The 72089-nt window shown below is 47.1% G+C and overlaps 1 protein-coding gene across 1 annotated transcript; it reads left to right on the top strand.

The window, feature by feature from the left end:
* The first annotated feature begins 26767 nt into the window (after positions 1–26767).
* On the top strand, positions 26768–45163 carry LOC139264102 (uncharacterized). Its single transcript, XM_070880191.1, has 5 exons — positions 26768–26846; positions 27640–27730; positions 36542–37921; positions 38746–39865; positions 45065–45163. The coding sequence occupies exons 1-5, from the start codon at positions 26768–26770 to the stop codon at positions 45161–45163; spliced, it is 2769 nt and encodes a 922-aa protein (XP_070736292.1).
* Positions 45164–72089: the final 26926 nt, after the last annotated feature.

Genomic DNA, 72089 nt, shown 5'->3' with positions numbered 1-72089 from the left:
TAAGAACTGGCGCCCGGTCTCCCTCCTCAGCACGGACTACAAAATCTTCGCCAGGGCGATGTCTGCACGCCTTGGTGCCATGCTGGACCACATGATCCACCCCGACCAGTCCTACACGGTCCCGGGCCGGACAATCCACGATAACATCCATCTGGTCCGGGACCTCATCCATTGTTCCCAGGAGGCTGGTCTGTCGGTCGCCTTCCTATCCCTCGACCAAGAGAAGGCGTTCGACAGGGTGGATCACGACTATCTGCTCGGAACTCTGCGCGCTTTCGGGTTCGGGACGCATTTCGTCGCCCGGATCCGACTTTTGTACGCCGCCGCAGAGTGTCTGATTAAGGTTAACGGGTCCTTGACGGCGCCCCTTCGCTTTAGGAGAGGGGTGCGCCAGGGATGCCCCATGTCCGGCCAGTTATATGCCATCTGCGTGGAGCCTTTCCTGCGCCTCTTGCGGACGAGGTTGACGGGACTGGCTCTGCAAGGGCCGGGCGTGGAGGTCGTCCTCTCAGCTTACGCCGATGACGTGCTCCTCGCGGTAGAGGATCCCGCTGACCTGCGGAGGATGCGTGAGTGCTAAGAGATTTACTCGGCCGCGTCCTCCGCCAGGATCAACTGGGAGAAATGTTCCGGACTCCTGGTGGGTCAGTCGCCGGTGGACTTCCTGCCAGAGGAGCTCAGGCCTTTTGCCTGGAGCACGACCCATCTCCTCTATCTGGGAGTCTACCTTAGCCCCGACGAGGGAGCCTGGCCGGCGAACTGGCAGGAGCTGGAGGCCAATGTTGCCGCTCGCCTAGGGCGCTGGACAGGACTGCTCCGAGTGCTGTCCTACAGGGGTCGAGCGCTAGTCATAAACCAGCTGGTGGCCGCAATGTTGTGGTACCGGCTGGTCACTTTGACCCCTCCCCCTGCGTTTGTCGCCAAGATACAGAAGAAGCTGGTGGACTTCTTCTGGAACAACAGGAAGCACTGGGTCTCTGCTGCGGTCTTGAGTCTCCCGCTTGAGGAGGGCGGTCAGTCGTTGGTGTGCGTCAGCGCCCAGCTCGCGACTTTCCGTCATCAGACCCTGCAGAGATACCTTTACATCGAGCCCCCTCCTAGGTGGTGTGCTCTGGTGACGTATTTCTTCCGCCAGCAGCGCGACCTCAATTATGACACGCAGCTCCTGTTTGTGAACTTGAGGGGTGTCAGGACCGCCCTCCGAGAGCTGCCTGTCTTTTACAAGGAACTCATCAGGGTCTGGAACAAAGTCTCCACCAAGCGCAGCTCTCCGCCGGCTGGAGTGGCGGCCGTCCTGCAGGAGCCGCTGCTCGGGAATCCGTACCTCCACGACCGAGGTTATATGTGGCGGTCGGAAGAGAGGGCTGTGGCTGGTGAGGTGACCAGGGTCAGGGACCTGCTCGATGGCGGAGGAGTGGGCTGGATGGCGCCAGACACGCTGGCGCGGCGCCTAAATTCTGCCAACGTCCGCCACGCGGCCGATGCCATCGAGTCGCTAAAAACAGCTCTGGGCCCTGACTCCGTTAGGTGCATCGAGGAGGCTCAAGCACGTGGGGAGATCCCGTCCGAACTGACCCCCGTCCGGACGGAATTCCTCATCGGCGCCAAACCCCGGAACCTCCCTCGGGGGCCGGCGCCTCACAACTTGAGCCGCCTCGGGGATATCCCCTCCGTGTCTTTCAGTTCCGCGCGGAGGGGTTTCCTGTACGGGCTGCTCCTGCACACTCTCAACTTTGCCAACCTCGCCTGCCGTCCGGACACGCCATGGCGTACCATCCTGCCGTCTGGAGGAGGCGGGGGTCCCCGATGGAGGGCACTCTACGCAGGGGTCCTCCCACTATTCATCGGGGACTTGGCCTGGAGGGTGGTGCACGGAGCAGTGCCGTGCAATAAATTTTTAAGCCGGTTCACGGACTCCCAGGCCGCCTGTAATTTCTGCGGTCTGGAGGTGTCCGTGTTCCATGTTTTTATTGAGTGCACAAGGTTGCAGCCCCTGTTCCATTATTTGAAGGGGCTGCTCCTGAAATTCTGGCTGCACTTCAGTCCCACTCTCCTGATCTTTGGGCACCCTGTGCGGAGGGGAGCGGGTAGGTCCGAGGGCCTCCTCGTAGGACTGCTCCTGGGCACGGCCAAGGGTGCCATCAGCCGGTCCAGGCAGCGGGCGGTCGAGGGGGTCGTTCAACCTGACTGCCTGCCTCTCATCCGCTCTTACATCCGGTCCAGGGTGTCCTTGGAGATGGAGCACGCGGTGTCCACCGGTACGCTCGCGGCCTTCCGCGAGAGGTGGGCACCGGAGGGACTGGAGTGCATCATCACGCCCGGCAACCAAATTTTAATTTGATTTTACGTTTTAAAGTTTAATTTGTTTTAATTGCCGGTGGTTTTAGTGTCCCCCTCCCCTTTTATAGGGGGCACTGGAAAAAATTTGATTTTAGCGCCCCAAAAAAATAAAAGGAAAAAAAAAGGGGCCTTGTAAATGTCTGCTGTGTCATCCAGGGCGGGTGGCATGGTTTAATGTCTTTTTTGTTCACAGATAAACTCAAAAAGAGTTTCATGCACAAGGACCCCCAGGTCCCTCTGCACCACAGCATGTTGTAATTTCTCCCCATTCAAATAATATTCCCTTTTACTGTTTTTTTTTCCAAGGTGGATGACCTCACACTTTCCGACATTGTATTCCATCTGCCAAACCTTAACCCATTCGCTTAACCTATCCAAATCTCCTTGCAGCCTCACTGAGTCCTCTACACAACCCGCTTTCCCACTAATCTTAGTGTCATCTGCAAATTTTGTTGCACTACACTCTGTCCCCTCTTCAAGGTCATCTATGTATATTGTAAACAGTTGTGGTCCCAGCACTGATCCCTGTGGCACACCACTAACCACTGATTTCCAACCGGAAAAGGACCCATTTATCCCGACTCTCTGCTTTCTGTTCGCCAGCCAATTCTCTATCCATGCTAATACATTTCCTCTGACTCCGCGTACCTTTATCTTCTGCAGTAACCTTTTGTGTAGCACCTTATCGAATGCCTTTTGGAAATCTAAATACACCACATCCATCGGTACACCTCTATCCACCATACTCGTTATATCCCCAAAGAATTCCAGTAAGTTAGTTAAACATGATTTCCCCTTCATGAATCCATGCTGCGTCTGCTTGATTGCACTATTCCTATCTAGATGTCCCGCTATTTCTTCCTTAATGATAGTTTCAAGCATTTTCCCCACTACAGATGTTAAACTAACCGGCCTATAGTTACCTGTCTTTTGCCTGCCCCCTTTTTTAAACAGAGGCGTTATATTAGCTGCTTTCCAATCCGCTGGTACCTCCCCAGAGTCCAGAGAATTTTGGTAGATTATAATGAATGCATCTGCTATAACTTCCGCCATCTCTTTTAATACCCTGGGATGCATTTCATCAGGACCAGGGGACTTGTCTACCTTCAGTCCCATTAGTCTGTCCAGCACTACCCCCCTAGTGATAGTCTCAAGGTCCTCCCTTCCCACATTCCTGTGGCCTGCAAATTTTGGCATGGTTTTTGTGTCTTCCACTGTGAAGATGGAAGCAAAATAATTGTTTAAGGTCTCAGACATTTCCACATTTCCCATTATTAAATCCCCCTTTTCATCTTCTAAGGGACCAACATTTACTTTAGTCACTCTTTTCCGTTTTATATATCTGTAAAAGCTTTTACTATCTGTTTTATGTTTTGCACAAGTTTACCTTCGTAATCTATCTTCCCTTTCTTTATTGCTTTTTTAGTCATTCTTTGCTGTTGCTTAAAATTTTTCCAATCCTCTAGTTTCCCACTAACCTTGGCCACCTTATACGCATTGGTCTTTGATTTGATACTTTCCTTTATTTCCTTGGTTATCCATGGCTGGTTATTCCTTCTCTTACCGCCCTTCTTTTTCACTGGAATATATTTTTGTTGCGCACTATGAAAGAGCTCCTTAAAAGTCCTCCACTGTTCCTCAATTGTGCCACCGTTTAGTCCTTGTTTCCAGTCTACTTTAGCCAACTCTGCCCTCATCCCACTGTAGTCCCCTTTGTTTAAGCATAGTATGCTCGTTTCTGACACAACTTCCTCATCCTCAATCTGTATTACAAATTCAACCATACTGTGATCACTCATTCCGAGAGGATCTTTTACCAGGAGATCGTTTATTTTTCCTGTCTCATTACACAGGACCAGATCTAAGATGGCTTGCTCCCTTGTAGGTTCTGTTACATACTGTTCTAAGAAACAATCCTTCTAAGAAAATATGCCTTCACAGGATCTTGAAACAGACCAGTGAAAAGGAAGGAGTGTCAGTCAATGGCTGTAATCCTTGATTGACAAAACTAGGGTTAGTAGTTTGGTTTATCTGGGGTTGCCTGAATATGGTATTCAGGTAGCCTCCAACCATTGGAGGAAATGTGTGAGGAATGCATATGGATGTATATATACATATATATAATATATATGTGTGTGTGTTTGTGTATATGTAGCAAAGTTGTGAATTAAGCTGCTGAACAATGGTTAGGGGTCTGCGTTTGATCTCCAGGTCTCACACCTTTTACCTAGAAATTGGGCAGGTGAAGGCACATTCCGCGTTGTAGGAGATATGAGGTCTGCTTCTGGGCATTGAATCCATGGACATATCTAGTGTAAAAAAACAAATTCTTCCTTGATTAATGACCCAGGAACAAAATCACATTTTCAGAGATTACTCAATTCAAAGCTGCAAGTTCCTGCAATTTTGCAACAGGTTGCTAATTACAGACAAAAACAGTTATTCTCCCATTTTGAATTAATGTTTAAAATCTGAATGAAACAGATCAGAGAGACTTTGCCAGGAATAATTTTTATTTCTATCTCAATGTTGCTTTAGTTTAACAAACATTAGCCCAAAAATCTTTGTGGCAGGCCAACGAATGGCACCCACTGTTAGATGTGCCCTTGCCCGTTTAATGTTGGCAATATTTTTTGCTGCAAGTTGCTGGAAGTGCGAGATGGAATGGCATGGCACCCTTTACAGGACATCTGGATCTGAGTGAACAGGGCAAGTATCTGTGAATCTCTGTTAGTTAGACTTTAAAAAATGTCGTATTGCTGCTGCTGGTCACTGTTAAGTGGATGTGGATGGATGTATGATGAAACAGGGCTCAAGTTACCTTTTTAATGAAGTGCTGTCTTTATTTTATTTGTTCTTGAGATTAGGGGGCCGAAATTGCCCCTTTCCTTAAGGCCTCTTAACACCAGAAATCGGCGGCCACGCCGCGGAGTTCAATGGCCGCTGACTTTTAGTTTAATGGCAGCCATTATCAAAATTCTGTCCCTGCGGTATCCCGGCGGTGACTCGATGCCCCTCCCACCATTGCTCTACTGCTGCCGATCCGTGCTAAGTGCATCATCACAGTGCACACTGCCGACGTTCCCTCCCGATGGTGAAATTCCGCCCTGAAAATCTTCCTCCCGCCGGGAGGTGCCAAAACCTGTTTTTTCCCGATGGTGCAGTGAGGCTGTGGCCTTCTGCAATGGTGGTGCTGCTCCCATTAAAGGGGAGGACGCACTGCCACTGCCGCCATTTTTTTTTTTCTTGGCCGACTGCCATGTCGGGGCCAACAATTATGCCTCCGGGTTCGGCCCCTCGTGGGTGCCAGGTCACTGGCTGGGCTGAAACCCTCCATGGTGGCCCAGTGGAGCGAACTTTAAAAATCGTGCAGGCTCACCCCTTTAAATGAAGGTGAGAGCCGTGGTGATGTGGTGACGTGATGATCAGCGCTATGCTGATTACTGACAGCGGCGGCAGCTCTGCACCACCCTTACTTCAGTCCCTCTAGTGTACTCACTGCCCCACTTCCACACCCATTATGAAAAAGCAAAAGAGTGGAATTTCGCACAAGAGGCCACCTCAACTACCGCAGTGGTAAAAACAGTAGAAACGGGGCGCGTGTGCCCCATTTTGGGCTGAGGGCAATTTCGGCCCCTAGATGTTTAATAAAGAGATGGAAAGAAAGATTGGATAACGAGAAAAAAAAGAGACAGAAAGGAAAAGTAAGAAAAACTTTAAAAATCTTTAAGAATAATTTACTACCTATAGGAATGAGACTCCATGGTTTCAATTGTTTACTTTCTGGGCCGGAGAGCTTGAGTGGCATTGCAGCAACACAATTCTTGTCATTAAAAAAGTACTTAAGTGCCAGTCCTAACTTTCTGTGGCGAGTTTAATTGGCAATAAATGTTTAAATGCAGATTGTTCTTGGAACTCACTTGTAAAAGATCAGCGAAAACATGAAAGTTAGTTGGTTTTGGGTATAACCCACACATTTAAAATTGCTCAATCTTTTGTGTTGGTTCAGCGGATTTCGCCTGAATTGCACTGATATAACCAGCAGAAACAAATAAAAACTTGGCCCCATAATACATACAGTATATTCAGCAGCATTTTAAGTATCATCAAGATAAATTAATATTTTTATTTTTTAAACCTGCCAAATTGCATAGTACATAATTGGATCGCTGGGATCTGGGTTGAAATTCATCCATGAGGAATGATAGCCTCTTCTTCCTGCTGGCTGTTAGGGTCCTATGTGGAATGAGTTTGTGCCATCTCAATCCAGTTCCTGGGGGTTATGAGCCATTACATAAACTACCTGTAATCGGGCTCCAATTTACACTAATTTGGTAATCTTATTAAGAAAGGCCACAGGACAGCTGAGTTGGAAAATATGAAATGCTGCACTGATGCAAGTGGAAGTGTTCTCGTCACACTATTGGCTGAGGGACATCGATTGTATTGCTTTCCATCTAACCATGCAATAACTGACCCGGGAGTGCTTGATTCCAGGTGCTGAAATAAAAAATCTTCAGCACTAGCATCCATTGTGTTGATGAACAGAAAAAAAAAGTCACATATTAATAAAAGGAGTTTGTATCTGTCAATCAGTAACACCTTGGTTACACATATATTGGCCCCAAAATTCCACAGCGGTTGTCCTGATTCCACATTGTAACTTCGGCAGGAAATCGGCAGAATCACTGCCCAAATGGCTGAAAGCTGCTGTTTCTGCCATTTCTCTGGGATTTCTGCTGATTTCCCACCAAAGATACGGCATGAGATCAGGAGAACCCCCATAGAGTTTCCAGGCCGTGGCAAACATTACTGAGAGAAATAGTGCAATTCTACAGGGACATAAGATGCTGCTTAATTTATTTATAAATTCCTATCACTGTAGTGTCTTCAAACAGTTACAAGTGGTATTGTTTAGTGACATGGTAAGATATCAGACCTGAATTTTGTTTCATTAATGTTTTATTAACACTGCACCAGTGGCAAACAAAATGCGTAAGGCTGCAGAATCTCACAGGACATTCACAAGATAGATTACAAAATCTGTCTGTTTACTGGCTGCTATTAGGAAACAGTTCGTAAATCTTCCTTCTGCTTTCAAGAAACTACAATGGGAAATGAAGTACCTGAAGCATTAAGATGTATGATTCCTTTTTTTTTAGAAACTTTTAATAAAATACTTCCTTTTCGTAGCTAAAAATGGCCAGGTTATGTAGAGTTCTATAATTGTCTCCGTTACATTGTATAATGGGTTCTACATTTTAATTGGATTTTAAATTTTGAATGACTGTCTTAAATTTTCAATTTTAAAATGATCATTTTTTTATCCATCACGAGGCCCTGCGGTGTATAATTTTAGGCTTGAATTAGTTCAGTTGTCAGTGCTACATGGAATAATTTGGAGGGAGAGTTGGTAAGGTGAGGGAGAGAGGATATTGTATTTTATAATCTTTTGAACACTCTTAGTTCAATTTAACTCTATTTATTCAGTAAATCTTAATCAGCCAGATAAAATGGCATTCCTCATACAGCCAGTTTCTCTCAATACAGAACCAGGGCGCGATACTTCCTAGCTAGAGGGCGCTATACATTTTATCATTACACCTTTCCTTTCACAAGAAACAAAATGATTTAAAGTGAGCTTCAATATAAACGGGTAATTAATTTCTTGTGAATAAGTTCTTATGAATACATGTAGTAAACAACTACAAGTTTAACAAACAACAACAAAACCCTTGTCTTATTGATTCTTTATCCAAGCGTCCAGTATCCATGATTTCTTACTTCTGTACAAAGTGCTCCAGGTACTTTGGTGTTGTGCGGATTCTGCTGCTTCGCCTCAAACTGGTTATTTCAGTGGTGTTCTGTGCATTGATTGCTTTAGTCCCTTTATCAGTGCTCTGAGGGGAAATATCAGGCAACAGCTCCCTGTTTTCGCGTGTTGTCATTGAAGTGCTGTTTCACGTGTTAGTTTGTTGTGTTGGCAGTGGATCATGTGTGGGTGTCACTGAGATCTCTGGAGTTTCGATGAATGTCTCAGTGCTCTTTCTCAGATGTTTACTATTTCGGCGATACTCACGGCCATCTTCTGTAATGACCTGATATGACCGAATGCCGACTTGCTTCTGAAGCTGAGCTTTTTGCCACACTTTGCTGTCTTGCATTTGTTTGAGTCTCACTGTTTCTCCTTCCTGCAGTGTAGGAAGTGCTGTAGCACCTCTGTTGTACTAGTGTGCTTGTTTGGCATGGTTCTTTTCTTTGTTGCCATGTACGATCCTTGGTTTGAGTAGTTCGTTTGTGATTGGGATGTTTGTCTTTGTGCGATGACCGAGTTAGCATTGTGCTGACTAACTATCAAGGCCTTCAGTTGGTGCGTTTTGCCAGATGAGAAGGTTCACGGAGAAGTCACCACAGTCTTTCTTTGTCTTCTTGATTAACCGCTTTGCGAGCTTAACTGCATTCTCAAACTTTCCGTTGCTTTGTGGATATTCTGGTGAGCTTGTTGTGTGATCAAATCCATATTTTGTGGCAAGGTTTGTGAGTTGAAGGGACGTCCGTTGTCAGATTGAACCTTGTCTGGAATATCGTGGTTAGAGAAGTATTTCTTGAGATGTTTGATGATGACAGTGGCATCTTTCTTTCCATGCAGATTATCAAAATAATCCGAGTAGTAGTCTACTATGCATAAGTAGTCTTTGCCATCGAGTGTGAATATGTCACAACCAATCTTTTCCCACGGTCTCTGACGGAGGTCGTGACTTATCAATGCCACTTTTGCTCGATTGATAGGTGTTGCATGTTTCATAGGGCTAGATTTTCCATTATTTTTGCATGCATAACGCCCACTTAATGTCCATTTTAATGCTGAAATGAGGTGTAATGCCCAGACATCAGCCATTTAGCCACAAAATGGAAACTGACGCCCATTTTTCGGACACTTATTGCCGAGCCTTGATTTCGTTATGTACGTAACGCCGGAAAAAAATAATACCGCCCGCCCACTTTTTTGGGCGGAATCATCAGAATGGACGAAACCAACAGTCATAATATCGCCCAGCGTTACTTTCAGCATGTAATTGACGCCGAGATTAAATAATACCAACCGCCCACTTTTTTTTGTCGTAAAGATTACATTTGCCGAAACTAGCACCCAGCGTCACTTTCAGCACCTCGCACACATCTCTCCCACAATATCACACGCCGAAAACATCGCTCTAAAAAAGTGGAACTGTTCTGAATTAATCACAGTGGTGTGGATGCCATTTTTCAAATCGCAAGTCACTTAATTGAAAAGGCTACTTCAATTTCAGGGGAGTTTGGATTGACACTGGAGTTCATCTCAGGTGAAGTGACCATCTGAACAGACATCTTTTCATACTGTGGGCAATGAGGTTTTACTGTAGGTGTCTTGTAGTGTGGAAATTTATTGCTTGTGAACAATCGGCATTATACTTTTATTGGAATGGGGCCAGCCATTTCTCAGCCTGCATCGATTACAACGCAGATGCTGCAGAGTGCAAATGGCACAACGTCTAATCCACATCATTATGTGCCCAATCTAAGATGTGCTGGACTGAGGAGGAGGTCCAGACCATACACACTCTGCACTTACAGGGAGAAGCGGTCTTACCTCGACTTATTTGAGAACACCTGCACTTCCACAAAGTGGTTATCAGTGAAATATGCCAGCTCATCAGGCCACATATGCAGCCTGCCAGCACCTTCAGGACATCACGTCGAGGTCAAGGTCACCGCGGCACTGTCATTCTACGCGTCCGGTTCCTTTCAGGCCTCTGAGGTCGACATTTCCCCTCTGTCTCAGCATGCCACACATTGCTGCATTAGACAGGTCACAGAGGCCCTGCACGTGCGTAGGATGGTCTTTATCAGCGTTCCTATTGTAGTGTATGGAGAAAGAGTCAGACTGAACACTGTGAGCTCAAAGTAAAGTTTGACCTTAGTCTTTTATTGCAGATCTCCAGAGTGCCTCTCCAACCTGTGAAGCCTCCTTAAATACCTGTGCTCCCAAGGGATTATGGGATCCCTTGGGACTCCAGGGGATGAGCCCTCTGGTGGCTGTACAGAGTAAATACAAGTTCACATATACAACAACACCCCCCCCCCCTCCAAGGTCAATAGTGTAACTATTTACAATGTGAGTCGATCTGGGGCCCTTCTTGCCCTGGTTGATCATCTCGGTGTGAAAGCTGGTATTGTTGAATCATTTGTTGGGCCCTCGCTGAGCTGCTGTGCAGCTGGCCTTGTTGGGCTGCCTGGTGTGTTGGACCCTGCTGGGCTGCTGTGGATGATGGGTTCTGCTTCGTGATCAACCGTGGTACTGGTTGCCACTGGTGTGAATGTTGGGGGATCAAAAAAGGTAGGGTCCAAGGTGGGTTGCTCAGGGTAGTCCGTGAATCTTTGTTTGATTTGGTCCAAGTGTTTCCGGTGAATGAGTCCATTTGAAAGTTTGACCCGAAACACCCTGCTCCCCTCTTTGGCCACAAAAGTGCCGGGAAGCCATTTGGGACGTTGTCCATAATTTAATACAAATACAGGATCATTGACTTCAATCTCGCGTGACACATTTGCGCTATCATGGTATGCACTTTGTTGAAGCCGTCTGCTCTCTACCTGTTCACGTAGATCAGGGTGAACTAACGAGAGCCTTGTCTTAAGTGCTCTTTTCATGAGCAGTTCAGCAAGTGGGATCCCAGTGAGCGAGTGGGGTCTCGTGCGGTAGCTAAGCAGGACTCGGGATAGGTGAGTCTGCAGTGAGCCTTCAGTTACCCTCTTCAAGCCTTGCTCGATGATTTGCACTGCTCTCTCTGCCTGACCATTGGACGCTGGTTTAAATGGGGCAGATGTGACATGTTTGATCCAGTTATGGGTCATGAATTCTTTGAACTCAGCACTGGTAAAACATGGTCTGTTGTCGCTCACCAGGACATCGGGTATGCCGTGTGTGGCAAACATGGCCCGCAGGCTTTCAGTAGTGGCAGTGGACGTGCTTGCCGACATTATCTCACATGCAATCCACTTGGAGTACGCGTCTACAACCACAAGGAACATTTTACCCAAGAACGGGCCTGCATAGTCGACGTGTACTCTAGACCACAGTTTGGAGGGCCAAGACCATAAACTTAGCGGCGCCTCCCTGGGTGCATTGCTTAATTGTGAGCATGTATTACATCTGTGAACGCAGGACTCTAAGTCCGCATTGATACCGGGCCACCATATGTAGGATCTGGCTATTGCTTTCATCATTACGATGCCTGAATGGGTACTGTGGAGGTCATTGATGAAGGTGACTCTGCCCTTCTTTGGGACCAATATTCGATTGCCCCACAGAAGGCAGTCTGCCAGTATAGACATTTCATCTTTGTGCCGCTGGAACGACTTTATCTCTTCCTGCATTTCCACTGGGACACTGGACCAGCTCCCGTAAAGCACACAGCTTTTGATTCGGGATAATAAGGGGATCTGGCTTGTCCAGGTTTTGATCTGCCAGGCAGTGACGGGTGATTGCTCACTCTCAAATGCTTCCATAACCATAGCTAGATCTGCGGGCTGTGCCATTTCCACCCCCGTGGTGGGCAATGGCAGCCTACTGAGAGCATCGACGCATTTTTCTGCGCCTGGTCTGTGGCGGATGACGTAGTTGTATGCGGACAATGTGAGCGCCCATCTCTGGATACGGGCCAATGTGTTGGTATTTATCCCTTTACTCTCGGAGAACAGGGATATAAGTGGCTTATGATCAGTTTCCAATTCGAATTTTAGCCCAAACAGGTATTGATGCATTTTCTTTACCCCATAGGCACACGCTAACGCTTCTTTCTCAATCATGCTGTAGGCTCTCTCAACCTTAGACTGACTCCTGGATACATAAGCAACCGGTTGCAGTTTCCCGAAATCATTAGCTTGTTGTAATACACTCCCGGCGCCATATGACGACGCATCACATGCTAGTACCAAACGTTTACATGGATCATACAACACAAGCAATTTGTTTGAGCATAACAATTTTCTCGCTTTTACAATGGCATTTTCTTGGCTTTTGCCCCAAACCCATTCATCCCCTTTTCGTAGTAAGACATGCAGTGGTTCTAACAGTGTGCTGAGACCCGGTAAGAAGTTACCAAAGTAGTTCAGGAGTCCCAGAAACGACCGCAGCTCCGTCACGTTCTGTGACCTTGGTGCATTCTCGATTGCCTCCGTCTTCGCCTTGGTGGGCCTGATGCCATCCGCCGCAATCTTCCTTCTCAGGAACTCCACTTCAGGTGCCAAGAAAATGCACTTCGAGTGTTTTAACCTGAGCGCCACGCGGTTGAGTCGACTAAGAACCTCCTCCAGGTTCTGCAGGTGCTCGACTGTGTTCCGACCTGTGACCAAGATGTCGTCCTGAAAGATCCCGATGTGCGGGACTGACTTCAGTAAGCTTTCCATGTTTCTCTGGAATATCGCCGCCGCTGATCAGATTCCAAACGGGCATCTGTTATAAACAAAAAGACCTTTGTGCGTGTTGATGCAGGTGAGGGCCTTCGATGATTCCTCCAGTTACTGCGTCATGTAGGCTGAAGTCAGATCCAGCTTTGTGAATGATTTTTCTCCCGCCAGCGTTGCAAAGAAGTCGTCGGCCTTTGGTAGTGGGTATTGGTCCTGCAGGGAGAAACAATTGATAGTTACTTTGTAATCGCCACAGATTCTGACGGTGCCGTCTCCCTTGAGGATTGGGACGATAGGACTGGCCCACTCGTTGAACTCGATCGGAGAAATGATGCCCTCTCTTTGCAGCCAGTCTAGCTAGATTTCTACCCTTTCTCTCATCATGTACGGTACTGCTCTCGCCTTGTGATGGATGGGTCATGCCCCCGGAATTAGGTGGCTCTGCACTTTTGCTCCTTGGAATTTCCCGATGCCTGGTTCGAACAGTGAAGGAAATTTGTTTAAGACCTGGGCACACGAAGTGTCATCAGCGGGCGATAGCATATCTTTCCCAGCCAGCTCCTGTCAAGCAGCGTGGGACCATCGCCCGGTACCACCCAGAGTAGTAGCTTGTGCACCGCTCCGTCGTAGGAGACATTTGCGGTAGCACTGCCGATTACAGGAATCAGTTCTTTCGTGTAAGTTTTTAGTTTCGTGCAAACTGGAGTTAAGACTGGTCTTGAGGTCTTGTTGCACCATAACCTTTTGAAAGTCTTTTTGCCCATGATGGATTGGCTCGCACCCGTGTCCAGTTCCATTGTCACCGGGAGTCCATTTCGTTCAACATTCAGCATTATTGGGGGACAACTCGTGGTGAATGTGTGCAACCCATGTACCTCTGCCTTCTCGGTCTGAGGCTCTGGTTTGTCGTGATCCTCTGTGGATCTGTCCTCCTCTGCAACATGGTGGTTTGCAGGTTTAACAGGCTTTGCAGCTCGTCTGCACACTCGTTGGAGGTGTCCCATTGTTCCACAGCCCTTGCAAACATACTCTTTGAATCAGCATGAATGGAAACGATGATCACCCCCGCAGCGCCAACAAGGTGTTAATGGCCTTGCATTCATCACCCTTGATGGTGGACTCTGAGACCTTTGCGGATGTGTAGCTGCAGGTATGTGTGACCTGCCCTGTACGTTATGATTCGAAAACAACATCACTTTGATCACAGTACTTGTAGCAGCACTTGTGTGCTGAGAGATTTGCTTTGTATTGTCACTGGTGGCAATGAACGCCTGGGCTATCGCTATGGTCTTACTCAAGGTTGGGGTTTCTACATTCAAAAGTTTGCGAAGTATGGTTTTGTGGCCAATGCCAAGTACGAAAAAGTCTCTGAGCATGTGCTCCAAATGTCCTTCCAATTCGCAATGTCTGCAAGGCGTCTTAGCTCGGCGACATAACTCGCCACTTCCTGGCCTTCAGAATTTTTTTGGTGTAGAACCGATACCTCGCCATAAGAATGCTGTCCTTCGGGTTGAAATGCTCTCGGACCAGTGTGCACATATCATCATACAATTTCTCTGTGGGTTTCGCTGGAGTAAGCAGGTACTTCATGAGGCCATACATTGGTGCCCCACAGACAGTAACGAGGATCACCCTTCATTTGGCAGCATTCTCTTACCCATCTAGCTCATTGGCCACGACGTATTGGTCGAGTCGCTCCACAAAATTTTCCCAATTATCTCCCTCCGAGAATTTCTCCAGGATGCCCACTGTTTTCTGCATCATTGGGTTCACTATCTGTATCTCATCGCTAGTTGTTATGTATGGAGAAAGAGTCAGACTGAACACTGTGAGCTCAAAGTAAAGTGTGACCTTAGTCTTTTATTGTAGGTCTCCAGAGTTCCATCCACAACCTGGTGAGGCCTTCTTAAAATACCTGTGCTCCCAAAGGATTATGGGATCCTTTGGGACTCCAAGGGATGAGCCCTCTGGTGGTTGTACAGAGTAAATACAAGTTTACATAGATAACAGTTTTATTTTTATTTTCTAAAACAAGCAGGTGGATTCACTCTGGAGCACCTGCAATGCTGAGGATGCTGTGAATAGCACGTTAAATGAGATGGTCATACCGCAGGTAAAGGTTACACAGACAGATAGGGAATGGGTGACCAACAGGAAGATCAGTGGAAGGAAGGTAGTGTAGAGGTCCCCTGCGGTCATCCCCCTCCAAAACAGAAACAACGTTTTGGGTACTGTTGAGGGGGATGACTCATCAGGGGAGGGCAGCAGCAGCCAAGTCTATGGCACTGTGGGTGGCTCTGCTGCACAGGAGGGCAGGGAAAAGAGTGGGAGAGCTATCGTGCTAGGGGATTCTATTGTAAGGGGAATAGATAGACGTTTCTGAGGCCACAATCAAGACCCCAGGATGGTATGTTGCCTCCCTGGTGCAAGGGTCAAGGATGTCTCGGAGCGATTGCAAGACAATTTGGAGGGGAAGGGTGAACAGCCAGTTGTCGTGGTGCATATAGGTACCAACGATATAGGTAAAAGATGGGATGGGGTCCTACAAGCTGAATTTAGGGAGTTAGGAGTTAAATTAAAAAGTAGGACTTCAAAGGTAGTAATCTCAGGATTGCCACCAGTGCCACGTGCTAGTCAGAGTAGGAATTGCAGGATAGCTCAGATGAATACGTGGCTTGAGGAGTGGTGCAGAAGTGAGGGATTCAAATTCCTGGGACATTGGAACTGGTTCTGGGGGAGGTGGGACCAGTACAAACCGGATGGTCTGCACCTGGGCAGGACTGGAACCAATGTCCTCGGGGGAGTGTTTGGAAGTGCTGTTGGGGAGGAGTTAAACTAATATGACAGGGGAATGGGACCCTATGCAGGGAGACAGAGGGAAGTAGAATGGGGGCAGAAGCAAAAGATAGAAAGAAGAAAAGTAAAAGTGGAGGGCAGAGAAACCCAAGTCAAAAATAAAAAAGGGCCACATTACAGCAAAATTCTAAAGGGGCAAAGTGTGTTAAAAAGACAAGCCTGAAGGCTCTGTGCCTCAATGCGAGGAGTATTCATAATAAGGTGGAAGAATTAACTGCACAGGCAGCAATTAATGAATATGATATAATTAGCATCACGGAGACATGGCTCCAGGGTGACCAAGGCTGGGAACTCAATATCCAGGGGTATTCAACATTCAGGAAGGATAAACAGAAAGGAAAAGGAGGTGGGGTAGCGTTGCTAGTTAAAGAGGCAATAGTAAGGAAGGCCATTAGCTTGGATGATGTGGAATCTGTATGGGTGGAGCTATGGAATACCAAAGGGCAGAAAACGCTAGTGGGAGTTGTATACAGATCACCAAACAGTAGTAGTGAGGTTGGGGACAGCATCAAACAAGAAATTAGGGATGCGTGCAATAAAGGTTCAGCAGTTATCATGGGTGACTTTAATCTACATAATGATTGGGCTAACCAAACTGGTAGCAATGCGGTGGAGGAAGATTTCCTGGAGGGTATTAGCGATGGTTTTCGAGACTAATATACCGAGGAACCAACCAGAGGGCTGGCCAGAGACAAGGGTCCTGAACTTAAGGAAAGGTAACTTTGATGGTATGAGTCGTGATTTGGCTAGAATAGACTGGCGAATGATACTTAAAGGGCTGACAGTGGATAGGCAATGGCAAATATTTAAAGATCACATGGATGAACTTTAACAATTGAATGTCCCTGTCTGGAGTAAAAATAAAACGGGGAAGGTGGCTCAACCGTGGCTAACAAGGGAAATTAAGGAGTGTTAAATCCAAGGAAGAGGCTTATAAATTGGCCAGAAAAAGCAGCAAACTTGAGGACAGGGAGAAATTTAGAATTCAGCAGAGGAGGACAAAGGATTTAAATAGGAGGGGGAAAATAGAGTATGAGAGGAAACTTGCCGGGAACATAAAAACTGCTTGCAAAAGCTTCTATAGATATGTGAAGAGAAAAAGATTAGTGAAGACAAACGTAGGTCCCTTGCAGTCAGAATCAGGTGAATTTATAATGGGGAACAAAGAAATGGCAGACCAGTTGAACAAATACTTTGGTTCTGTCTTCACGAAGGAAGACACAAATAACCTTCCAGAAATACTAGGGGAATGAGGGTCTAGTGAGAAGGAGGAACTGAAGGAAATCCTTATTAGGCGGGAAATTGTGTTCGGGAAATTGATGGGATTGAAGGCCGATAAATCCCCGGGGCCTGATAGTCTGCATCCCAGAGTACTTAAGGAAGTAACCCTAGAAATAATGGATGCATTGGTGATCATTTTCCAACAGTCTATCAACATTGGATCAGTTCCTATGGACTGGATGGTAGCTAACACTACTTGTTAAAAAAGGAGGGAGAGAGAAAACGGGTAATTATAGACCGGTTAGCCTGACATCAGTAGTGGGGAAAATGTTGGAATCAATTATTAAAGATGAAATAGCAGCACATTTGGAAAGCAGTGACAGGATCGGTACAAGTCAACACGGATTTATGAAAGGGAAATCATGCTTGACAAAGCTTCTGGAATTTTTTGAGGATGTAACTAGTAGAGTGGACAAGGGAGAACCAGTGGATGTGGTGTATTTGGACTTTCAAAAGGCTTTTGACAAGGTCCACACAAGAGATTGGTGTGCAAAATTAAAGCACATGGAATTGGGGGTAATGTACTGATGTGGATAGAGAACTGGTTGGCAGACAGGAAGCAGAGAGTTGGGAGAAACGGTTTCTTTTCAGAATGGCAGGCAGTGACTAGTGGGATGCCGCAGGGCTCAGTGCTGGGACCCCAGCTATTTACAATATACATTCATGATTTTAGATGAAGGAATTAAGTGTAATATCTCCAAGTTTCCAGATGACACTAAGCTGGGTGGCGGTGTGAGCTGTGAGAGGATGCTAAGAGGCTGCAGGGTGACTTGGACAGTTTAGGTAAGTGGGCAAATGCATGGCAGATGCAGTATAATGTGCATAAATGTGAGGTTATCCACTTCTGTGGCAAAACACGAAGGCAGAATATTATCTGAATGGCGCAGATTAGGAAAAGGGGAGGTGCAACGAGACCTGGGTGTCATGGTATATCAGTCATTGAAAGTTGGCATGCAGGTACAACAGGCGGTGAAGAAGGCAAATGGTATGTTGGCCTTCATAGCTTGGGGATTTGAGTATAGGAGCAGGGAGGTCTCACTGCAGTTGTACAGGGCCTTGGTGAGGCCTCACCTGGAATATTGTGTTCAGTTTTGTCTCCTAATCTGAGGAAGGACATTCTTGCTATTGAGGGATTGAAATGCTCTCGGACCAGTGTGCACAAATCGTCGTACGATTTCTCCGTGGGTTTTGCTGGAGTGAGCAGATTCTTCATGAGGCCATACGTTGGTGCCCCACAGACAGTGAGGAGGATCGCCCTTCGTTTGGCAGCGCTCTCTTCCCCATCTAGCTCATTGATCACGAAGTATTGGTCAAGTCGCTCCACAAAAGTTTCCCAATCATCTTCCTCCGAGAATTTCTCCAGGATGCCCACTGTTCTCTGCATCTTTGGGTTCGCTATCTGTATTTCATCGCCAGTTGTAGTGCATGGAGAAAGAGTCAGACTGAACACTGTGAGCTCAAAGTAAAGTGTGACCGTATTCTTTTATTGCAGGTCTCCAGAGTGCCTCTCCAACTTGTGAAGCCTCCTTAAATACCTGTGCTCCCAAGGGATTATGGGATCCCTTGGGACTCCAAGGGATGAGCGCTCTGGTGGCTATACAGAGTAAATACAAGTTTACATATATAACACCTATAACCACGGAGGCTCAGACTGACAGGACTGGAGCATTCTACCGCATTGCTAAATTCTCCAAGGTGCAGGGACCAATACAATGTACTCACATCGCCATGCGGGCACATTCTCAGGACCCAGAGGTTTTTCGCAACAGAAAAGGATTTCACTCCCTGAAGGTCCAACTAGTTGTCAACCACAACCAGATAATTATAGCAGTGAATGTCAAATATCCGGGCAGCTTCGATGAGGCTCACATCCTGCATAAGAGCGCTGTCTCTGACATGTTTACCAGTCACAAGGTCAATGCTGGATGCTTGGTGACAAACGATGTGGCCTAGCCACCTGGCGGATGACCCCCCTGTGTGACACCCACACCGACGTTGAGATGCGATACAACGACAGCCACACGCAATGTGGTCCAGAAAACAATTAGCGTGCTTTAGCAGTGTTTTAGATGCCTGGAGCACTCAGGAGGGGAGCTACAATACAACCCCGATCAGGTAGCTCAATTCGTCGTTGTGTGCTCCATGCTGCACAACCTGGCTATCAGAAGGGGACAAGAATTGCCAGAAGGGACTAATGGTCCACCTCTGGAGAGAGGAGAAAAAGGAGGACGAGGGGTTGAACGCTGAGCTAGGGCTAGACAATCAAGCTGACTATGCAACCATGCCCACGCCCTCCTCCAGACCTTAGGAAAGGGCCCATGGTGGCTACATAGCTGCAAGACTCTTACATCAGCAGCTCATAAATGAGCGATTTGCCTGTTATTGACAAAGTTGACACACTGCTGTGTGTGCAGCTCAGATATCAATGATGGGCATCACCTTGGTGTCAGTTAAAGTTTAAGTTGATTCAAGTTAAGTGTAATTATACCCTTTCATATTAAGGAATCACCAGTGTGCAACGGTCCAGCTATCTGTACAACAAAGTTATGTTGAATAAAAAATAGTTAATACGACCATTGGTCTGAAATCATAAGGCGCAGGGGCAAAAACACCCCACCCCCACCCCACTTTTCGAACATTGATATCAATCAAATGATTAACATGTCCAGGAACATAGAACACAAATGCAAACCAACAGGGTGGCCCCCTTCCCCCAAGAATTACAACAAATTGCATACACCCAGATGGAGATATAACACAGCCATCACCTGCAGATATGCACCTCACTTTCCTTCCCCCCTCCCCTTCTTCTCCCCACCTCTATCCCTTCCCCTCCTCACTCCACGCCGCCTGGCCAAGGAGCTCCTCAGGTGGTGCCTCATTGGGGGGGATGAAGACAGAGCCGGTGGTTCACGGATACGGGAGCAGGAGGTGCCGAGGTGGGAACATTCTCAGATCCAGAAGCAGGATCTTGCTCTTGCCTCTTATGTGCCATTGGCATTGGGGTGCGGAACCTAGGGGTGTAGTGCTGCACTCCGGGACCACTGGGAGGCCTGTGCCACAAGTGTTCCTGGCTATCGCCTCCAGGGCCTCCGCCATCCGCGGAACATACTTCATCATGGTGCCGGAGATGCTGGCCAGCTGTCAGGATATGCCCCCCAATGCATTTAGGATCCGGTCACCTATGTCTACAAACCTCCTGAATAACTGTACCATCTCTCCGCTCTCATCTGGTGCTCGTGGACCAGACCTGCTGTGTCCATGAAACCTCCGCGGGGTCGGTGCTGTCCTGGGGACATGTGGGGTGCTCTGTGGTGAGGTGCTTGGGCCCGGTACCTCCAGAGTGGAGGTGAGAATGGCCGGAGGAGCACTAGATGGCCTTGGGGTAGAATGGCTTCTGGAGCATGGCGATGCAGGCTCCTCAAAGTCTGCGCTCTCATCCGTGGACAACAGATCCAGCTGATTGACGGGTGAGAATCGGAGCTCCTCAGCACCAGATGTAGGATCGTCTGCAGAGTCGGGCCCTGCGCCCCCACCTTCTGGCCTCTGTGGTCTTGCCTTGGGACATGCTGCTGGCTGAGCTGCAAAACACAAATGAGGTTATTAGAGGAAAAGGGGGTGCTAGGGTCACAAGGTGAGTCCAGCGCTACACACAGCATATGCACGACTAAAGCATCACTGTTCTCAAAATCATCACAGACATCACATTTCATGACCATCAACACATTCTGCGTTGCAATGATTCTCACAAGGCCAGCATTATTTATAGGACAATTTCAGAAATCATCTATCATATATTATTGTTCGGATTTGAGTGGATGTGGCATCTATTGACTTTACATCACGCAATGGTGTATACTTTACTCACGTGGCATCACTTCAGGTGCCTGTGTGGCCATCCAGGGTTGCTCCCGATGAGTGCGAGCATCCACTTCTCTGTCAGTGAGGTCGCTGGTGACTGGTGGCCCCCCCAGCAGTTTGCCTCTGCTCGGACCTATTCATCGAGAGCTTCTTCTGTAAAAGGTAACAGGACGACATGGCATGAGATCATTGCATGATATCATTACTAGGTAACTGGCGTTCAGGACTGGAACATCGGGTCCTTCATTGAAACATCTGTGAACTCTCGTTGAAGCAAATCATCCTCATTCAAGGGACTGCCTATGATGATGAATGTCACAGAGACTGATACAGCACATAACCGACAGATGTAATCATGATTATTATGATAATTATCATTCTTTACCTAAAGACGTGTACCGTGACTACAGGCTTTGAGTAAAACATTCCCGGTAAAAGTGAAAGACCTCACATCTGATTTTAATCACTCATGACTCTTTTATATATTTATATAATTTGATTTGTAAGTACATGTAAATAAATGTAATACTTACTCTTGCGGATCGGACAAGGTCGTTCCATCGCTTGCGGCATTGGTTGCCCTCATGCACCTCGTTGGTCGCTGACGAGACCACCTCTGCTATTTCGGCCCATATTGTCTGGTAGGCCTTTGGGGTAGGCTTCCCACGCCCTCCCCGTGTCAAATCACTCTAGCGGGACTCGACCTCCTGCATGAGAGAGGCATTAGCCTAATCCGAGAACCTCCTCGCTCTTTTGCGTCCTCCAACGTGCTCCTCTCCCAGCTCACTGTTCTCGCCAGTGTCAGTCTCCATAGCGTGCTGCGTTGCCTCCTCCACTCCCTCCGTTATAGGCACCAAATTCGGGAAAATATGTGGCTGGTAACAGCTAAGTTTTTTTTGCAAAATTTGCTATAAAGCTCGAAACAATCCCTCCTTCCTTCCAAAGCAGCCACACCACACCCCCACACATCTTCACTTCCTCTCAGCTCCCTCTCTTTCTGTCTCCTCTTATGCGCATGTAATGTTGACCCTTGACCTGAATCATGGGAACCAAGCGTTGCCATGCCATTGCTAAGGACGGCGACATTTTACGGCAGAAGGTCAGAGAGATTTAACGTGAATGCCCATTTCAAATCGCTCGAGGTAACGCCCAATTTTTGAAATGGAGACTAGGTGCTTTGAGAATGGGTGACAAGCCGGCTATCTGACAATCTATTTTTACCACCCACGCCGGAAATAACGCCCATTTTTGGACGATCTGCACAAAAGTGTAAAACCTCCACTTTTTTTGCATGCTGAACGCCCACTTAACGCCCATTTTACTGCTGAAATGACGTATAACGCCCTTATATCGCCCATTTTGGCACAAAATGGAAACTGACGGGCATTTTTTGGAAACTTATCGCCGAGCGTTACTTTCCTCATGTGCTTAACGCCAGGAAAAAATATTACCGCCTACCCACTTTTTTTTGGGCGGTATCATCAGAATAGGTGAAATCAACGGCCATAATATCGCCCAGCGTTACTTTCCGCACAGAATTAACACCGAGATTCAATAATACCGACCACCCACTTTTTTTTTGTCGTAAAGAGCACATTTGGCTAAACTAACGCCCAGGAGATCGCACATCATCACTTTCACCATCTCGCACACATATCACCCACAATAGCGCTCACCCAAAAAAACGCCCAGAAAAAGTGGAACTGTTCTGAACTAAAGCCAATGGTGTGAGCGCCATTTTTAAAATCGCAGGTTGCTTCATTCAAAAGGCTGCTTCAACTTCGGGGGAGTTTGGATTGACTCTGGAGTTCTTCTCAGGTGAAGTGACCATCCAACAGACATATTTTTAGACTCTGGCCTATTGGGGGTTTACTGTAAGTGTATTTAGTGAGGAATTATTGTTTCTGATCAATCGCTATTATACTTTGATTGCAATGGGGCCAGCCATTTCTCAGCCTGCATCGATTAATACGCAGATGCTGCAGAGTGCAGATGGCTCAATGTCTGATGCACATCATTATGTCCCCAATTTAAGACATGCAAGAATGAGGAGGAGGGCCAGACCATACACACCCCGCCGTACAGGGAAAAGAGGTCTTACCTCGACGTCTCTGACCACACCTGCCTTCGGAGTCTGTGCTTCCAGAAGGTGGTGATCAATGAAATATGTGAGCTCATCAGGCCACATATGCAGCCTGCCATCTAGACATCAGTGTCGGTTGAGGTCAAGGTCACTGTGGCACTGTCATTCTACGTGTCCGGTTCCTGTCGGACCTCTGCAGTCGAGATTTGTCCTCTGTCTCACCATGCAACCCATCGCTGCATTAGACAGGTCACGGAGGCCCTGTACACGAGAAGGATGGACTTTATCAGCTTCCCCATGACCACGGAGGCTCAGACTGGCAGGGCTGGAGCAGTCTACCTCATTGCTATGTTCCCCAGGGTGCAGGGAGCTATACAGTGCACTCACATCGTCGACCCTGTTAAAGAAGAGCCAGTGCTGTGTGTTTTGCCTTCCACAGTTCTGTCAACAAACTGGTTTTTGGCTTTAAAGACATTCGAAACAATGGACCCGGAGCGTTTTCGTAACAGAAAAGGATGTCAGTCCCTGAAGGTCCAACTAGTTGTCAACCACAACCAGATCATACTGGCAGTGAATGCCAAATGTACGGACACCTTCGATGTGGCTCACATCCTGCATGAGAACACAGTCTCTGACATCTTTAAGAGTCAGCCACAAAGACAATGCTGGATGCTTAGTGATAACCGATAAAGCCTAGTCACCTGAATGATGACCCCCCCCCCCCCCCACTGCGTGACACCCACACCGAGGCCGAGAAGCGATAAACCGGAGCCACAGAGACACATGCAATGTGGTCCAGAAAACAATAACTGTGCTTAAGCAGCGCTTCAGATGTCTGGACCACTCAGGAGGGGAGCTACAATACAATCCTGAGCAAGTAGGTAAATTCATTGTTGTGTGCTCGATGCTGCACAACCTGGCTATCAGGAGGGGCCAAGAATTGCCAGAAGGCACTGATGCTCCACCTCAGGAGAGAGAGGAAACATAGAAACATAGAAACTAGGTACAGGAATAGACCATTCGGCCCTTCGAGCCTGCACCGCCATTCAATAAGATCATGGCTGATCATTCCCTCAGTACCCCTTTCCTGCTTTCTCTCCATACCCCTTGATCCCCTTAGCTTTAAGGGCCACATCTAACTCCTTCTTGAATATATCCAATGAACTGGCATCAACATCTCTCTGCGGCAGGGAATTTCACAGGTTAACAACACTCTGAGTGAAGAAGTTTCTTCTCATCTCAGTCCTAAATGGCCTACCCCTTATCCTAAGACTATGTCCCCTGGTTCTGGACTTCCCCAACATCGGGAACATTCTTCCCGCATTTAACCTGTCCAGTCCCATCAGAATCTTATACGTTTCTATGAGATCCCCTCTCATCCTTCTAAACTCCAGTGAATAAAGGCCCAGTTGATCCAGTCTCTCCTCATATGACAGTCCAGCCATCCCTGGAATCAGTCTGGTGAACCTTCGCTGCACTCCCTCAATAGCAAGAACATCCTTCCTCAGATTAGGAGACCAAAACTGAATACAATATTCCAGGTAAGGCCTCACTAAGGCCCTGTACAACTGCAGTGAGACCTCCCTGCTCCTATCCTCAAATCCCCCAGCTATGAAGGCCAACATACCATTTGCCTTCTTCACCGCCTGCTGTACCTCCATGCCCACTTTCAGTGACTGATGAACCATGACACCTAGGTCTTGTTGCACCTCCCCTTTTCCTAATCTGCCACCATCCAGATAATATTCTGCCTTCGTGTTTTTGCCCCCAAAATGGATAACCTCACATTTATCCACATTAAACTGCATCTGCCATGCATTTGCCCACTCACCTAACCTGTTCAAGTCACCCTGCATCCTCTTAGCGTCCTCCTCACAGCTCACACCGCCACCCAGTTTAGTGTCATCTGCAAACTTGGAGATATTTAATGTATACTGTAAAGAGCTGGGGTCCCAGCACTGAGCCCTGCGGCATGCCACTAGTCACTGCCCGACATTCTGAAAAGGACCCGTTTATCCCGACTCTCTGCTTCCTGTCTGCCAACCAGTTCTCTATCCACGTCAGTACATTACCCCCAATACCATGCGCTTTGATTTTGCATACCAATCTTGTGCGGGACCTTGTCAAAAGCCTTTTGAAAGTCCAAATACACCACATCCACTGGTTTTCTCTTGTCCATTCTACTAGTTACATCCTCAAAAAATTCCAGAAGATTCGTCAAGCATGATTTCCCTTTCATAAATCCATGCTGATTTGGTCTGATCCTGTCACTGCTTTCCAAATGCGCTGCTATTTCATCCTTAATTATTGATTCCAATATTTTCCCCACTACTGATGTCAGGCTAACCGGTCTATAATTACCCGTTTTCTCTCTCCCTCCTTTTAAAAAAAGTGATGTTACATTAGCTACCCTCCAGTCCATAGGAACTGACCCAGAGTCAATAGACTGTTGGAAAATGATCACCAATGTATCCACTATTTCTAGGGCCACTTCCTTAAGTACTCTGGGATGCAGACTATCAGGCCTCGGGGATTTATAGGCCTTCAATCCCATCAATTTCCCTAACACAATTTCCTGCCAATAAGGATATTCTTCAGTTCCTCCTTCTCACTAGACCCACTGTCCCCTCGTACATTCGGAAGGTTATTTGTGCCTTCCTTCGTGAAGACAAATCCAAAGTATTTGTTCAATTGGTCTGCCATTTCTTTGTTCCCCATTATAAATTCACCTGAATCCGACTGCAAGGGACCTACGTTTGTCTTTACTAATCTTTTTCTCTTCACATATTTATAGAAGCTTTTGCAGTCAGTTTTTATGTTCCCTGCAAGCTTCCTCTCGTTCTCTATTTTCCCCTTCTTAATTAAACCCTTAGTCTTCCTCTGTCGAATTCTAAATTTCTCCCAGTCCTCAGGTTTGTTGCTTTTTCTAGCCAAATTATATGCCTCTTCCTTGGCTTTTATACTATCCTTAATTTCCCTTGTTAGGCACAGTTGAGCCACCTTCCCCATTTTATTTTTGCTCCAAGAAAGGGATGTACAATTGCTGAAGTTCATCCATGTGATCTTTAAATGTTTGCCATTGCTTATCCACCGTCAACCCTTTAAGTATCCTCTGCCAATCTATTCTAGCCAATTCACGCCTCATATCATCGAAGTTACCTTTCCTTAAGTTCAGAACCCTAGTTTCCGAATTAACTATGTCACTCTCCATCTTAATAAAGAATTCTACCATATTATGGTCGCTCTTCCCCAAGGGGCCTCGCACAACAAGATTGCTAATTAGTCCCTTCTCATTACACATCACCCAGTCTAGGATGGACAGCTCTCTAGTTGGTTCCTCGACATATTCGTCTAGCAAACCATCCCTAATACACTCCAGGAAATCCTCCTCCACCACATTGCTACCAATTTGTTTAGCCCAATCAATATGTAAATTAAAGTCGCCCATGATAACTGCTGTACCTTTATTGCACCCATCCCTTATTTCTTGTTTGATGCTATCCCCAACCTCACTACTACTAGTTGGCAGTCTGTACACAACTTCCACTAGCATTTTCTCCCCTTTGAAATTACGCAGCTCCACCCATACCGATTCCACATCATCCAGGCTAATGTCCCTCCTTACTATTGCATTAATTTCCTCTTTAACCAGCAACGCCACACCGCCTCCTTTTCCTTTCTGCCTATCCTTCCTAAATGCTGAATACCCTTGGATGTTGAGTTCCCAGCCTTGGTCACCCTGGAGCCATGTCTCCGTGATGCCAATTACATTATACCCATTAACTGTTATCTGCGCAGTTAATTCGTCCACCTTATTCCGAATACTCCTCGCATTGAGGCACAAAACCTTTTGGCTTGGCTTTTTAACACAGAGGAAGAGGACTGTCATGTATGTAGACCATGTATACTAACTGTATCGTCACAAAAGGTGTGCCACCAGAGGGCACTGCGGTGGGAGACCTGAGGGTCACCTGCATAGGTATGCAAGGCCCAGTATAAAAGGCTGTCCACTATGCTTGTGCCCCTCTCTGGAGTTACAATAAATGGGACCAAGGTCACAACAGCTCAAGTACAACACTAGACCTTGTGGAGTCATTCATAAGAGTATTAAAGACAGAACAACTGGTGACGAGATTACGAACTTTCACACAAAAATGACTAACGTTGGTGCATTAGAAAAGTTCTCAGAGGGTGAAGATTGGGAAGCCTTTATGGAGCAGCTCGACCAATATTTCGTAGAAAACGACCTGGTAGGCGATGATCTGGCCACGCTGGCAGATAAGCGCAGAGCTATCCTGATGACCAATTGTTGGCCCGCGGTCTATGGCCTCGTCAGGGACTTGCTTGCACCAGAGAAAACAATGACCGAGTTGTACGAGGAGCTGAAAGTGCTAATTCTGGACCTACTCAAACCAAAGGAGAGCATCCTCACGGCCAGGCATCGATTTTATACACACCAAGGCCCAGGAAATCGTGAAGTATGCTGCCGACCTCAGGAGGCTGGCAGGACCGTGTGAATTTGGCGCATTTCTCGCCAATGCATTGCGGGACGTCTTCGTAATTGGCATAGGTCATGAGGCCCTTCTTCACAGGCTATTGTCTGCCGAAACCACCGTCATTCTGCAGAAGGCCATCAGCATCAGCCAGGCGTCATGACCTCAAGCTGCAGCTCCAAGCAGATGATGACTCACTCTCAGGATTCAAACTCGGCAAGTACTGTAAATAGAATGGCACCTTTCACAGGCAGAACTGTTGAACGTGAATCTGCTCAGGGCAGAGCGTACTGGCTCCCGAGTCCTTTAACTCAGAGTCCGCCGAGGAATGCAAACGTAAGTCGAGTAGCTCCATGCTGGCGTTGCGAAGGTAATCACAGGGCTCATCAGTGTCGGTTCAGAGACTATGTGTGCAAAGACTGCAACACAAAGGGCAACCTCCAGCGAATGTGCAAAAAGCTGTGACTCACCACGTGGCAGAGGAGTCAGCAGATGGCTGTGAATCCAGCACGGATTACGAGGAGATGGCTAGAGAGGCAGCTCAGTCCCAGGGCGAAGTGTATGGAGTATATACCTGCACCACAGATTGTCCTCCAGTGATAATGGAAGTCGAGATAAATGGCGTTCTAATCTTTATGGAAGTGGACAAGGGGGCGAGTCAGTCAGTAATGAACCAGGAAGCCTTTGAGAGTATATGGAACGATCAAGCTGAATGACCCAAGCTGGTCCTGGTTCAGGCAAAGCTGCGCACCTACACCAAGGAACTGATATCAGTTGTTGATAGTGCGGATGTAACTGTAGCCCATGATGGCGCGGTGCACAATTTACCATTGTGGATTGTTTCAGGTGATGGACCAACGCTACTTGGAAGAAGATGGATGGGGAAGATTCATTGGAGCTGGGAAGACTTCATCGCTCCAGCGATCGATGTTCCCCATGCTCAGAGGCAGAGCAAGCCCCCACCTTCGGTTGGACCAGGCACCGGAGAGCAGATCCGCGCAGCCCCCAAGGCACAGACCGCTCATCGCGACTGCGTGACAATGATCCGGCTGAGATGACCCGAACGCACCTTCCCAGTTTCAGTGGCAGAACTCCTTGGAAGGAAGATTGGATCTGAGGGCGTCTTCCCAGCTTCAATGGCAGAATCCCTGGGAAAGAAGATCGTGGCAGTCGACATCATGGACAGGGAAAAGATGGCGTCCAAACCACAAGGTGCAGCGCTAATGGAGCAACGACACGTGGTTCCACGCAAGGAAGATGATTGGGGTAAAAATAGTAAGGCCATTTTAAAGGAGGCCAGCGACCTGCCATTTTTGAATGAACTGCTTGAAATTGGTAACTAATGTAAAAGTCCAGCTGTAACGAGCAAAATGTTGTTGAGTGATGTCGGGTGCAAATTACAATCAGCCAATGTAGAGGGCGAACACCTAACGGTCGCATACAGGTCCAGCGGGCTACCCAATGCTGTAGCCTGCGTCCCTGGGACCAGAACGATGTATCATAAAGTGTTCCCACAGCTGACAGAAGTAGACAAGCCGCAGAGGAAACGATCCCCGGAGAGCAGAGGCACCGGTAGCAATACCCTGCCTCAGATTGGGTTAACACATGATGGCATGAACCACCACAGGCCAGAAACAGTAAACTTTATTTGTTAACTCCAGAGTGAGGATCACACCTGGTGGCCTGCCTTTTATACTAGGCCAGGCACACCTGTACAGGTAACCTACAAGTCTCCCACTGCTGTGCCCTCTGGTGGCACACCTTGTGATAGTACCAACAGTAGCCATGTAGGATACATGACACAGTCCATTTCTTTCAGGGGGAGGTGCAACCTTCAACCTCTTACTCAAGTTCAATTCACTGTTCCGGTGTTCAAATTCTGCCCCACCTGGGGTATCCTCTGTTTCTCTTGTCATTTCTGATCTTACCCCACCTGGGGGTCTCCTCTATGTTGTTTCAGATCTTCTCTTTCGATGTGCTCAATTAATTAATTAATTTTATTTTGTGCTGGTTAGTCATAGACTTGAATACACAATTGGCTTCTGCATCAAATTCTTGCTACATGGGGTACATAGATTAAATACATTATTATTACATGTTGGAGAACTACCAGAGCATGTGAAATAATATGAACCTAATGATGTGCTGATATATTAAGCCCAACAGGACAGGTTCTGTTAGACCCGTAAAGCATGGTAGTTGCAGTAGTAGTGACAGAGGAAGCATCACCAACACCACCTTATACTGGATTCGTACTGACTTTTCGCATGTTCTGTTACCTACAAAACACAATTACAGTTACAGTTATAATTCAGTCTCACAATCACCAGCCCATCGTCTATGTACGTACATTTCGAGCGACAGTGATGCAGACAAAGAAAACAGATATTGTTAAGAAAGCCAAAGTTTAACATCTAATTAACAAGTTATGGACTTAAAAGATTCTCCATAGCTTTTTTATTCGTATCTTGCCATTGTGGATAATTCTTACTAAATTTACCTTCAAATTTTTAAAAATTAAATTTTAATCCCTCTGGCAGGTAGCAGTATGTTTAACTCTCTTCTGATTAGATAGTTTCTCAATGGAATATGTGTCAGTGCTTTAATAATTGTCTCACCTCCCTGAGCCACATTAACCATTTCATGTCTTGCTGTTGTCAAGTAACTGAGCATGTCCGAGATCCGTTCTTCAGTACAAATTCATCATGCATTTCCGCATGCTAATTGCTTCATATATTACAAATCATGTCTGCACAATCACCCTGGTATCTCGAAACCATGCCACACATGCCATCCGATACAAACCATCTCCAGCTTTCAGGTGATCTTATCAAAAGATTGTCTGGAGATCTTTGCTCATCTTCCACTGCATCTCTCAGGTAGTGGCCAGGTTATCAATGCAGCTTCCTTAAAAGATACATAGACAAGGACACAAATGTCTCCAAGAGAAAGCTAGCAATTTACTATTCTTAACTACACTTTCCTGACTTTCACCAGAATGTTAGGAAAATTCCCATTTAGTGGTGTAATTTTCCTGTTTCTATCTTGCATCTTAAATTTAATGAGATCTAGAGGAACCTTACTGTCCAATACAATATTAAAGGTAGAAAACATAGATCAAACGTTCCCACTTGGTCAAGTTATTTACGTATTTTTAAAAAATTCTTCATAACCTGTTATATTGTGCCCGAGTCCATTTTATTATGTCCAATATCTTTAAAATTTCATTCAGCGATACTAAAGTTGTTTGGTGAACCAGAGAAAAAACAGCTGTCAGTGGAAAGAGTTAACTCCTTTGCAGGTTTGTAAGAAGGCAGAGCAAATATTTTCAAATCCCTGCAATTACGTCACTTTACGTAAATATTTTTTTTTAAAAACCTCTCCCGATTAGCCCTTTAAACTTCTGTTGGATTTATCTTTAGCAATTCATTTTATTCATTCCAAGTTCAGAAACAAGTGATAGTTTACATGTTATCTTAACATTACAACAACAACAATGACTTGTATTTATATAGCACTTTTAACGTAGTGAAATGACCCAAGGCGCTTCACAGGAGTATTATGAGATAAAAAATTTGACACCGAGCCGCATAAGTAGAAATTAGCGCAGGTGACCGCTTGGTCACAGAGGTATGTTTTAAGGAGTGTCTTGAAGCAGGAAACAGAGGTAGAGAGATGGAGAGGTTTAGGCAGGGAGTATAAGAGCTTGAGGCCTAGGCAGCTGAAGGTACGGGCACCAACGGTTGAGCGATTATAATCAGGGACGCTCAAGAAGACAGAATTAGAGGAGCACAGACATCTCGGGGGTTGTGGGGCTGGAGGAAATTATAGAGATAGGGAGGGGCGAGGCTATGGAGGGATTTGAAAATAAGGATGAGAATTTTGCTTAACCGGGAGCCAATGTAGGTCAGCAAGTACAGGGGTGATGGGTGTGCGGGACATGGTGCTAGTTAGAACACGGGCAGCTGAGTTATGGATCATCTCTATTTTACATAGTGTAGAATGTGGGAGGCCAGCCAGAATTGGGCTGGAAGTCTGGAAGTAACAAACACATGGATGAGGGCTTCACAGTGGATGAGCTAAGGCAAGGACAGAGACGGGCGATGTTTTGAAGGTGGAAATAGGCGGTCTTAGTTATGCTGCGGGTATGTGGTCGAAAGCTAATTTTAGGGTCAAATATAACACCAAGGTTGTGAACAGTCTGGTTCAGCCTCAGCCAGAAGTTGGGGGAAGGGATGGAATCAGTGGCTAGGGAACGGAGTTTGAGTTAGAATCACAAATGCTTGCAATTCATTTACAGTAACTTCCATATCTTATCTCGACTCCCCACCTCGAACACTTCTGTCACTCATCAGAGAAAACAGCATTTTAGATTAAACCTCAATTGTTTCTAAACATTTAAATTTTTTCTTTAAGAAGGTTTCCAAACCCAAAATTCCCCAGTACCACCAAAATGTTTAAGAAGCAAAATTACCTCAACTGTCTCAAAATTCCAATTCAAATACTGCCAATGATTTGTTTTTAACGTGAGAATCTCTTTTACGGAACTAGAAACTGTCACATAATTTAAAACAACCAGAATTTCATTGTGGTCATAATGTAAGTTGTTTTTTTTACAATTCAGTAGTTAACCTCAATAATTCCAAATTAGTTCAGACTAATTGTATCAGCGCAACTAAACATAATACAAATCAGATAAAATAAAACAAAAATACCCAGTAAGTTATGTCATATTTCATATTGTTCTTTCTTCACGTACCTTTCCAAATGATTGTAAAATACTGAATACAACTGGAGAAAAATATATTTTTTCACATTTTAATCAACTTCATTCTCACAAAAGGAAAAGTGGAGCTTCCCTCAGCTTACATTCATACAGGCTTTTCGTTTAAAAAAAGGACTCTACACTGAAGAAGATGGTACTTTTTAAACATTCAAATTGATTCAAAACGAGACCACACATTTTTAATTCAAACTATATAAGACAGTAGCAATTTGTTTACTGTAATCCAATTAAAATGTTCAAATTCCTTTTTTAGCAGACACATTGGGACTGTAACTTCAAGGCTGAAGCTTATCTTTTGTAAAACAAACTGCCTTTTGTGCATTTCTAGCTCCATAAATTATAGTCAAAATAATCAGTGAAACTGCCACACTTAAACACATTTCACACAAACTACAGAAATTCCAGCATTTTTTTAAGGTTCCTTTTACTCAACAATTCTGGTATTTTATTTTTCTCAGCACAACAACTAAAATGTCCGTGTCGGTTTCATTTTCTTTTTTTTAAATTGTCGTCTCAGCAACTAATTCCCAACTTTTTTTCCCTTCCTTTGCGGATTTCTCAGATGGGTTAACATGCAGCTTAGATCTTTCCCCTCATTATCTCTAACTCCCTCTCCTGCTCGTTTAGACTGTTCGTGACTTTTTCTCGATAATAAGCACCACCCATCTTGTGTTCACCTATCTGATGCGCTCCCTCTCCCTTCTTTCAGGGAGTAAACTACTCAGTCTAAGCGATGATCATGTGCTATCCCCTGCACATTGGGCTGATGACTCCTCTCAGGAACTCATGCTAAGCTGCAGAGCTCCTCTACAAGCAGGTCTATGGGTCAATTAGAGCAACTAGATGGCTGGACAGGTCTGGTGGCTTCCTGCAGTATAGCTCTGGAGCCAAGATTTGCCAAAGACCTTCAACGTGATGAGGAAGGGAACATCGACGATGGCGAAGAAGGTTGAGAAGGAGGTCCCGCAGACATTGGTCCTGTCCAACAGGTACAATGTACTCGCTACCTGTGAGGACAGGAGAAAGACTGTAGGGAGGACAGCCACAATGTAGACCAAGGCATCATGGCTCAGAAGGCTGTCCAAGGGGAGGAAGAGTAGAATAGAAATGTGGTAGTGAAAGGGGACTCTATAATTAGGGGGATAGATAGCATCCTTGCAGCCAAGAACGAGAAAACCGATGGCTGGAGAGGAACTTGGAAAGGGAGGGGGTAAATCTAGTTGTTGTGGTCCATATTGGAACAAATGACATAGGTAGGAGCAGAGAGGAGGTCCTGCTGAAGGAGTATCAGGAGTTAGGCTCTAAATTAAACAGCATAACCTCGAGGGTAATAATCTCTGGATTATTGCCCGAGGCACTTGGAAATTGGCATAGAAGCAGACAGATCAGGAGAATTAACACGTGGCTAAAGGGCTGGTGTGGGACACTGGCACCAGTTCTGGGACAGGAAGGAGCTGTACTGATGGGAGGGGCTCCACCTGAACCAGGATGGGACTGGTGTCCTAGCGGAAAGGGTGAATAGAGAGGCGGCAAAGGCTTTAAACTAGCAAAATGGGGCGAGGAATCTACAAGAAACATAACTGGCCTAAATATAAACAAAACAGGAAAAGAGAGTATAGGAAAGAATAAAGTAAGGTATAACATTGATTGCAAGAGAATAAATAGAATCATAGAACAGCGATCTAAACACGTGGTTAAACATAAAGTGAGAGGAAATCCTATTAAAAATGAGCTAAACTCTCTGTACAGGAATGTACACAGCATCCATAATAAAACAGGGAAGCTGGAGGCAATCATGTGTTGTGAGCATGGTAGGGATTACTGAGACATAACTACAAAAAAAATCAGGACTGAGAATTGAACATTGCAGGGTATAACATATTTAGAAAAGGTAGAAAGGGAAAAGGGGAGGTGGAGTAGCTGTAGCTGTACTTATTAGGGATAATATAATGGCTGTAGAAAATTGTGATGCAGCTATCTGCAAGACAAAAATAGAATCCAATGGATAGAGATAAAAGATAATAAAGGATCAATCACACTAATAGGTGTAGTTGACAGACCACCTAATTTGGCAAATTAGGGAAATGAGTAAAAAACATAGAATAATAATCATGGGGGATTTCAACTACTCTGATATTAATTTGATAGAAGAGGTAGGGAAAGGGGATAAGGGAATGGAGTTCCTACAATGTGTACAGGACTACTTTCTAATTCAATATATAAAAAGCCCAACAAGGGAGGATTCGCTATTGAACCTATTAATGAGGAATGAACCAGAGCAGATAACAGAAGCAAAAGTAGGGGAATATCTAAGCAATAGTGACCATAATATAACACATTTTAAGATGATAATTGAGAAGGACATAAGTATGATGAAAACCAGGGTAATAGACTGGAGAAAAGCTGATGCTGAGGGACTAAGAATAAAACTTGGGAAAATAAAATGGGCGACAATATTGGCAAAAAACGATGTAGAACAGCAATGGGAAACATTTAAAACCATGTTCAACAGAGTGCAGGAACAATATATTCCGCTAAATGGAAAGAACAAAGTAAACACTAATGAGACTCCATGGATGAGTAAAGCGATAAGGGAATAATTGAGGGTAAGGAAAGAGGCATACATTAAGTACATAGGCAACATGGGAGTGCATGATAAGGGAGAATACGAAAAGATTAGGAGAGAAGTGAAAAAAGAATTAGGAAGGCAAAGAGGAACTATGAAATTAAATTATCAAGGAACATAAAATAAAAGCGTTAAAGATTTTACAGGCACATCAATTAAAAAGGAAGAACATAAGAACATAAGAAATAGGAGCAGGAATAAGCCATTGGCCCCTTGAGCCTGCTCCACCATTCAATAAGATCATGGCTGATCTGATCTTGGCCTCAACTCCACTTTCCTGCCCGCTCCCCATAACCCTTTACTCCCTTATCTTTCAAAAATCAGTCTATCTCTACCTTAAATATATTCAATAACCCAGCCTCAACAGATCTCCAGGGCAGAGATTTCCAAAGATTCACGACCCTCTGAGAGAAGAAATTTCTCCTCATCACTGTTTTAAATGGACGACCCTTTATTCTGAAACTATGCCCTCTATTTCTAGATTCCCCCATGAGGGAAAATATTCTCTCTGCATCTACCCTGTCCAGCCCCTTCAGAATCTTATGTTTCAATAAGATCACCTCTCATTCTTCTATACTCCAATGAGTATAATCCCAACCTGCTCAAACTTTCTTCATAAGACAATCCTTTCATTTCAGGAATCAAACTAGTGTACCTTCTCTGAACTGCCTCCAATACAAGTACATCCCTCCTTAGATAAGGAGACCAAAACTGTATGCAGTACTCCAGGTGTGGATTCACCAATACCCTGTACAGTGTAGCAAGACATCCCTACTTTTATATTCTATCCCCCTTGCAATAAAGGCATACATTCCATTTCCCTTCCTAATTACTTGCTGTACCTGCATGCTAACTTTTTGTGTTTCATGTAGAAGGACCCCCAGATCCCTCTGTACTGCAGCATTTTGTAGTCTCTCTCCATTTAAATAATGGACACATTTATTTGTACTGCCAAAATGGCCAACATGCTCCACCCTTTGTTTCTGATTGGTCCCCTTGGAGGATAAGCCACACCCTGACGTTTCACAGGAATGTGTCACTGGAACCGCCCATCCCAAGGTCTCACTGACTTTGCAAATTGCAACCCGATCCACTTTGACTTCCTGAAGCGACAGGACAGAGCGCCCCAGAAGACAGCAATGACCAGCCAAAGTGCCTTACCCCAGTCCAAGTACATCCTTCCCCCAGCCGAAGTGCCTTCCCCATCGCAAGTGCATCCTCCACTCCCCACCGGCACCCCCCCCCCCGCCCCCGCCACCATAGATGGGGCAGACATTGTGTACGGATTGTTAACATGTTTGTTGGATATGAAGTGAATAGTAACAGTTCGTGAGTTCTGGATATCATCCGCTCCAATGAATTCCTTTGTAAGGGGTTGGAAGAACGTGATCCGTCTTCCCTGAGTTGCCTCTCTCCCCAGAATCTCACTCACCGCCCCCCACAAACTCTCACTTTCCCTCCCCAGCCTCTCACTCGCGCCCCCCCCCAGTCTCTCTCTCCCCCAGCCACTCTTGTTTACTCTCCCTGCCCCCCCCACCCCCCCCAAGCTCTATCTCTCCTCCCCAAGCTCTCTCTCTCTCACTTTCTCCACCCACACCACCCCCCCCATGCCCCCCGGCCACCTGCTGCCACTGCCGCAAGGGACTCGTGGCTCACGGGCGGCTCGGGGCCCGGTTGGAAGCTCGCGGCACCCTCCCACCACCATTGGCCCCCTCCCGCCGCCATCGGGTGCCGACCCACCGCCATCGTCCCCCTCCTGTTGCCATCAGCCCCGACCCGCCGCCATCAGCCCCCTCCTGCCACCATCGGTCCCCTCCTGCCACCATCGGCTCCCTCCTGCCACCATCGGCCCCCTCCTGCCACCATCGGCCCCCTCCCGCCAACATCAGCTCCCTCCTGCCACCATCGGCCCCCTCCCGCCACCATCGGCCCCCTCCCATCACCATCAGCCCCCTCCTGCCAACATCGGCCCCCTCCTGCCACCATCGGCCCCCTCCCGCCGCCATCAGCCCCCTCCTGCCACCATCGGTCCCCTCCTGCCACCATCGGCCCCCTCCTGCCACCATTGGCCCTGTCCTACCACCATCGGCCCCCTCCCATCACCATCGGCCCCCTCCTGCCACCATCGGCCCCCTCCCATCACCATCAGCCCCCTCCCATCACCATCGGCCCCCTCCCATCACCATCGGCCCCCTCCTGCCACCATCGGCCCCCTCCTGCCACCATCAGCCCCCTCCCATCACTATTGGCCCCCTCCTGCCACCATCAGCCCCCTCCCATCACCATCGGCCCCCTCCCATCGCCATCGGCCCCCTCCTGCCGCCATCGGCCCCCTCCCAGCGCCATCGGCCCCCTCCTATCACCATCGGACCCCTCCTGCCACCATCGGCCCCCTTCCATCAACATCGGCCCCCTCCCATTGCCATCGGCCCCCTCCCATCGCCATCGGCCCCCTCCTGCCACCATCGGCCCCCTCCTTCCACCATCGGCCCCCTCCCTTCGCCATCAGTTCCCCTCCTGCCACCATCGGCCCCCTCCCATCGCCATTGGCCCCCTCCTGCCGCCATCAGCCCCCTCCCATCACCATTGGACCCCTCCTGCCACCATCGGCCCCCTCCTGCCACCATCGGCCCCCTCCCGCCACCATCGGCCCCCTCCCGCCACCATCGGCCCCCTCCCGCCATCATCGGCCCCCTCCTGCCACCATCGGCCCCCTCCCGCCACCATCGGCCCCCTCCCGCCACCATCGGCCCCCTCCCGCCGCCATCAGCCCCCTCCTGCCACCATCGGCCCACTCCTGCCACCATCGGCCCCGTCCTACCACCATCGGCCCCCTCCCATCACCATCGGCCCCCTCCTGCCACCATCGGCACCCTCCCATCACCATCGGCCCCCTCCCATCACCAGCGGCCCCCTCCCATCACCATCGGCCCCCTCCTGCCACCATCGGCCCCCTCCCATCGCCATCGGCCCCCTCCCATCGCCATCGGCCCCCTCCCATCGCCATCGGCCCCCTCCTGCCGCCATCGGCCTCCTCCCATCGCCAACGGCCCCCTCCCGTCACCATCGGCCCCCTCCTGCCACCATCGGCCCCCTCCCATCGCCATCGGCCCCCTCCCATCGCCATCGGCCCCCTCCTGCCACCATCGGCCCCCTCCCATCACCATCGGCCCCCTCCTGCCACCATCGGCCCCCTCCCATCGCCATCGGCCCCCTCCCATCGCCATCGGCCCCCTCCCGCCACCATCGGCCCCCTCCCATCACCATCGGCCCCCTCCTGCCACCATCGGCCCCCTCCCATCGCCATCGGCCCCCTCCCGCCACCATCGGCCCCCTTCCGTCACCATCGGCCCCCTCCCATCGCCATCGGCCCCCTCCCATTGCCATCGGCTCCCTCCTGCCACCATCGGCCCCCTCCCTTCGCCATCAGTTCCCCTCCTGCCACCATCGGCCCCCTCCCATCGCCATTGGCCCCCTCCTGCTGCCATCAGCCCCCTCCCATCACCATTGGCCCCCTCCTGCCACCATCGGCCCCCTCCCATCGCCATCAGCCCCCTCCTACCACCATCGGCCCCCTCCCGCCACCATCGGCCCCCTCCCGCCACCATCGGCCCCCTCCCATCGCCATCAGCCCCCTCCTACCACCATCGGCCCCCTCCCGCCACCATCGGCCCCCTCCTGCCACCATCGGCCCCCTCCCGCCACCATCGGCCCCCTCCCGCCGCCATCGGCCCCCTCCCGCCGCCATCGGCCCCCTCCCGCCACCATCGGCCCCCTCCCGCCACCATCGGCCCCCTCCCATCGCCATCAGTTCCCCTCCTGCCACCATCGGCCCCCTCCCATCGCCATCGGCCCCCTCCTGCCACCATCGGCCCCCTCCTTCCACCATCGGCCCCCTCCCTTCGCCATCAGTTCCCCTCCTGCCACCATCGGCCCCCTCCCATCGCCATTGGCCCCCTCCTGCCGCCATCAGCCCCCTCCCATCACCATTGGACCCCTCCTGCCACCATCGGCCCCCTCCTGCCACCATCGGCCCCCTCCCGCCACCATCGGCCCCCTCCCGCCACCATCGGCCCCCTCCCGCCATCATCGGCCCCCTCCTGCCACCATCGGCCCCCTCCCGCCACCATCGGCCCCCTCCCGCCACCATCGGCCCCCTCCCGCCGCCATCAGCCCCCTCCTGCCACCATCGGCCCACTCCTGCCACCATCGGCCCCGTCCTACCACCATCGGCCCCCTCCCATCACCATCGGCCCCCTCCTGCCACCATCGGCACCCTCCCATCACCATCGGCCCCCTCCCATCACCAGCGGCCCCCTCCCATCACCATCGGCCCCCTCCTGCCACCATCGGCCCCCTCCCATCGCCATCGGCCCCCTCCCATCGCCATCGGCCCCCTCCTGCCGCCATCGGCCTCCTCCCATCGCCAACGGCCCCCTCCCATCACCATCGGCCCCCTCCTGCCACCATCGGCCCCCTCCCATCGCCATCGGCCCCCTCCCATCGCCATCGGCCCCCTCCTGCCACCATCGGCCCCCTCCCATCACCATCGGCCCCCTCCTGCCACCATCGGCCCCCTCCCATCGCCATCGGCTCCCTCCCATCGCCATCGGCCCCCTCCCGCCACCATCGGCCCCCTCCCATCACCATCGGCCCCCTCCTGCCACCATCGGCCCCCTCCCATCGCCATCGGCCCCCTCCCGCCACCATCGGCCCCCTTCCATCACCATCGGCCCCCTCCCATCGCCATCGGCCCCCTCCCATTGCCATCGGCTCCCTCCTGCCACCATCGGCCCCCTCCCTTCGCCATCAGTTCCCCTCCTGCCACCATCGGCCCCCTCCCATCGCCATTGGCCCCCTCCTGCTGCCATCAGCCCCCTCCCATCACCATTGGCCCCCTCCTGCCACCATCGGCCCCCTCCCATCGCCATCAGCCCCCTCCTACCACCATCGGCCCCCTCCCGCCACCATCGGCCCCCTCCCGCCACCATCGGCCCCCTCCCATCGCCATCAGCCCCCTCCTACCACCATCGGCCCCCTCCCGCCACCATCGGCCCCCTCCTGCCACCATCGGCCCCCTCCCGCCACCATCGGCCCCCTCCCGCCGCCATCGGCCCCCTCCCGCCGCCATCGGCCCCCTCCCGCCACCATCGGCCCCCTCCCGCCACCATCGGCCCCCTCCCATCGCCATCAGTTCCCCTCCTGCCACCATCGGCCCCCTCCCATCGCCATTGGCCCCCTCCTGCTGCCATCAGCCCCCTCCCATTGTCCCTCTTCTGCTGCCATTGGGCCCAGGCCAGCCAGCGGGAGAGAGTTGGGGCATCAGGTCCTGCTGTTCGCTCCACGCGCATGGAGTGATTCGGCCGGGATGAGGTGCGGTGCTTGTCAGGGGACGGGGCTTGTCTCCTGACGGTCTAAAAAGTGCAGTACGGGCAGTGTGGGGGGGGGGGGGGAGGCGTGGGGTTGGACAGATATCTGTCTGTCAAAAACAGTGCAGTACATATAGTTAGTCCCTTAAATAATAATGTGCTTTTTTATTCTTCCTACCAAAGTGGATAACCTCACATTTTCCCACATTCTACTCCATCTGCCAATTTTTTGCCCACTCACTTGACCTATCTATATCCCTTTGCAGATTCTTTATATCCCCTTCACAACTTTCTTTCCCCCTTATCTTTGCATCATCAGCAAATTTGGCTGCATTACACTCGGTCCCTTCATCCAAGTCATTAATATAGATAGTAAATAGTTGAGGCCCCAACACTGATCCCTGTGGCAACCCACTGGTTACAGTTTGCCAACCTGAAAATTACACATTTATCCCGACTCTCTGCTTTCTGTTAGTTAGCCAATCCTCTATCCATGCTAATACATTACCCCCAACCCCGTGAGCTCTTATCTTGTGCAGTGATCTTTTATGTGGCACCTTATCAAATGCCTTCTGGAAATCCTAATACATTACATCTACTGGTTCCCCTTTATCCACCCTGTTGGTTACATTTGTCAATGTAAATTTATCAAACATGACTTCCCTTTCATAAAACCATGCTGACTCTGCTTAATTGTATTATGATTTTCTAAATGCCTTGCTATTACGTCCTTAATAATGGAATCCAGCATTTTCCTAACGACAGATGATAGCTAACTGGTCTATAGTTTTCTGCTTTCTGTCTCACTCCTTTCTTTAATAGGGGTGTTACATTTGTGATTTTCCAATCCACTGGGACCTCTCCAAAATCCAAGAAATGTTGGTAGATTACAACCGATGCATCCACTATCTCTGCAGTCACTTCTTTTAAGACCCTAGGATGCAGGCCATCAGGTCCAGGGGACTTATCCACCTTTAGTCCCATTAGGTTGCCTAGTACTTTTTCTCAATGATAGTGATTGTTTTAAGTTCCCCACTTCCTATAGCCCTTGATTATTTATTATTATTGGGATGCTTTAGTGTATTCTACTGTGAAGACTGATACAAAATATTTATTCAAAGTCTCTGCCATTTCCCTATTACCCATTATTAATTTCCTAGTCTCATCCTCTAAGGGACCAACATTTACTTTAGCTACTCTGTTCCTTTTTATGTACCTATAGAAACTCTTACTCTCTGTTTTTATATTTCTTTCTAGTTTACTCTCATATTCTATCTTCTCTCTCTATTATTTTTTTAGTCGTCCTTTGTTGGTTTCTAAAAATCTCCCATTCCTCTGGCCTACCAATAATCTTTGCAACATTGTATGCCTTTATTTTCAATTTTATACCACCCTTAACTTCTTTAGTTAGCCACGGATGGTTCATCCTTCTCTTAAAGTCTTTAATATTCACTGGAATACATCTTTGCTGAGAGTTATGAAATATCTCCTTAAATGTCTGCCATTGCTTTTCTACCATCTTATCCTTTAATCTATTTTTCCAGTCCGTTTTAGCCAACTCTGTCTTCATACTTTTGTAATTGCCTTTATTTAAGTTCAGGACACTAGTATGAAACCCAAGTTTCTCAACCTCAAACTGAAAGTTGGGATGGGAATATGGCCATTAAGGGATAGAAAGGATAATACCACAGGTAAGAGTAGAGAAATGGCAGAAATATTAAACAATTATTTTGCTTCAGTACTTACCAAGGTGATAGAACAGGTGGACATAGCATTGGATGCTGAGATTAGTAATGAGAAAAGTATATTGACAATAATAAGAAGAGGGGTTATATTAAATAAACTATTCAAACTCAAAGAGGATAAAACCCTGGTCCGGATGAATTGTATCCATGCATTTTAAAGAATCTATAGAAGAGATAGCAGAGGCATAACTACGCATATTTAATGATTTTTTTAAGAAAAAGTTACAACGCCAGAGGACTGGCGGATAGGTAATGTAATACCTATATTTAAGAAGGGGGATAGAACATGTCCAGGGAATTATAGACCACTCAGCTTAACATTGGTGATAGGAAAAATAATGGAATCCCTACTAAAGGAGAAAATAGAACAACATCTAGAAACCAAATATATAATAATAAACAGTCAGCATAGATTTCAAAAGGGAAAGTCTTGCTTGACCAACCTCATTGATTTTTTTGAAGAGGTAACAGAGAGAGTAGACAATGATAATGTAGTAGATGTAATTTATTTAGATTTGAAAAAGGCCTTCGATAAGATACCCCATAATAGACTTATGAACAAGATCAGACAATGCAGAGTCAGGGGACAAGTAGCAGAATGGATAGCTAGCTGGCTTCAAGACGGAAAGCAGAGAGTAGGGTTAAAAAGTAGCTATTCACAGTGGCAGAAGGTGGATAGTGGCATTCCATAGGATCAGTGCTAGGGCCACTTTAAGAGTTTAAAAGTATTTCCGAATTATTTAAAAAAAAATGCTACACAGGTTGATTGAAGGTTTAATAAATAGATATTGATTTAGTTGATAAAAGTCTAAAATATAAATCAAGTTGTTTAAAAGTTAGAAGAAAAGAAAAAAAGTTCTCCAAGTTGATGAAAAATTTAAAGGTTTTGCTGAATTGGTTAAGAAGTTTAAAATTTTTAACCTTGGAAGAAACTTTCCAAAACATCCCTCGGAACCCCAGCGGACAGCTGACCTTCCTAACGCCTGTTCTCCAACCAAGCCTCGGGACATCTACCATCAATGGCGCTACTTGGCGCCGAGCTTGCGGCCAACACCTCACCGTAGGCAATTAGGTTTATACAGCAGAGCCTGGTCTCCAGTCATCTTGGACCCCCTTGCCACTGGACCAAGACCTTGCTTAGCTAAGCCCATGTGGTTGCCGGTGTGCTGCGGCCACTCCACGTTAAAATAAATCACGCACAGACATCTTCCACTTTGCTAATATGAAGTTCGGGACCTGGAACGTCAGGACCCTCATGGACAATTCCAATAGCAACAGGCCGGAACACCGCATCGCCATAGTTGCCTGGAAACTTAGACGTTTTGACATTGACATCGCTGCCCTAAGTGAGACCTGGCAGGCAGGGGAAGGCCAACTCAAGGAAATAGTGGAGGTTATACTTTTTTCTGGAAAGGAAAACCAGAGGAAGAACGCCGCCTTCATGGAGTCAGGTTCGCCATCAAAAATGAACTGGTCGACCGTCTCTAAGATTCCTCATGTGGGGTAATGAACGCCTCATGACTCTTTGTCTTATCCTATCCCGGAACCAATGCGCCACAGTCATCAGTGCCTATGCCCCAACACTCAATGCAACGGATGAGGCGAAAGAGGGTTTTTAATCCAACCTCGAGACATCCCTGTCCCGCGTCCCCACAGGCGACAAATTGATCCTCCTAGGTGACTTTAATGCCAGGGTCGGCAAAGATACAGCCCTCTGGGAAGGCATGATTGGCAGAGAGGTGGTAGGGAAAGCCAACTCCAGCGGCACCATATTCCTCACAAAATGTCTAGAACACGAACTCCTCATCACCAACACCCTGTTCCACCAGAGGGACAAATACAAGGCATCATGGCGACACCCTCACTCCAAACACTGGCATCTGCTTGACTATGTCATCGTCCGAGCCAGGGATCGCAAGGATGTGCGCATCACCCGCGCCATGACAGGAGCTGACGACTGCTGGATGGACCATCGCCTAATTCGATCCATCATCGATATAAACATAGCCCTAAAGCAGAGGCGACAGCAGAAGCAGTGCCGCAAAAAAGTTAATGCCGGGGTACTGAAAGACTCAGCTAAGAGAGCCCTATACAGCCATCGCCTCACAGCTAATCTGGCGTGCCTTGATGACCCTGAGATGCTGAATGCCCACAGCGCTTGGTCTGCCCTCCAGGTCTCCATAACCAGTGCCTGTGAAGAGACACTCGGTCACTCAACCAGAAAACACCAGGACTGGTTTGATGAAAATGATCAGGTGATTCAAGAACTAATAGATCGTAAGCACAGAGCATTTCTGAGCCTGAAGCAACAACCCAACTCGGGAGCTGCAAAGCAACGTTACAGATGGCTCAAGGCTGAGGTCCAACAAAAAACCCAGGACCTAAGGACCAGGTGGTGGATGGAGAAAGCACAGGAGAAACAACTGGCCAACAGCCACGATATGCGAGGATTCTTCATTGCAGACAAGGCCACCTACGGTCCAAACTCCCAAGGCTCCACCCCACTCCTGGCCAAGAAAGGGGAAACACTCATCAAGGACACCGAGGCTGTCAGGATCCACTGGAAGGAGCACTTTGAAGATCTCCTCAATTGAGACTCTGCCTTTGACTCAGGTGTTCTCAACTCCATCCTGTAGCATGCAACCTGCCACCACCTCAGTGAAACCCCAAAGCTGCATGAGGTAGGCAAAGCCATAAAACAGCTAAAAAATAACAAGGCTACGGGTGTGGATGGAATCCCTGCTGAGGCGCTAAAGTATGGCAGAGAGGCCTGTTGGCGCGGATACATGACCTCATCTCTCTCATTTGGAGGGAGGAGAGCATGCCGGGAGATCTCAGAGATGCAGTGATCGTGACTTTCTTCAAAAAGGGGGACAAGTCCGACTGTGGCAACTACAAGGCAATCTCCCTGCTATCAGCCACTGGGAAGGTTGTCGCTAGAGTTCTCCTCAACTGTCTTCCCACTGTGGCCGAGGAGCTTCTTCTGGAATCACAATGCGGATTTCGTCCCCTATGGGGCACAATGGACATGATTTTTACAGCGCGACAGCTGCAGGAAAAATGCAGGGAACAGTGCTAGCCCTTATACATGGCCCTTTTCAAACTTACAAAGACCTTTCACACTGTCAACTGTGAGGGTTTATGGAACGTCCTCCTCCGTTTTGGATATCCCCAAAAGTTTGTCAACGTCTTTCGCCTGCTCGCCGACGACATGCAGGCAGTGATCCTTACCAGCGGTTCCATTACAGATCCAATCCACGTCCGGACCAGGGTCTAACAGGGCTGCGTTATCGCTCCAACTCTCTTCTCAATCTTCCTCTCTGCAATGCTCCACCTCACAGTCAACAAGCTCCCTGGTTGAATGGAACTAAACTACAGAACCAATGGGAAGCTGATTAACCTGCGCCGCCTCCAGGCCAGGTCCAAGATCACCCCAACCTCTGTCATTGAGCTGCAGTATGTGAACGATGCCTGCATCTGCGCACATTCTAAGGCTGAACTCCAGGATATAGTCGATGTATTCACCGAGGCATATGAAAGCATGGGCCTTATGCTTAACATCCGTAAGACAAAGGTCCTCCACCAGCCTGTTCTCGTCACACAGCACTGCCCCACAGTCATCAAGATTCACGGCGCGGCCCTTGACAACATGGACCACTTCCCATACCTCGGGAGCCTCTTATCAACAAAGGCAGACATTGATGTGGAGATTCAACATCGCCTCCAGTGCGCCAGTGCAGCCTTTGGCTGCCTGAGGAAAAGAGTGTTCGAAGACCAGGCTCTCAAATCTACCACCAAGCTCATGGTCTACAGGGCTGTAATAATACCCACCCTCCTGTATGGATCAGAGATATGGATGATGTACAGAAGACACCTCAAGTTGCTGGAGATATATCTGTTATTTATGCAGAATATAGATATCTCTCGGTGTAGTCACTGTATAGTTGCATAAGATGGAGACTTGTTACCTGATGTATTATCAATAGGGTTTACACTGTGTATATACTATGCTGGCACCACTAGAGGGTGCAACTGGTGGAGACCGGGGTTTTCTGCCCCTGTGGCAGAGGCTGTCCACCAGAGGGCACTGCGGTGGGAGACCTGAGGGTCACCTGCATAGGTGTGCAGTATAAAAAGCTGTCCACCATGCTTGTACCTCACTCTGGAGTTACAAATAAAGGACCAAGGTCACTACAGTTTGAGTACGACACATTGTCTCGTGGAGTCATTCATAAGTACATTATAAACATAACAACTGGCGATGAAAATACGGGCTTTCACATGATTATGGCTACCTTTGGCACACTAAAAGACTTCACAGAGGGTGATGATTGGGATGCTTTCACGGAAAGGCTCGAGCAATATTTCATGGCAAACGACCTGGCAAGGGAGACGGACACATTGGCAGAGAAGCGCAAGGTTATACTGCTGACCAGTTGTGGGCCCGAGGTCTACCGCCTCCTCAGAGACTTGCTGACACCCACGAAGGCCAAGGATAAGACATACGATGAGCTGACTGAGCTAATTCGCGACCAACTAAAACCAAAACAAAGCATCCTCATGGCCAGGCACAGATTCTACACTCACCGCAGACCTGAGGCCCAGAAGATTGCAAAATATGCTGCCGAACTCAGGAGACTTGCGGCATCATGTGATTTCGGCACGCACCTCAACGAAGCATTGCGAGACAACTTCGTTATGGGAATTGGCCACAAGGGCCTCCTTCACAAGTTATTATCTGCTGACACCACAGTTAACCGTCAGAAAGCCATTAGCATCAGTCAGGCATTCATGACCTCGACCTGCAGCACCAAGCAAATTATTCATCTTGTGGACTCAAACCCGGCAAGTACTGTACACAGAATGGTGTCTTTCACAGACAAGACTGTAGAATGTGGCTCTTCCCAGGGCAGAGAACACAGACCTCAGGGTTCCAGAACTCAGAGTCTGCCGAAGGGTGCTAATCGAGTAGCACCATGCTGGCGTTGCGGAGGAAACCATAGGGCTCACCAGTGTCGGTTTTCTGAGTACGTATGCAAAGCCAGTAACACGAAGGGCCACCTACAGCGTATGTGTAAAAGAAATATGACTCACTGTCTAGCAGAGGAGTCGGTAGATAACTTTGAATCCAGCGGGGAGTATGATGATTTGGCCAGAGAGGTAGCTCAGCCCCAAGAAGAAGTGTATGGAGTATACCTGCACCACCGATTATCCTCCAGTGAAGATGGAAGTGGAGATAAACGGCGTTCCAGTCTTCATGGAAGTGGACACAGGAGTGAACCAGTCAGTGATGAGCCAGGATGCCTTTGAGAGGCTATGGAACGAAAAACGACCCGAGCTGGTTCCAGTACAGGAAAAGTTGCGCACCTACACCAAGGAGCTGATCCCAGTCCTTGGTAGTGCGGATGTAAGTGTAATCCATAATGGCGTGGTGCACAAGTTACCTCTGTGGATTGTTGCAGGTGATGGTCCAACGCTACTCGAAAGAAGGTGGATGGGGAAGATGCAGTGGAAATGGGAAGACCTCTTCACTCCAGCAATCGATGTCCCCCATACTCAGAGGCAGAGCAAAACCTCACCTTCGCTTGGGCCAGGCACCAGAGAACAGACCAACGCAGCACCTGAGGCACAGACCGTCCATCATGACTACATGGCAATGATCCAACCGGAACGACCTAAAAGTACCTTCCCGGCTCCAGTGGCAGGACTCCTGGGAGGAAGATTGAATTGACAGGCACTCTTCCAGCTTTTGTGGCAGAATCACAGGAGAGAAGGATTAAGGCAGTCGACCTCGAGAACAGAGGCAAGATGGCGTCCCTGCTGCAGCGAGTTGCAGCGTGGCTGAAAAAAAAGATGGCTGCGGCCATATCACGAGGTGCAACGCTGAGGGACCAACACGTGGTGTCTAACAAAGGATTTGTTTGGGGTAAAGCCAGCAGGGTTCTCTTAAAGGAGACTTGCAACCAACTGAACTTAAAGAGACATTGTATGCATGGCAATCAATGTAATAAACCAATTAAGATTCTGAACAAAATGTTGTTGCGAGATGTCGGGAATAGAGTGGGCTCAAAAGTAGTAAGCGAGTGAATTCGGGAGGGTAAAGGTGCTGATCCTGATGCTCTGCTCCAGGTGTCCGAACAAGTTATAGGCCAGCGACCTCAGGAGGGTGAAGGCACTGATCCTGATATCCTGCCCCAGGTCTATCCCATGCTGCAGGCACCCGATGGCACTATTCGCCACGGACCTGGAAACGAAAACAGCGCAGTTGGCCACTGTTGCCCATGGAGACGGTGCAGCCCCCAGACCCAGTCACTACCTTGTCCATGTCCAGGAGCGAAAGGTCAGAACCAACGAGTTCCCCAAACGGGCCCTGGAAGAGTCAGGTTCCCAACACCGTTAGAGAGCAGGCAGAAGATTCTGCAGCCCTCAAAGGAAGACAGGGAGGCCACACACATCTGTGGCTCTGCCCACCACTAGGCAACGGCAAAGGCCCCGAGTCCTGGCTAGATGAGCGAACCAAGCCCACCCCGCTAACAGGGAGCGCAGCGCTGCTATCAGACGACTAGGACCCCGTCCGGTTGCTCTGGAAACTGCGTACTCACATACCTGTACTGCTACCTTAGTACTTACCATGACTGAACCATGAATGCAATCTACCCAATCCTGGCGCACGACCGCAAAACGTAACGAATGTAAGTCACTGAACCAAGGTGTCACGATATATAATGTAACTTACTATCTTACTTGCACTCTGTCTGATCCTGTATGTTAATGTAATGAGCCTGCTGCATAATCTCGCTGCTGGGCCGGCGGGGGGGGGGGGGAAATGGACGTATGTAGCCATGACACATGGATCACACCCAGAACCCGCTGGAACCTCCACTGCATCATCGAACCATCCAAACTGGTAACTACTACCCAACGTTGTGGCAAAAGGACTTGGGGGTTAACAGGGAGAGAGCTAAGCCAAAGCACAGTCAAGGTGCAAGGGCTATTGGCACTTAAGTCTGGGGAAAGCTAAGCCAGAGCACATAATGCAAAGGTAATTGGTACAAAGGACTTGGGGAGAGTGATGTTATAAATGCAAACTATTGCTATACTCTCTGTGTAGTCACTGTATAGTTGCATAAGATGGAGATCTGTTACCTGATGTACTATCAATAAGGTTTACACTGTATATACTATGCTGGCACCACTAGAGGGTGCAACCGGTGGAGACCGGGTTTCCTGCTCCTATGGCAGAGGCTGTCCACCAGAGGGCATTGCGGTGGGAGACCTGAGGGTCACCTGCATAGGTGTGCAGGGCACAGTATAAAAGGCTGCCCACCGTGCTTGTGCTTCACTCTGGAGTTACAAATAAAGGATCAAGGTTATGGTGTATGTAGACACTTTTAGTAATGACTCCATGAGTCAGGGTATGGTGCTTAAACTCTGCAGACCTGCAGTCTTTTATTCCAGCTCCTGAGTGTGAACAACAAGCTGTGAGTTCCCTTTTATACTGGGTTTCCTGCCGTTTGCAGGCAACCCTTGGGTCTCCAGCAACAGCACCCTCTAGTGTACCGGTAAGGTGTGTACAGTACAAGGGTACATTCAATGTTGCATACATTGTAACAAACATCACACAGTAAACAGGCATGCATAAACAACAATACTCCCCCCTGAGCATTTTTCATATCCTAGTTGTCATGACCAGGGGAGGTGATCAGTGGTGGGCTATGGGAGGTTGTGGTGAGGGTTGTGTGGTTGCCAGGTGTGTCCCCTGTGCTTGAGGCTGGCCTCGTACGTTTCCCCTCCCTCAGACATAAACCAAGTGGGTGTCACTGTTGTGGGATCCCTCGGGGAGGTAGCCACGGCAGCAGTGGGTGGTGTGTATACACTGTGATGTGGGTAGTTGAGGGGTGGTGGGCAGGGCCACAAGACTGGGTGGGCTCCTTGTCCACCAATGGGGATGAGGGTCAGGTCATCCCAGGGAAGCTGGAGGGTATTGGCCTATGCTTCTGGTATTGGCCCTGGTGGCCAGGGGCTGTAGGGCTGGTCTGGTGCCAGTTGTCATTGGTGGTGGCTGGGCTGCCCATTGACCACTGTCCCTGTAGTGGGTCTGCTTCCACAGCCTGTGTGTGTACCCTGCAAGGGGCATCACATTCGTTCCAAAGGTTCAGGCTACATGGTCAGGTAGCCTGCTGGATCTGGGTCTTCCACAGGGGGATTCCATTGGCATTAACATGGTCCCAGTAGGACCCAATGTCCTTTGGCAGTGTCCTACCGGTATACATGACACCTTGGCTCTGATCACACATAGTCGAGCCTGCATTATACATTCTAGCACTTGCATCACTTTTGGGTATCCTGGTTTCAACAGACATGGTTACATTAGGCATTTCACAATCTCTATCATTATTGTTAAGCATAGTAAACTTGTTCTTAACCTTACTGACACCTGCATTCATCTCTTTAGTCATATTAGTTAAACCAGCATCACAATTCATGGTTACATTGCATATATTTTCATACTTGCACCCTTTAATTGCATCTTTAGCTTTAAAGTCCGTGCACTCAAATAGTTGGAACTTCCCCTTTAAATTGTTTTGGTTACCGGTCTCCTTTAAGGGAGCTTTCAAATCCGATTGGCTGCTCGATGTCACATGATGCTCCTCCATGCTGACTCGCATTTTGAATGCAGGTCTGCTGCTCACCAAGCAGCAGCCATTTTGTGGTGCACCTTTCTTCCATGCTCTTGTGGTGCGGCAGCCATTTTGTGGTCTTGTTGCAGGCAGGCTGTGTTGGTCTTTTCTTCCACATGCTTGTGGTGCTGCAGTCATTCTGTGATCTTGCTGCAGGCAGGCTGTGGTGGTCTTTTCTTCCACAGCACCACTTCGCCTGACATGGACCCGGTTCATCCAATTCCTGCCCTCAGCAGCGTGGGACTGTTGCCGGCTACAATCCACAGTGGGAGTTTGTGCAATATGCCGCCCTGGGAGACCTGGACGTCTACACTGCCAACGATTTGGATTTTACCTTTGGTGTTGGTGAGTAGCTTTGCCTGGACAGGAGACAGTTTTGGTCGAGTGGCAGGATTCCTCCAAATTTTTTCAAAGGTCTTTTGGCTCATCACAGACTGGCTTGTGCCTGTGTCGATCTCCATGGAGACTGGGACCCCGTCGATGTCCACTTCCATCATCCACGGAGAGCTTCCGGTGGAGCAGGTAAAGATTCCATACTCCTCTCCCAGGGTTAGAGCAGCTACATCTTCACCTGTGTTGGAGCCCCGGTGATCAGCCAACTCATCAGAGACACAGTGAGTACAGCCTTTTCTACACATTCTCTGAAGGTGCCCTTTTTCTTTGCAGCCTTTACATGCATAGTCTTTGTAGTGGCACTGGTGGGCCCTGTGGTTTCCTCCACAGCGCCAGCACGGGGCCATCCGGTTTGCCCCATGTGGTGGACTCAGGGTTGCGGTACTCGGGGCAGCATTTCTGCCTTTAGAAGTGTTCATGCGGTGCACTGCACTCGCCGGTTTAGAATACTGGGTCAGTATTCGCCTGGAGTCGCTGGCCGAAACCATGTAGGCCTGGCTCACTTGAATTGTTTTCTGCAGGGTGATCGTGATGTCAGCCGAGATCAATTTGTGTAGGAGGCCTTCGTGGCCGATTCCGATGACGATGCTTCATTAAGGTGGTCGCCAAACTCACACGGTGCAGCTAGTCTTCTTAAGTGTGCAGCATACTTGGCAATTTCTTGGCCCTCAGGTCACCAGTAAGTGTAGAACCGGTGCCTGGCTGTGAGGATGCTTTCTTTCGGTTTTAGTTGTTCCTGTATCATTGTTACAAGTTCTTCATAGCTCTTGGTGGTTGTCTTCTCCGGGGCTAGTAAGTCCCTGATGAGACCGTAGATGGTGGGCCCACAACTGCTAAGCAGGATGGCCCTGCGTTTGTTCGGTAGTGTGGCCGGTGTGCCCCCGTCCAGGTCGTTGGCTATGAAGAAGTGTTCCAATCTTTCCACAAAAGCATCCCAATCTTCCCCCTCCGTAAATTGCTGAAAGTTGCTGAGGTTAGACATGTTGAACGTGTAGTAATGTGAATGTTTAAAAATGTATAGAGACATTGAAGTTGAGAACGTGGGAATTGTATAGGGACAGTATAAGCTAACAAAGAATTCATGGAGGAATAGCCATGACATCTCAGACTCGAGACTGCGAAATGTTACAACACTAACACATATTGAAACAAAACCCACAGCTTGCAGAAAAACCTCAAGGTCTTATTAAATCATGTTATTAACCTGAAACATTAACAGAAGGTCTTTGTTTAAAATCAGACCATACTTGGGTCGGCTTATGAGTGGACAAAGGGAAAGAGGGATCAAAAGAGATGGGCTGAACTAGGATGTCACTCTAGCCCTATCTTGTTATCTTTTGCCGAAAATGTATAACCGTCGTCCCTTTACAATGTAACGTCACTTTGTCCGTAGGAAGTGGGTGCGTTCGAACAGACTTGCATTCCTTCTGTCTGATAAGGTCCCAGATCGGGATTTGCTTTTTAAATAAAAGCTTGCTTTGTTTAAAGCACAAACGGTATTCGTTTCAGTAATTTTGCTGAACCAGATTGAGGGAAAAGAATCCAGAAATCAACATTTGGTGTCAGAAGTGGGATCTCAACGGACGACTGCCGAAAACTTGCGAATTAAGAGCCAGACTAGCCTTGGACGAGACGAGGGGAAAGTGGCCACTGGAGTGAGTATGATTTCAATACTGCTCCAGTTTCCCCCGGTTTCAATAGTCTGAGGAAAGTTTAGCCACTCGCTGGTTCTCAGGTAGTGTCTGAACGAGACCCAGGACAATCTGGTGAATACCTTTCAAACTTAGAATAGGGATAGAGATAGGGAAATTGAGCGGTGACGCAAACCAAGCGGCGACTTGGAAAGATAGGTTAGAATAGGTAAGTATTGCGCGGTGTCGCAAACCAAGCGGCGACTTGGAAAGATAGGTTAGAATAGGTAAGTCTTGCACGGTGACGCAAACCAAGCGGCGACTTGGAAAGATAGGTTAGAAGTAGATCCGTGCGGCGACACAGAAAGTAGGGATAGTTAGAGCTAGATAGGGATAGATGATCAATCATGAATCCAAAAATTAATAGGAAAGAAAAGAGACTCTTGTGAACGTTTGTTTTAAATGAGAAATGCTTGTGTGATTTTTACTGTGTAAAAAAAAAAGCCGGGGAGTTGTGGTTTGTTTTAGCTCCACCCACTTTTTCAAACAGAATGAAAGTTTTTTTTAACCCTTCGTAGTGTTGTGGGAAGTTTAAGAGTGTGAACCTTATTGAATTACGTATATTCGGATGATAAGTTACGGAGCGAGGAAATGCACAAAGGATAGGTTTGTCGAGTAAAAAAAAAGAAAAAAATACATGATCCCGGTGGTTAAAAAAGGATTTGACATGCTCACTTACTTGTCGAAAGAAAACATTCAGAGAAGGCACAGCAAAACAACTGAGATAGATTCAAAAGGATTCAAAAAAAATATTATATTAAATAACACGACCTTGAGGCTGGAACAATTGAGATAACGAAAAGCAGTCCACAGTCTACGTGCCAGACTTCTCTCTAGTTATGGAAAAGACAAAAAAAAAGTAACGTACTAAATAGATGCTGAAAGAAAAAAAAATGTTCTGAGATTTTAAATTATGAGAAAAATTCCACTGCAGTCTAAAAAAAAATCACTCCTGTCGAGTTGGCAGGAAAACTCCATTAAATTAGGGCTTTCATTGACAGAAGGAGGACATATTTAAAAACCGTAGACGTCTTAAAGAAAGAGTGCATGCACGAGAAACGTACTCAGAGTTCCACTGGGACCTCTGAGAAATGTATCGATAGACTACGTAGTTAAAATAGTTTGCTTTGCGTTCACCGAGGCTGATGACGAAATTGAATTTCAGTAAACAAATGTGGTGTCTCGTTTTAAATCAATTAAAAAAATATCTTTGGCAAGTACTTGAATAAGAAGTTAAAAAATATTGCCTTTCCTGATGAAAAGATTTTTTTTTCAGATGGTTACGTGAAGTCACGTAATGACATCAGGTCTTCTTACAAACCTGTAAAGGAGTTAACCCTTTCCATTGAAAGCCATTTCATACTGAACATTATCAATTTGGATTTCTTGATAGAAAAAAGACTCACCTAACAGAGGAATGGTGCGATAGTCAGAATAAAAATAAAAACAGAACTAGCTTATGTAATAATACTTGCCTGATACAATAAAGAAATAGATACTCAAACAAAACAAATTGAAGAGTGAAAAGGCTAAGATAAATAAGCTGAAAGGGATCCACAAACCCAACTTAACCCTGACCTCCGATTTCACGGAGTGACCTCGACATGCATGGATATAATGCAGAATCAAGGGACCTGTGGGCCCTGGTAAAGCAAACCCTGAGCCCAACTGAGCATGCCCAATTTCTAACTCACCTAGGACGTGCTACTCATGATGCATTGGTGATTGCTCACCCTAATGATGTCCAAGATCGCCTAAACGCTATCTTTAATGCTCTCACCACGACCCTTCAGAAGCCCATCAGTATGGAGCCGCCTCGGGTGGAAGGACCAAAACCTGACCCAAGGGGATACCAGATGGAACCGCAGTATTGCGTGCAGGGTTGGGTGGATAAACAGGGATACGGTTATATCAAACACCCAAATGGCCCGGGCCCTGCTAATTACGGACCGCCCTACTGTCCCCAGCCTGGTATGGGAAGAGGTCGGGGCTGGGAAAGACGAGATGGAAGCTTTATTTGTGGGCAAGAAGGACATTGGAATAGAAATTGTCCCTCCCGTCAGCATGAAAAAGGAAGGGGAGGAAGAGGAGGGGGACAAGGGGGGAGAGGACGGGGATCTTACACTAACTTCTCCCAGAACAACCCCTTTGGCCAACCGTCCCCCGATTCGTATTGACTACGCAGCTTGATTGTGCAGGGACCCTCCCCGGATGACGAACCGATGATATTGTTAAAAATTCGGAATGAGTGGCAACCCTTCTTGATAGATACGGGAGCCTTCATGCCTTCTGTACAATCAAAGCTTAAACTCCCCACCTTCACTGAAACACAGGGACTGTCAGGATTCCCGGGACAAGTCTCTACATTCCCGGTGTCAGAACCGGTTAAAATGGGTTACCAAGAAGAATCGGTGGAACATCGATTTGTTATCACAACCAATCTGGACTGTAACTTGATGGCTAGAGACCTCCTCTGCAAATTCCAGTTGCATTTGGAGTGTGGAGATGATGGGATTATTGTAAAACAGGAAACCCTTAAGCGGCAGTATTATACCACTAGAACCCCTCAGTGGTGGTCTCTGGACCTGCCGCAGGCACCCTATCACGTGACCCTAGCATACGATCCCAGTGGAAAGAATCAGGACCTGCAGAACTTTTATCAGGATCACGAAGGGGAAGTGAAGGAAATTCTATTAAGGGCTAGAGTGACTGGACCGGAAGGGAAGGCAGATTTTGTGGAAATGGACAGCCCCCAACGGTGGCACCACATATTACTCGAAGTATTACCTCCCCACCACGCTAAAGATTTGGGAGTTATGGTGCGCCAGGCTATAGACGAGGCTGACCCTACCATGCCCTGATGACTAAGCACCTCACCCTGTATACAAATAAGTAAGGCAGCTTTGAAATAGAAACCGCAGACGTCCAAGCCTTTAAGGAACTAAAGACAGCCCTGCTGCAAGCTCCGGCTTTGGGCCGGCCCCTCTATGACCGGCCCTTTCAACTGTATTGTACAATTCTGAAAGACTGTGCTACCGTTGTCTTAACACCTCTCACTCCGTAGCTGCCCTCCTGGGCTAACTGCAGACTCAACACCTTACAATGGCCAGGCAAAGCAGATATGAGATCTACTTACTAAACAATCCTAAGCTGACCTTTCGGCACTGTACTGCAATTAATCCAGCCTGTTTTCTTACTGAGCCGCCCCAAGATGAGGAAGAACCCATTCAAGAGGCCACATCAGTCAGGGAAGATGACCAGGAGAATCAGGTCTTGGAATCTGCCGCTTTTGAAACCGCCTATTCTGCCCAACAAGCTGAACTATTCGCCCTCACCCGAGCCTGTATCTTGGCCAAAGACCTCAAAGTCAATATCTGTACCGACTCTAGGTATGCCTTTGGGGTGGCCCATGATCTGATTTGTTGCAAGCCCTCATGCTCCCCAAGCACATTGCCGTTGTTAAATGTACCGCCCACACCACCGGAAAATCCCCGGTTGATATAGGGAACCACTGTGCTGACAAAGAGGCTAAACAGGCCTCGTGACCAACAGATGGTAGTGCCCAAAATGATGAGTCAGACTAAAAAATCCTGCGAAGGATAAGTTAGCCTCGGAAAAACCAATGCCAACCATCCAAGATGTTATAAAAGCACAGGAGGACGCTCCTGAAAAAGATAAACTGTTGTGGAAATATTATGGATGTACTTATGACAATGTTTCTAAACTCTGGACCACTCCCGCGGAACAGACTTGCATGTCTGACGAGTTGGCTCTATGGGTTATTGAATGTATGCATTTTGCTACTCATTGTGGAGCAAGGACCACGAGTGATACACTTTTGGCTACTTGGTGGCACCCTAGACTCCAGGCGCTCGCCCAGAACATCAGTAGTCGTTGCCTGGTTTGCCAGCAACATAATCCAGGGAAGGGAGTCCCCTGTGATTGGGGTAAAATGCCCCTACCTGAAGGTCCCTTTGAGACATTTCAGTTGGACTACATTGAGTTGCAAAAAGTTCAGTGTTACAAATATGTGTTAGTAATAGTAGATGTGTTTAGCAGATGGATTGAAGCCTACCCTACCCTGGACAATAAGGCTCAAACTGTTGTTAAGGTGTTAATGAGGGAAATTGTTCCTAGATATGGTATCTCAGTTCGACTGATGACCACCTATGTTGTTTCTCTGACTCAGGCTCTGCGACTAGCTCACAACCAGGTTCAAGATGCTCACCTCGACCTCCCAGTTTTACCCGAATTGTCCCTCGTGGCACCAGGGAAGTATGGATTCAGAAGGGATTAGAGCCACAATGGGAGGGGCCTTTTCAGGTGTTACTCACTACCCCCACTGCAGCCAAGGTTGAGGGGAAAAGTGCCTGGGTTCACCTGCAAGCTCACCACCCCCTAACGAACCTATTTTACTGGTTATTCTAACTCCTGTTACTGTTCCAGACTTCCTCTTCTCCAAAGCTGAACAAGGCCGTTGGCATCCTAATTGGAACGTGGACCAGTTTGAACTTTTACCCGTAGTGATAGACAGCCAGCTACACCGACGGTGACCTCAGAAGAGAGACGGGAAAACTGAACTCTTTTAATCAGCAAAATAATTGGACTATTTATCTGAATCCTGAGCCATAAGATGAAACTGTGTCTGTATGCCACAGTCTGTATAATAGTGTTGATATATGACAGTTTCGGCGCATGGGAGGGGAGACAGAGACGAGAGCTCCATGTAAACACCTTTTTGTACATGTCTTATGTTTATGTGCAAAATGGGAACTTTTCTAGATGTTGGGTGTGTTCACATTCCCTATACATTTCCAAAGGGGGAATTCCTTTGCGCCCCGTTCCACTAACCCTAACTGAGACTGTCAGATGGATTCAGAGCTAAACTATCACGAGAGGAGGGGGGCCAATACAATACTGCTGAAGCTCTGGAGGGCATCACAGCTGAAATGATAGCAATAAGGACCGTAGCATTACAAAACCGAATGGCCCTCGATTACCTGTTAGCTGAGAAAGGGGGAACGTGTGCCCTGATAGGGTCTGAATGTTGCACTTACATTCCTGATAGTTCAGAAAACATAACCAATCTCGCTGATCACATAAGAAGGGAGGTGAAGAAGTTATCCACACCAGCAGAAGGATCTAGCTGGTTCGATTGGCTATCAGATGGATCTTGGAGATCCTATCTAATTGTTGGTTGCCTTAACCTTTGTTGTAAAGTAATGATGGCAAGGTTAGCAAACCCTCTTGTGGTCAAGGGCTCCCGAGTTATGATCCAACGAACTAAAGAACTACTCGACACTAACAACAATATGATTCAGGAAATAGAGTGTGAACGGATGAATGCGATACTCCTAGAATGATCCTAAGTGTTATCATGGAATGATAAAAGGGGGGAATGTGAATGTTTAAAAATGTATAGAGAAATTGAAGTTGAGAACGTGGGAATTGTATAGGGACAGTATAAGCTAACAAAGAATTCATGGAGGAATAGCCATGACATCTCAGACTCGAAACTACGAAATGTTACAACACTAACACATATTGAAACAAAACCCACAGCTTGCAGAAAAACCTCACGGTCTTATTAAATCATGTTATTAACCTGAAACATTAACAGAAGGTCTTTGTTTAAAATCAGACCATACTTAGGTCGGCTTATGAGTGGACAAAGGGAAAGAGGGATCAAAAGAGATAGGCTGAACTAGGATGTCACTCTAGCCCTATCTTGTTATCTTTTGCCGAAAATGTATAACCGTCGTCCCTTTACAATGTAACGTCACTTTGTCCGTTCGGACAGACTTGCATTCCTTCTGTCTGATAAGGTCCCCGATCGGGATTTGCTTTTTAAATAAAAGCTTGCTTTGTTTAAAGCACAAACGGTATTCGTTCCAGTAATTTTGCTGAACCAGATTGAGGGAAAAGAATCCAGAAATCAACAGTTCGTGATCCCGTATTCCCGTCGTCAGTTGTGGTGTATGTAGGCACTTTTAGTAATGACTCCATGAGGCAGGGTATGGTGCTTAAACTCTGCAGACCTGCAATCTTTTATTCCAGCTCCTGAGTGTGAACAAGCTGTGAGTTCCCTTTTATACTGGGTTACCTGCTGTGTGCAGGTAACCCTTGGGTCTCCAGCAATAGCACCCTCTAGTGTACCGGTAAGGTGTGTACAGTACAAGGGTACATTCAATGTTGCACACAGTGTTACAAACATCACACAGTAAACAGGCATGCCTACACAACAAAGGTCACTACAGTTTGATTACAACACACTGCCTCGTGGAATCATTCATAAGTACATTACAGACATAACAATATCACCAATGATGCCTCCGAAGATCCTGCAAATCCCCTGGGAGGACAGGCGCACCAACATCAATGTCCTTGCCCAGGCTAACATCCCCAGCATTGAAGCATTGACCACACTCGATCAACTTCGCTGGGTAGGCCACATAGTTCCCATGCCAGACATGAGACTCCCTAAGCAATTGCTCTATGCGGAGCTCCTTTACGGCAAACGACCAAAGGAAACGTTACAAGGACACCCTGAATGCCTCCCTGGTAAAGTGCAACATCACCACTGACACCTGGGAGTCCCTGGCCGAAGACTGCCCTAGGTGGAGAAAGTGCATCCGGGAGGGCGTTCAGTTCTTCGAATCTCAACGCCGCAAGCGTGAAGAGGTCAGGCGCCGGCAGCGGAAGGAGCGTGCGACAAATCAGTCCCACCTTCCCCTTCCCCTGACGAATTTCTGTCCCACCTGTGATGGGGTCTGTGGCTCTCGTATTGGACTGTTCAGCCACCAAAGGACTTACTTTAAGAGTGGAAGCAAGTCTTCTTCGATTCCGAGGGACTGCCTATGATGATGAGCTAGGACCAGTGTTCTTTACAAGTAATATTAATGATTCAGACTTTGGAATCAAAAACACAATTTCTAAATTTGCAGATGACTCTAAATTGGGGGCGATAGTCAATACTGAGGAGGACTGCAACAAAGTACAGGAGGACATTAATAAACTTGCAGAATGGGCATTTAATTGGCCAATGAAGTTTAACATAGATAAATGTGAGGTATTACATTTTGGTAGGAAGAATAGAGAGGTCACTTATTATTTGGAGAGGGCGAGTCTAGATGGGGTAGAGGAACAAAAGGATCTCGGCGTACAAATACACCAATCACTAAAAGTTGCGACACAAGTTAGCAAGGCAATAAAAAAAGCAAACCAAGCATTAGGGTTTATTTCTCGAGGTACAGAATGGGAAAGTCGGGAAGTTATGCTAAACCTGTATCGATTCTTGGCTAGACCACACTTAGGATACCGCGTACAGTTCTGGTCATCATGTTGGGTCTGAAATCCCAGTTCTGGGCTTCCCGCAGGCGCTCGCCTAAAAATAAGTAAAAAGATCCGCACCTACCTTTTGCTCCTGCGCTCTCCAGTGATTCCGGTCGGAAGCCTCCTCCTCCTGCGCATTGGAGCATTTTCGCATCTTGGAGATGCAGAGGGAGAAACTGGAGTCTCATGGCACTGGACAGGCAATGAAAGTACAGTATTCTCATTCATAATAATGGGAACTCCGTAAGTAGGAGTTATTATGAATGAGAACTCCGCCCCCCCTCCCCAAACACCCAAACAGAAATAAAAAATAAAGTGAGTTAGAACGGAATTTTTTTAAAGTGTTGTAATTAGGGTTTAAAATAAACTTACCTTCGTGGACAGGGTTTTTAAACATAAAAATGTGGTTTTAAATTTTATTTTTATATGTTTTATATATGTTTTAAAACTCTTACGCTGATAAAAATAGGCTTTGCACCTGCTTTTCCCAGGCGCAAGAGTTTTAAGGACATTCACTGGGCAAGAGATGGAGATGGGCAAATAGCCCAATCTCACCCATGCAAATGTCCTGGCTCCGGGGATGCATTGGATCTGTTAAGCTAAAACTTGACAGGTCGGAAAAGCTGGTTTTCAGCGCATGCGCATCGCGCACCAAAAGCCGGCTGTTGCGGGGCCTCACCAGGTCTGTATTCCGAAGACTGAGGGGTGACCTTTAAAATTATGAAAGGTTTTGATAGAGTGGATACAGAGAGAATGGCCCAGAAATTCCGGCCTCCCGGGTCCGTACGGAGTGTTTACGGACTCGGGAAGGCATCGCATGCGCTGAAGTTTAACATCTGTAGTGGGGAAAATGCTTGAAGCTATCATTAAGGAAGAAATAGTGGGACATCTAGATAGGAATAGTGCAATCAAGCAGACGCAACATGGATTCATGAAGGGGAAATCATATTTAACTAATTTACTGGAATTCTTTGAGGATATAACGAGCATGGTGGATAGAGGTGTACCGATGGATGTGGTGTATTTAGATTTCCAAAAGGCATTCGATAAGATGCCACACAAAAGGTTACTGCAGAAGATAAAGGTACGCGGGGTCAGTGGAAATGTATTAGCATGGATAGAGAATTGGCTGGCTAACAGAAAGCAGAGAGTCGGGATAAATGGGTCCTTTTCGGGTTGGAAATTGGTGGTTAGTGGTGTGCCACAGGGATCGGTGCTGGGACCACAACTGTTTACAATATACATAGATGACCTTGAAGAGGGGACAGAGTGTAGTGTAACAAAATTTGCAGATGACATAAAGATTAGTGGGAAAGCGGGTTGTGTAGAGGACACAAAGAGGCTGCAAAGAGATTTAGATAGGTTAAGCGAATGGGCTAAGGTTTGGCAGATGGAATACAATGTCGGAAAGTGTGAGGTCATCCACCATGGAAAAAAAACAGGAAAAGGGAATATTATTTGAATGGGGAGAAATTACAACATGCTGCGGTGCAGAGGGACCTGGGGGTCTTTGTGCATGAATCCCAAAAAGTTAGTTTGCAGGTGCAGCAGGTAATCAGGAAGGCGAATGGAATGTTGGCCTTCATTGCGGGAGGGATGGAGTACAAAAGCAGAGAGGTCCTGCTGCAACTGTACAGGGCATTGGTGAGGCCGCACCTGGAGTACTGCATGCAGTTTTGGTCACCTTACTTAAGGAAGGATATACTAACTTTGGAGGGGATACAGAGACGATTCACTCGGCTGATTCCGGAGATGAGGGGGTTACCTTATGATTATAGATTGAGTAGACTAGGTCTTTACTCGTTGGAGTTCAGAAGGACGAGGGGTGATCGTATAGAAACATTTAAAATAATGAAAGGGATAGACAAGATAGAGGCAGAGAGGTCGGGAGACGAGAACTAGGGGGCACAGCCTCAAAATACGGGGGAGTCAATTTAAAACCGAGTTGAGAAGGAATTTCTTCTCCCAGCGGGTTGTGAATCTGTGGAATTCTCTGTCCAAGAAAGCAGTTGAGACTAGCTCATTGAATGTATTCAAATCACAGATAGATAGATTTTTAACCAATAAGGGAATTAAGGGTTACGGGGAGCAGGCGGGTAAGTGGAGCTGAGTCCACGGCCAGATCAGCCATGATCTTGTTGAATGGCGGAGCAGGCTCGAGGGGCTAGATGGCCTACTCCTGTTCCGAATTCTTATGTTCTTATGTTCTTATGAAAATCGGCTTTTCCAATCTGTCAAACTCCAGCTTGACAGATCTTCCATATCTCCACATCCAGGACATTCGCATGGGCAAGATTGCAGTATTTACCCATATCTTGCCCAGTGGATGTCCTAAAAACTCTTGCGCCTCATAAAAGCAGGTGCATAGTTTACTTTTACAGGTGTAAGAGTTTTAAAATACACCAAAACATAATAAAATAAAATTTAAAAAACACATTTTATCGTTAAAAACCCTTCCCACTATGGTAAGTTTATTTTAAACCATAATTAAAAAAACTTTAAAAAATCAGAAAAATATATTTTTTTAATGCATAAATAACTTTAATTTAAATTAATAAAAATATGTGGTGTACTTTTTCTATTTTTTATTAGTGTTTTGGGTGTTGGGGGGGTGCGGGTGTTCTCAATCATAATAATGGGAACTCCAACTTACAGAGTTCCCATTATTACGAATGAGTATCTACTTTACCTGGATTGGCTGCCCAGAGCCATGTGACTGCAGCTCCAGCTCTATGGACGACCTAACGTGCACGCACTCTGATGCGCAGTCAGTGGAGGTCTCAGGATTGGGATCTCTTGTGGGCGCAGCAGATTCAGGTAAGTGTGTATCTTTTTTAACTTTTTTACCCGATCACCTGCGGGAAGCAGCTGACTGGAATTTCTAGGCCAATATTTCCAATTGTGGGAAAGAGCATAACTAGAGGCCATGGATATAAGATAGTCACCAAGAAATCCAATAGGGAATTCAGAAGAAACTTCTTTACCCAAAGAGTGGTGAGTGTGTGGAACTCGCTATCGCAGGAAGTGGTTGAAGCAAATACTATAGATGCATTTAAGGGGAGGCTAGACAAGCATATAAGAAAGAAGGGAATAGAGGATTGTGCTGATAAATTTAGATGAGGAAAGAAGGGAGATGGCTCGAGTGGAGCAGAAATGCCTGTATGGACTGGTTGGGCTGAATAGCCTGTTTCTGTGTCATATATCCTATGTAAAAGAAGAGGGAGGGAACCAATAGTTGCTTGTGATCAGAATTCATTGAAGAGAACTGCACATAAGAACATAAGAAATAGGAGCAGGAGTAGGCCATTTGGCCCCTCGAGCCTGTTCCACCATTTAATAAGATCATGGCTGATCTGATCATGGACTCGGGTCCACTTCCCTGCCCGCTCTCCATAACCCTTTATTCCTTTATCGCTCAAAAACCTGTCTATCTCCACCTTAAATATATTCAATGACCCGGCCTCCACAGCTCTCTGGAGCAGAGAATTGCATAGATTTACAACCCTCAGAGAAGAAATTCCTCCTCATCTCAGTTTTAAATGGGCGGACCCTTATTCTGAGACTCTGTCCCCTAATTTTAGTTTCCCCTATGAGTGGAAATATCCTCTCAGCATCCACCTTGTCATGCCCCCTCATTATCTTATATGTTTCGATAAGATCACCTTTCATTCTTCTGAACTCCAATGAGTATAGACCCAACCTACTCAACCTATCTTCATAAGTCAATCCCCTCATTTCCAGATCAACCTCGTGAACCTTCTCTGAACAAGTATATCCTTCCTTAAATACAGAGACCAAAACTGTACGCAGTACTCTAGGTGTGGCCTCACCAATACCCTGTACAGTTGGAGCAGGACTTCTCTGCTTTTATACTCTATCACCTTTGCAATAAAGGACAACATTCCATTTGCCTTCCTGATTACTTGCTGTATCTGCATTCTAACTTTTTGTGTTTCATGCTGTATGGTCCCTCTGTACTGCAGTATTTTGCAATTTTTCTCCATTTAAATTATAATTTGCTTTTCTATTTTTACTGCCAAAGTGGATAACCTCACATTTTCCCACATTATGAACAACCCATGCTCCCTTTCATTAACAATCATGTTCACATCTGTTTCAGTGCTTCCTAAAATAAACAGCATTTGCCAAAATACCAAGGCCTAGAAATTTGATAATGGTGAATATCTGCCGGTGCCACCGTGGGCAACCGTCAAAAATGATGGCGTGGCAGGACAAGTAAATTGGCACTGGTGGTTAATTAACATTGGCCAGGTGATAAACTTGCTGCGCAATGTCATTCTGGTGGTGTAGGACGCCCCAATGTAGCCTGGCCATTGCATCATTGCAGCAAGAACAGCCTTCTCTTAAAGCATGGCTGTCATTTCAGAAAGCATTTCAAGCCCTTACAGCTCAACTGCCTTCTGAAAAAATACACATGAAAACGAATTACCAAATAAGACTTCAGCTCAAAAAGCTGAATTGCCTTCCGCACCTAAAAAAATGTGAAAAGTGCACAATGGCTCAGCAAGCCAGGGAAGGGGCACCCAGGGCCTCGCACACAGCACTCCAGCTTTTTGCAAGAGACCAACACTGCAAGAGACGTCCTCTACCCACAGGGGCCAGGAGGCCCTCCAGAAAGAAGGATGTGGGACCAGATCGTGTCGCCCGCACGACTTGCCTCCAGTGCCCAAAGAAACTTCATGATCTCAGACCAGTGGTTAAGGCCAGTGAATACACCTTCAAAAGCCGACTCCTATCAACGGCACCACCAGCCTCACACACTTCTCAATGCCCCCGCCCCCCCACTCCAAGCAGGGGCATGGCTGAGCCCTTGGCCAGCAGCGGGGCTGAAACGATATAAGGTGCTGGATAAGGATATGTTATCATCCTTCTTGCATGCACCTCTTGCTTTCCTGCCCTCCCCTCACCACAACTCCACTCTTGTGCCTTCCTCATTTCACACACTGAAGAAATGTAGCCTGCCCAGCCAGTGATTGACAAAGAAGAGGGAGAGGAGAGTGAAGAAGAAAAAGCATCACTCAGCATTGTGGCCAAGAGAATGCTGTGATGGTCAGTAATGGAGGGAAGGTAAGGTGTGGGACAAATGTTGAAAGGGGAATTGGGTTTGTGGTCACTGGTACTGCAGGCGGATGATTCCATCCCGGATATCCTGGGTTGCATCCTTCTTTCTGCTTCCTCCTCCTCTACATCTTTATCTTCTGTGTCTTCCTCTTCCATCTGCGAGCTGATGCTGGAAATCTGAAATAAAAGCTGAGAATGCTGGAAATACTCAGCTGGTCAGGCAGCATCTCAACCTGAGATGTAAACTATTTTTCTCTCACCACAGATGTTGCCCAACTGGTTGAGTATTTGCAGTATTTTCTGTTTCCTCAGAGGCCTTCCTTTACCATCCGAGGCCTTGCAAGCACTCCTCACACACTTTAGATGCTTTTAATGTTTATTGCAGCAAGCCACTACTTCAGTAAAATCAAAAAACCCGGTCCAAAAGCTTAAGTGCAAACTTACCTGAAAGATGTGTGTGTCCCTTTAAGAGGTGCTGACAGCACCTCTGTGATTCTGCTTGCACACTGGGTTTACCTGATGATACCCGGCCAGAAAGGGGCTGTCTGGGTTGCATCCTCTTCTTCTGTGTCTTCCGCTTCTTTGTCTTCCTCTTCCCTCTGTGAATGGATGCTGTAAGTCTGAAGTGAAAGCATAAAATGCTGGAAATACTCAACAGGTCAAGCAGCATCTCGATCTGAGATGTGAACTACTTTGCCTGACCTGCTGAGTATCTCTAGTATTTTCTGTCTTCTCAGAGACCTTCCTTTACCATCTGAGGCCTTTCAAGCATCCAGCAGCATTCCCTGCACACCTAAAAAACTTTTAACATATATTGCACCAAGCCACTACTTCAACAAATGAAAACAAATCCAGTCCAAAAGCTTCATTGCAAACACACCTGAAAGATGTTTGTGTCCCTTTAAGAAGTGCTGACAGCATCTCTTGTCAGTCTGCTGCACGCTGGCTTTTCAGATTAAGTTTAGGACCCCCTGCTAAACTCAGCACTAAGGTCCAAGTTCACTGAGCGTGACATTAAGTGGACATTGCATTCTGTCTGGCGTCACGCTCTCCCCATTTGTAACTCCAGGTCCAGCACTGCTATTGGCAGCGCTAAGGCCCTCACCAATATGGTGGCTACCGAGTCCCACGCTAGAGGAGAGCATTCGAGTGGTGGCTGCCATTTTTCACCAGGATTTCAGCGCTACCAGGTGGCGGTAAGGAACCCAATTTCTGGGTCATTATTCATTGAACAATGTAATGTCTGTAAGCTTGTAATGTTAATTCAGAGACCATGGTCCAGAACTTAAAGAAGGGTAACTTTGAAGGTATGAGGCGTGAATTGGCTAGGATAGATTGGCGAATGATACTTAAGGGGTTGACTGTGGATGGGCAATGGCAGACATTTAGAGACCGCATGGATGAACTACAACAATTGTACATCCCTGTCTGGCGTAAAAATTAAAAAAGGGAAGGTGGCTCAACCGTGGCTATCAAGGGAAATCAGGGATAGTATTAAAGCCAAGGAAGTGGCATACAAATTGGCCAGAAATAGCAGTCAACCTGGGGACTGGGAGAAATTTAGAACTCAGCAGAGGAGGACAAAGGGTTTGATTAGGGCAGGGAAAATAGAGTATGAGAGGAAGCTTGCAGGGAACATGAAGAAGGACTGCATATGTTTCTATAGATATGTAAAGAGAAAAAGGTTAGTAAAGACAAACGTAGGTTCCCTGCAGTCAGAATCAGGGGAAGTCATATCGGGGAACAAAGAAATGGCAGACCAATTGAACAAGTACTTTGGTTTGGTGTTCACTAAGGAGGACACAAACAACCTTCCGGATATAAAAGGGGTCAGAGGGTCGAGTAAGAAGGAGGAACTGAGGGAAATCCTTATTAGTCGGGAAATTGTGTTGGGGAAATTAATGGGATTGAAGGCCGATAAATTCCCAGGGCCTGATGGACTGCATACCAGAGTACTTAAGTAGGTGGCCTTGGAAATAACGGATGCATTGACAGTCATTTTCCAACATTCCATAGACTCTGGATCAGTTCCTATGGAGTGGAGGGTAGCCAATGTAACCCCACTTTTTAAAAAAAGAGGGAGAGAGAAAACAGGGAATGAAAGACCGGTCAGCCTGACATCAGTAGTGGGTAAAATGATGGAATCAATTATTAAGAATGTCATAGCAGCGCATTTGGAAAATGGTGACATGATAGGTCCAAGTCAGCATGGATTTGAGAAAGGGAAATCATGCTTGACAAATCTTCTGGAATTTTTTGAGGATGTTTCCAGTAGAGTGGACAAGGGAGAACCAGTTGATGTGGTATATTTGGACTTTCAGAAGGCTTTCGACAAGGTCCCACACAAGAGATTAATGTGCAAAGTTAAAGCATATGGGATTGGGGTAGTGTGCTGACATGGATTGAGAGCTGGTTGTCAGACAGGAAGCAAAGAGTAGGAGTAAATGGGTACTTTTCAGAATGGCAGGCAGTGACTAGTGGGGTACTGCAAGGTTCTGTGCTGGGGCCCCAGCTGTTTACATTGTACATTAATGATTTAGACGAGGGGATTAAATGTAGTATCTCCAAATTTGCAGATGACACTAAGTTGGGTGGCAGTGTGAGCTGCGAGGAGGATGCTATGAGACTACAGAGTGACTTGGATAGGTTAGGTGAGTGGGCAAGTGCATGGCAGATGAAGTATAATGTGGATAAATGTGAGGTTATCCACTTTGGTGGTAAAAACAGAGAGACAGACTATTATCTGAATGGTGACAGATTAGGAAAAGGGGAGGTGCAACGAGACCTGGGTGTCATGGTACATCAGTCATTGAAGGTTGGCATGCAGGTACAGCAGGCAGTTAAGAAAGCAAATGGCATGTTGGCCTTCATAGCGAGGGGATTTGAGTACAGGGCAGGGAGGTGTTACTACAGTTGTACAGGGCCTTGGTGAGGCCACACCTGGAGTATTGTGTACAGTTTTGGTCTCCTAACTTGAGGAAGGACATTTTTGCTATTGAGGGAGTGCAGCGAAGGTTCACCAGACTGATTCCCGGGATGGCGGGACTGACCTATCAAGAAAGACTGGATCGACTGGGCTTGTATTCACTGGAGTTCAGAAGAATGAGAGGGGATCTCATAGAAATGTTTAAAAATCTGACGGGTTTAGACAGGTTAGATGCAGAAAGAATGTTCCCAATGTTGGGGAAGTCCAGAACCAGGGGTCACAGTCTAAGGATAAGGGGTAAGCCATTTAGGACCGAGATGAGGAGAAACTTCTTCACCCGGAGAGTGGTGAACCTGTGGAATTCTCTACCACAGAAAGTTGTTGAGGCCAATTCACTAAATATATTCAAAAAGGAGTTAGATGTAGTCCTTACTACTAGGGGGAACAAGGGGTATGGTGAGAAAGCAGGAATGGGGTACTGAAGTTGCATGTTCAGCCATGAACTCATTGAATGGCGGTGCAGGCTAGAAGGGCCGAATGGCCTACTCCTGCATCTATTTTCTATGTCTATGTTTCTATGTTTGTAGCGCCACACTGTGGATGTGGACATATTGTGTACTGCAACTGCAGAGTTAATAATTAAACAGTACCAGGCAGATTCCGTAGGCTTCCGAGAGAGCTGCCTGCCATGTTAGGAGCTATTTGTGTTGTGCTTTATGAATATATCACATTTGGCGATGAGATGGGATTTTTCGGATGATTTAAAGCTTAAATTTTGTCGGTGAAGTATTCAGCCAGCCGACAGAGAGACTTCAGAAGTTTCTGTCTTTGCAACAAGCTACAAAGATCCGAGGTAAAATACAGCACATGGTGTGAACAGCCAGAGATTAAAATGGCAGGTATAATCGGACAGTTGGAGGAATATAGATACGACCGGGAACATTTTAAAGCGTATGTGGATCGGCTAGAAATGTATTAAACTGCAAATAACATAATCGAAATTCCAGACAATGCAGTCCAGAACCGGGCTGTGTTGGAACGTAAGAAAGCGATCTTCTTATTGGAGGCGGGTCTGGCATTGTACGAAACCCTTGTAAATCTGCTTGTGCCTGATGAGCCAAAGGACACAATGCTTAAAGAGGTTTTAACGAAGCTGGAGCAGCACTCCAAACCCCAAACCATTAGAAATTGCTGAAAGCTATCGTTTTGGGATTCGGAATCAAAAGACTAATGAAAGTATCAGGGATTACATCGTAGCATTAAAAAAGCTATCGATGCACTGTAATTTTGGAAACTTTCAAAACCAAGCATTACGGGATCGTTTTGTTTGTGGGGTGAAAAATGATGCGATCAGAAGAAAGTTATTGACGACGGATGACTTGACTTTTGAGATTGCTTGTCAGACAGCGAGGTCGATGGGCATGGCCAAACAATATTCCCGAGAATTAAATAATAATTACGGTCGTCAGTCAACTGAGGTAAATCACCTGCAGGTTCAAAGTAAAAGACAGTGGGAGCCCAAAGTCTCAGAAACTGGAAATTCTAACAGAGCGTCGAAGTCGTGCTTTCGGTGCCTGGGACAACACATTGCTCAAAGTTGTCCATATGTGAAGGCAGAGTGTTTCTTCTGCAGAAAGACTGGGCATCTTGCGAAGGCATGCCGACTGAAGGGTAAACCAGTTTTTAAAGCCATGAGTCCAGCGTTCAAAGCTATGAGTAGAAATCCCAAACGACTACATAGCATGGAAGAACAACAACAGGACGAGGAGATGTTAGAGTTACACGTCATCAGGTGCACGAGGTTAATGGACAGCGATTCAGAAAGCATCAAAATCCACATAGATGTTGCGGGATTCAAGATACCAATGGAAATTGACCAGTGCATCCGTGAGTGTAGTACTGGAGTTGCTGTACCTTGACAAATTGCGTGATTTCCAACTGGGGAAATCCAAGATAGAGCTGCGAGGCTACTTAGGAAAGAAAATTCCTGTGGTAGGTCATATCACCGTACGGGTGAAATATAAAGATCAATTTCAGAACTTGCCTCTAATAGTAGTGAAAGGAGACAAGTCTTCCTTACTAGGAAGAAATTGATTGAGCTCACTGAAGCTGGATTGGAGTAAGATTTTCTGTGTGGAAGCGAGATTTTCATCAACGGATGAGGTTATAAAGCAATATCCGAAGGTGTTCTGCTAAACGGGCCGTCCGATCCAAGGCTTCAAGGCGAGTGTCAGGGTACAGAAGGATGCTAGATCGGTTTACTACAAGCCACGTTCCGTACCATATGCATTCAAGGAGAAAGTTGAGCAAGAACTCAAAAGACTAGAGACTGAGAACATTATTTGTAAGATAGAGCGATGTAATTGGGCTACACCCATTGTTGTTGTACCTAAATCCGATAGTAAGGTAAGATTGTGTGGCGATTATAAAGTAACCGTAAACCAGGTTCTAGAGGGTAATGTCCCCAGTACATTGCCGAATATAGAAGATTTGTTCACAACACTGACAGGTGGTCAGATCTTCTCAAAACTGGATCTTACGAATGCCTACTTACAGCTTGAACTAGATGAGGATTCCAAGTCATGTTTGACTATAAATACACATCTAGGCCTATATCAATTTAATAGGCTACCGTTTGGAGTGTCTTCCTCCCCTGCCATATTCCAAGGGGTGATGAACCAGATTTTGCAAGGTATTGAAGGGGTAGTATGTTATTTGGATGACATACTAATTTCAGCACCAAATAGGCAAATTCATAATAACATATTGAATGAAGTCCTCAAACGGCGAGAGAAGCACAGAGTACGAGTGTCTGCTCGTAAGTGTGAGTTATTTAAAAACTCAGTGGAGTACTTAGGGTACAGAGTAGACAAAGATGGTTTACATCCAACCATGGAAAAATTGGATGCAATTAGAAATGCACCCACTCCCAGGTATGTCACTGAACTTCATTCATTCTTGGATCTTTTGACTATTATGGGAAGTTCCTACCAAATTTGGCTACAGTATTACATCCACTGAGTGAACTTTTGAAAAAACAGGTCCTTTGGAAGTGGTCAAAAGAATGCGATACAGCATTCAAGGAGTGTAAAAGCAAATTGGTAGAGAGCATCATGTTCGTTCACTCTGGCATATCTAAGGAGATTAAGCTAGCATGTGATGCCTCTCTGTATGGAGTTGGGGCAGTGATCTCTCATGCATCACGTAGTGGGGAGGAGAGACCAATTGCTTTTGCTTCACGCACTCTCATTGCCAGTGAGAGTAATTCTGTGCAAATTGAAAGGGAAGCTTTGGCATTAATTTTTGGGGTCAAGAAGTTTCACAAATACTTGTATGGTCGTAAGTTTACCATCGTTATGGACCATAAGCCCCTAACAGCAATCCTCCATCCAAAGTCCCCAGTTCCAACATTAGCTGCAGCCCGAATGCAGAGATGGGCTTTGATTTTGTCAGCATATACATATGATATTGAATACAGACGACCAGCTGATCACAGTAATGCTGATGCAATGTCTAGATTGCCTTTCCCATCACAAGTTACACCCGATAGGGAAGAAGTGTTTTATTTTTCATACATTGATGAACTGCCATTCACAGCTGAAGAGATTGGTAGAGCAACCAAACGTGACCCAGTGATGTCAAAGGTGTATGAGTATATTGCAAATGGATGGCCAAACCACGTAACAGACAAAGATACACATCCATTCTTCATTCGTAGGAATGAATTATCAGTTGATAAAGATTGTATCATGTGGGGTGCAAGAGTAGTTATACCAAATAAATTCAGGTCCAAATTATTAGGAGACCAGCACCTGGGAATGTGCTTGACCAAGAGTTTTGCACACAGTTATTTATGTTGGCCAGATCTTGATAAAGATATAGAGTACATCGTGAGTCAGTGTACGACATGTCAATCGGTAAGCAAGCAACCACCATCAGTACCATTTCAGCCTTGGAAATGGCCTCCCAGGGTGTGGCAAAGGCTACATATTGATTTTGCTGAGTTAGAAGGACAACAATTGTTCATTGTGATTGATAGCCATTCGAAGTGGGTTGAGGTGTTCCCAATGTGGAAAATAACAACAAGTAAAACAGAGG

Source organism: Pristiophorus japonicus, chromosome 5 (genome assembly GCF_044704955.1).
Source record: "Pristiophorus japonicus isolate sPriJap1 chromosome 5, sPriJap1.hap1, whole genome shotgun sequence".
NCBI classification, from domain to species: Eukaryota; Metazoa; Chordata; class Chondrichthyes; family Pristiophoridae; genus Pristiophorus; species Pristiophorus japonicus.
The sequence above is the reverse complement of the archived record's forward strand: the minus strand, read 5'-3'. Positions and strand labels throughout refer to the sequence as shown.

What these genes read in the sequence shown, in the direction of transcription:
- LOC139264102 (XM_070880191.1), top strand. Translation starts at nt 26,768, where the DNA reads ATGTATACTAACTGTATCGTCACAAAAGGTGTGCCACCAGAGGGCACT. An exon ending in CCTGAGGGTCACCTGCATAG is followed by an intron (nt 26,847 to 27,639) that starts GTATGCAAGGCC and finishes GAATCTGCTCAG; the next exon opens with GGCAGAGCGTACTGGCTCCC. An exon ending in GCCCCCTCCTGCCACCATCG is followed by an intron (nt 37,922 to 38,745) that starts GCCCCCTCCCAT and finishes TGCCGCCATCAG; the next exon opens with CCCCCTCCCATCACCATTGG.